Source organism: Rhinopithecus roxellana, chromosome 10, assembly GCF_007565055.1.
Source record: "Rhinopithecus roxellana isolate Shanxi Qingling chromosome 10, ASM756505v1, whole genome shotgun sequence".
NCBI lineage: Eukaryota > Metazoa > Chordata > Mammalia > Primates > Cercopithecidae > Rhinopithecus > Rhinopithecus roxellana.
Window position 1 is genome coordinate 58,755,036 of NC_044558.1, and position 70,176 is coordinate 58,825,211.

Genomic DNA, 70,176 nt, shown 5'->3' on the forward strand with positions numbered 1-70,176 from the left:
AGAGAAAACAGCAAGAGGGAAAGCATCCGAGGCAGGAGTCGTTCTGCCTGTTTGATGGACAGCCAGGATGCCCGAGTGGCTGGAACACAGTGGGCAGCAGGACAGGTGCAGGGGACGAAGTCAGGGAAGAGGGAGGCACACTGCATAGCGTCTTACAGGGCATTGACTCTGAGTGGGTGGGAAACCATGGGAGGAGTTTGGGCATGGAAATGGCATGATCTGACACATTTTTAAAGGATTGCTCTGTGCTGCTAAGAAAAGTCTGAAGGGGCAAGGGAGGAAGCTGGGAGACCAGCTGGGAGCATAGTTCAGAAGATGCTGTGGGAAGAGATGGGCCTGGGCCAGCATGGGAGCGGCAGGATGGTGAGAAGGAGTAGGAGTCTGGATATAGTTTGAAGGGAGAATTTGCCAATAAATTGAATGTGGGAAAAGGGAAATATAAAACAGGACAAAAGGATGACTTCAAGATTGCTGGCGTGAACCATTGCAGAGATAGTGATGTTGGCAAGTGGAACATCCTTAGTAGGAACAATTAGGAGAACAGTTTTGATTACAAAGTCAGCCCTGTAGCTGTGGCTCCCAGCTTTGTGGATTCAACCAACTGCAGATTGAAACTATTCAAACAAAATTGCATCTGTGCTGAACAAATACAGACTTTTTTCTTCTCAATAGAGTACAACAACTATTTACATAGCATTTACATTGTATTAGATATTATAATCCAGTGATGATTTCAAGTATACAGGAGGATGTGTGTGGGTTACATGCAAATACCACACAATTTTATATCAGAGGCTCGACGAGCATCCATGGATTTTGGTATCCACGGGGGATCCTGGAACCAACTCCCTGGAGATATCAAGGGATGACTATATAAAGTTTGAGAGGCTTATCTGATATCCAAATAGAGATGTCAGTTAAAACATATGCATGGCATTTAGGGGTAAGAAGGTCTGAGATGGAGATGTGCCTTGGCAGTCATGAATGGATAGATGGTATTTGAAGTCATGAGTCTGTATAACATCACCAAGGCAATGAGTCTAAAGAAGAGAATAGATACCCAAAGATTGAGCCAGGGGCTCTTCAGTGTCTAGAGGTTGGGGATATGAGGAGGAACTGGCTAAGAAGGCTGAAAAGAGTGGCAAGAAATCGAGAGAGTGTAGTGTCTGAAAATCGAAAGAAGAATATGTTTCAAGAGAAAGGGCATGGTCAGCTATGTGAAGAAAGTGAGGGCTGGGGACAGACCACTGAATTTAACATGGAGGCCACTGGTGGTTTTGACGAGAAGTATGCACTTCTTACTGTTTTTCTGCTTCATTTCCCCCTTAAACATACATTCATTTCCTGATAGCTGGGAAAAAAGAAATACTGCACAAATGAGCTGGATGCTTCTGGTCAAAAGCATGTATACATCCCCTTCCAAGTAGAATTCCAAGCATCCCAAAGAATCTCAAGCATCCAGTCAAACATGAGTTCCCCTGGGCAGAGGACACACTACAATAGAAGAGGTAAACACCAGCCTGGCTCAGGGTCCTAAAAGAGCTGCAATGTTGATAACAAGGATAATATTCAGTTGCTGAGAACTTTTCCTTTTCTATCCAGATGTATATTGCTATGTGTCTCTCTACCCTAACCAAAGATTCATCAATAATTCAAGGAACCTGAATGGACAGGCCTATAAATCACCCCTATGGTGTATTTGGAGGCTAAAAATCATGTAGTTAACTTTCTATACAGAAAATTTCCAATGCTCTGGCCTCAAATCATGCTACAAAGTGTTGACTGCTGGAAGTCCTCAAGATAAACGTTCTACTGGGCATGGCGGTGCATGCCTGTAGTCCCAGCTACCTGGGAGGTAGAGACGGGAGGATCACTTGAGCCCAGGAGTTCAAGACCAGCCTGGACAACATAGATCCTGTCTCTAAAAAAAATGTAATTTTTAGATAAATCTTCCCCTACTACCATGAAGATAGGACTGTCTTTGTAATCTCTGTACCCTCAGCACCAAGCACACTGCTGGATACATAGTAGGCACTCTAAAACTGTTGAATGAATGAATATCTCTGAGTATCTCAAATCACAGATGTGTCTACACTAGCCCAAATGAACTTTACTGTAGATTCAACTCTTGTATAAACAACCATATCAGATAAAACATGGCTGAAGGTTTTTTGATGATTTAATTGATTTACAGAAATGCAACAAACTATATTTTCTCCATATCACTTCTTACTTGGAGATGTGCACACACCCCCACCTCTTTAGGGGGTTATATCTTCATGGGTGCATCCTTTGTGAGCCTCTTGCTGGAGCTGTTGCCATCCTAACTTTCTGGTGGTTAGCCACACTTACAGTGAAAAAACTTATTGCATTTATGACCAAAGCAAATTAATGTCCCCATAATGGCAATTGTGGTGGACTTATAGGGAAAAATAGGACTTTAATGTTTATGTGTTTATGTGTTTTTAATGTTTATTGGTTTGCTGTTACAGTCCTCATCCCGATGAGACTAGGTGTGTCTGAGTTAACTCATTGTCAAGGAGGTTATAGGCATGAAGAGTTTCTGCTAACTACCCAAGCTCATAAATGCCTGCAAATGGATTTTTTCATTTTTATGGGACCAAGCCTCAGATCACCATGCACATAAAAGCGGTGCAAGGGATCCACTGGCCTCAGAGGGACTCCCAGCTCCAGCTTGCCCATTCTACACTCGCTCTTTTGCTCCCAACCAGGAAGACACCATGTCTTGCCGCTCCTACCGACTCAGCTCTGGTCACCGGGTGGGCAACTTCAGCTCTTGCTCAGCAATGACGCCGCAGAACCTGAACCGCTTCCGGGCCAACTCTGTCTCCTGCTGGAGTGGGCCCAGCTTCCGGAGCCTTGGCAGCTTTGGTAGTCGGAGCGTCATCACCTTTGGATCATACTCACCCCGGAGAGCAGCTGTAGGCCCTCGGCCTGTCCGCTGTGGAGTCAGCTTTGGTGCTGGCTGTGGGATGGGTTTTGGTGATGAGAGAGGTGTTGGTCTGGGGCCTGGGGCTGGCAGCTGTGTTGGTCTGGGCTTTGGAGCTGGCAGTGGCATTGGCTATGGCTTTGGTGGCCCTGGCTTTGGCTACAGAGTTGGTGGAGTTGGAGTCCCAGCAGCCCCATCTATCACAGCTGTGACTGTGAACAAGAGCCTGCTGACCCCCCTCAACCTGGAGATTGACCCCAATGCCCAGAGGGTGAAGAAGGATGAGAAGGAGCAAATCAAGACCCTTAACAACAAGTTTGCCTCCTTCATTGACAAGGTACCTATGATAGCTGAATCTCTGGGTCTAGGAATATGACAGCCAAAATGCACTAGAGTGCTCTTTCCCTTAAAAAGAACTGGCCCAGTTCTGGGGACTTGACCTTGACCTCAGATCTTTCAAGTGCCTTCCTCAGGCATTGTGGTGGTGGTATGCTTTCCGGGTTGCTCTGCTGCAGAGCAAGGCCAAGCCAGAGGACGTGCTACATGGTGGGATAGACTCAGACAGTGGTGACATCTTCTGGAGGACAGAGGAGCATCCAGCCAAACTCGAGGGCATCTCGACAAACTAAGATGTTCCACCTGGTCACTTAGAAATGTCTGTGAAACAGACTGGAAACACTGGGACTTTAGCCATGTGTTGGCTGGTATATGTTTAAGAGGTTTTATTCTTTGAGATTCTTTTGTTCCTTATGAAGTTTTCATAGTTTCTGAGGCTGAGTGGCCTCATCTGCTCAGGCTTAGAAAAGTAGAGAATGGAGTTGAGTAATTAAAAAAAAAGAAGAAGAATTCATACCCCCTCATGGGGTATCAAAATTCGGCCAAGTTGCCTAGATTCAGGGAAATTGTAGGGAATGACCACTGGTAGTCACTGGTCTCCAGGGAGATAAGTGGGAACAGTGATGAGGATAACCCAAAAGAACTGACATCCCACACACCATGTCTATGTGGAGATGGAATGGTTATGTCTGAGAATGGAGGAGAACCTCTGTGAGTTTTGAGTTCTTCCTCTCTAAAATGAGAGACTGGGGTAAAGGGTCTATAAGCTATCTTCCAGCTTTACACATCTCAGCCAATGGACTATCTGAGATGTTGGATAGGACTTACAATCTGAGAATTCCCACCTTCTAGTATCATATCCCACCCCAAATGTAGTTTACTCTGCTCCTCATTCTCTGCCAGGAATGCCTGGCATCAGTTTTCAAATATAGGCAAACCCCAGCTTAAATAGAACCAATTCTTCCAACTTCCTAATGCACAGGTGTATCCCTTTCTTTGAGGCTAGATAGGGGAATGGTACTGAAGTGCTACGGTTCAAAAACCCCATATTGGTAACTAGGCCTTACTGAGCACAAGGAGGGAGTTACAACCTGCCCTTCCAGCTTCTGCTGAGTTAGTGGAGGAATGACAGTCAGCAGAGGAGAGAACCCTGTCGACATGTGGTCAAGTCATCGCTGGCCATCTCAAGAGCTTGGTCAAGGCATGAACCCTACCAAGCACTTCAAATGCCATTTGTGTGCCCTGTGGATTTAGGTGCGGTTCCTAGAGCAGCAGAATAAGCTCCTAGAGACCAAGTGGAGCTTCCTCCAAGAGCAGAAATGTGTCAGGAGCAACCTGGAGCCACTCTTCGAGAGCTACATCACCAACCTGCGGAGGCAGCTGGAGGCGCTGGTCAGTGACCAGGCCCGGCTCCAGGCTGAGAGGAACCACCTGCAGGATGTCCTTGAGGGCTTCAAGAAGAAGTGAGTGACATCTGAGCTGCACAGAACAATGACAGGCCTGGGCTGGCCCCAGAATCAGCTGCCAAGCTCAGATGAGAGCAGCTGGAAGGATCAGGGTTGAATGCTGGTTACCACATCAAGCCTGGGGACAGGGGTGAGGGGTAATGATACGTGAACAGAGAGGAGGAGGCCCTGCTGAGGAAAAAGGTGCCCATGTTCAGCATCTTTTTCAGTTGGGCCCTACTTGCTCTGTAGTCGAGTGCAATAATCCTACATCATTTCCATCAGAGGAACAAAGCAATAGACCAAGCTTTCAGATCCCAAACCCACATTAAGAAAGTGGAACGGCTTTGGAGAAACTGAGAGGCACTGGCTTATGAAAGGTCATGAAGATGAGACAGAGGAGATGATGTTATAGCATTCAGATAGCAGTAGGGAATCACGCTCCTGCATGAACTGAGAGGTCTTGAGAGGTTCACTGGGGAGTTGGGAGTAACTGTCTCTCAGTTCAGAGCAAGAACTTACCTTCTTAACTTTTATCATCAGGTATGAAGAGGAAGTGGTATGTCGGGCCAATGCTGAGAATGAGTTTGTGGCTCTGAAGAAGGTAAGGGGGAACCACAGCCCTGGCCAGCTTCTCCTCCGGACTGGCAAATGTTCTCAAGACTCCCCAGGAAACTGCCCAGGCAGCCCTGTGGAGTCTGGGACTACTCACACCACCAAGAACAGTGGAACCTCAGAGATAAAAAGAGATTTCCTACAAAGTTCAGGTTCAGCCTCAGATTCTTTAGGATTGGGTCACACATGAGCAGAGGTATGAAAAGATGACCTAAGTATCTTGGATTGTCTAGATTTTCTTTGCCTCTAACTGAACATCAGAAAATGTCCAGCAGCCCCTGGGGGAATGCTGGCATTATAATAGGGAAAAGAGTAAAAGTCACTGAGCTTCACTTCTATGCAGCGACCTTACCATCTGTGGGAAGTGGCTGCCTCTTTGCCCCCATCTCCAGACCCAGGTGGGAAGGTGAAACAGTGGCCAGGCGATGAGTATTTATCCTTCTCTCTTTTATACAGGATGTGGATGCAGCTTTCATGAATAAGTCTGATCTTGAGGCCAACGTGGATACCCTAACTCAGGAAATTGACTTTCTAAAAACCCTTTACATGGAGGTGAGGGCTCATCTTCTCTAGGGCACCCAAGGAGATCAATGCTTGGCCTGGACTCCCTGAGGGCTTAGTCTGGGCTAGCATATTTTCAAACATTTACTATAATATAGCTTTCCTCTCATTCAAATCTGTATGCTGTATATGCCAATATATCTTCAAATGGGGAAGGGAAGGTGAGCAGGCTTTTCAGCAGTCGGATGCAGGTCAAACTCCTTGGATCTATGATCCAACTCCTTATTTGCCAATTTAAAGACTGGGATCTAGAAATGTCACTTCCTCTGTACTGACCAGAAGACTGAAAAATTGATTTGCCAGAAGAGGTGAGAAAAAATATGTTTGACCTAATTAGCCAAACCAGCTGTCTTTTGCTTCATAAGCAATCTGTCCAGTCTGGTATAGGCCCAGCCAGAGCTGAATTGCTAGCTCTAAGTGAAGAGGCTGAGGAAAGTCTCCTCTGGAATTCTATTTGCAGGACAGTCCCAAGCCCCTTGGTTCTTCTGTTAAGGGCTTGGGATATAGGAATTCCTAGACCACCATGTGCTAAAATATTGTCAGGTCTCAATGGTCTGTGACCAGCCCAGCCACTTTGCAGATAATCTAAGAAAAGTTTAAGCCCTAGAGAAGCTCCCACTTTCTTCCACCATGTTTTTAGGTCCCCATGGTTTTAATACTCACTGAGCAAAGTAGTGTGTTAAAGGGATGTCTCTGAGTAGATCACAAGAGTTCTAAAGTCAGCCTGAGATGGTTCTCAGGCATGTCTTTTTCTTTATCACCAATTTAGATGGTCTTGCTTTTTTATGAACCAATGAGTGATGCTCTCTGCCCATGACACCACTTCCTGGGCACCCTGTGGCAGAGTCCCAGCTACTAAATGAGACTCTAAGCACATCTGTCTCCCCAATCCTCCAACACAGGAAATCCAGTTGCTGCAGTCGCACATCTCAGAGACATCGGTCATTGTGAAGATGGACAACAGCCGTGATCTGGACCTTGACGGGATCATCGCTGAGGTCAAGGCCCAGTATGAGGAAGTGGCCAGGCGCAGCCGGGCTGATGCTGAGGCCTGGTACCAGACCAAGGTGGGCAGTGGAGGCTGGGGAAGGGATGGAGGCAACTCTGGGGATAAGACTCATATATAACAGAGCGGGCCCAGGGAGGTTTGAGGCCCCCAACTCAGTGGGGGCTGTGATCTTGACCTGACCTTTGAACCCTCAAAATACCCTCCTCTCTCCCCAGTATGAAGAGATGCAGGTGACAGCTGGCCAACACTGTGACAACCTGCGCAACACACGGAACGAGATCAACGAACTGACCCGCCTGATCCAGAGGCTGAAGGCAGAGATTGAGCACACCAAGGCTCAGGTGGGCAAAGGAAAGGAGGGAAAACCTCAGATGAGGGAGAACCAGGGCCTCAGGCTTTGGGAACCCCCAAGTCTAATGAGGTAAGGGAGACCATCAAGACCCAGAAACCAAGGAATGGAGGGACCAGTCCAGGAAGGCCTTCTGGAGGATAAAAATATGGAAGGGAAGGAGAGCTTCCCACACAGAAGTAAAGGGCTAGGGCAGACCCAGCAGGAAAGGTGGTACAGAAAGAATAAGATTACCCTCTAGATGCCATGGCTCTGGAGCAGCTGAAATCAGGAGGGACAAACTCAGTGGGGATGGAAACAAGAAGAGCAATGCCCTACCCCATAGTGACATCAAACTACAGGATCTCCAGTGCCCTGGAAAGCAGCCACCACGGGGTCTATCCCTGCCTTGGCCCCAGGCTATGTTCCCACTAAGAGGGGCAGTGTTTCTAACCCAACCTGGGGATGTTCTGGCACTGCCAAAGCCTACCTGCAAACTACCTTCCCTGCAGCGTGCCAAGTTGGAGGCTGCAGTGGCCGAGGCCGAGCAGCAGGGTGAGGCGACCCTCAATGACGCCAAATGCAAGCTGGCAGACCTGGAGTGTGCCCTGCAGCAGGCCAAGCAGGACATGGCGCGGCAGCTGCGCGAGTACCAGGAGCTGATGAATGCCAAGCTGGGCCTGGACATCGAGATCGCCACCTACAGGCGCCTGCTGGAGGGCGAGGAGAGCCGGTGAGTGCTCTCAGTCCAGCAGGAGAGTGAAGTCAGACTTAGGCATCTAGAAAGATTAAGGAAGAGAAGGGGACAGTGAAGAACTGCAGAAATACTTAGTCTTTAAAGATGACAATACCTTCTCTGCAAACATTAGTTGCATTGTCCTTGTCAGGGAGTTAGAAGAAGGCTCTAGATCTGTGACTCTCAAATGCAAGTCTAGACAAGCTTCACTAGAATCATTAGTAATTTTGATAAAATTACTACTAATGATAAATTTCCTTAAATATTTTAATTTAATGGTTTTGGGATAGGGTCTAAGAACGTGTAGTTTTTCAACACTCCCCAGATGTGTGTACAACCAGGGGTGAGAACCACTGCTCCACAGATCTGCTCAGACAAGAAAGCCCTTTTTATGGCAAAGAGGTTTTCAGTAAACAATAGTGCATGTGAAATGATTTGTTTCTTTCCCTTTCCAGGCTCTGTGAAGGTGTTGGACCAGTAAACATATGTAAGAAACTTATTTTTTCCTCTTCACACATTTCTCTCCTCTTCAAACTTCCCTTAAACTCAGGCCCACACTGGGGTCAGGAGGCGTCCTAGATGGCCAGTCTAGGACGGTCTAACCACGACAGTCAGGGGAGCTGGGACCATCCAGCCCTGGACAGGGAGCACCTTCTTAGCTGAGGTCTGAGATCTCCCCAGAGTCTGCCTTCCCCAGAGCAAAACATTCACAAAGGTTTACAAGGCCTCCAAAGTGGAGGACAGCCAGCATTTTTGCTTTGAGTGGCCTTGTCCTTCAAGGGAAATATCTAGGGGATTTAGAAGGAATGAGAAGGCCTCTGCCAAGGGAGACTTTCATCCCCTGATGGCAGGGAATGCAGCAAGGCCGAATGGAAGTCTCCCCACCATCGATGCCCTGCATGCTTTGGACATGGCAGGCTGGGGACACTGGCAAGGCAAGCCCCAGCCCCTGCTCTCTAGAAATAGAATCTTCTTGAGAAGATGAGTCCTAGCTCATCACCTAGGTTGATGGTGGTCAACCTAACCCCGGAAGGATCCCTGGGGAGAAGAGCAGATATTGGCATTCCTGTTTTGCCCACTCAAAGAAAGCACATGATTTGCCAGAACTCACAAGGTGAACCAGATTTCAAACCCAGATTTCTGACTCCAAAAACACATATGAACACTGACGTGTAGTGGAACCAAGTGCTAAACTGGGTGGGTCAGACAGTCAGAGCTACATGTACTTGGAAGAGAGTGTCCCTTCCCACTCCCACGGAGGCGGTGAGTGAGCAGGGGAAGCGGCAGGCAATGGCTTTCTGCAGGAGGTCAAGCCTGAGTGAACTTCGTGGATGGCAGGAAGGATTCTGGGTAAGATGAAAGGACAGGAAAGAGTGTGCCCCTCCCTGGATGGGGCTGGTCTAGCAAGGTTTCACTGGATTCGAGTCCTGAGGTATGGAGGTGTGTCCAGGGGAGAGCAGAGGGCTTCAGAGCACAGGCACCAGTGGGTCAGGAGAGAGGTGACAAGGGACTAGTGTTGGAGGAGTTTCCTATGTGCTGGGCTAGGGGAAATGTGGAGACCACCAAGGGGCATAATACAACTGGAAGATAAAAGGCCCATGGCTTTATGGAAGCTATTGCTCCAGCTGTCTGGATAATCCAGTTCACTATCTACATCTCACAACCCAATTTGACGTTAGCCATATATAAATGAGTCAACCTATGGATGTACGCAAACATCTGGGGAATTGGACAAATTCATCATTTTAATCTGGATGTTTGATTTTAATGTAGTCACAGTCTTTGAGCCATCCAGACAAGAGAGGGAAAAAGTGTATACTGACTGTGTAGACAATAGGGACCACTTCCCCAGATGCCACAACCCTGCCCCAACTCCCTCCCCACCAGACCCGGAGGTGCAGCCCAGGGGTAGCATGGAGGTGGAGGGCCCTGGTGTTGGCAGCTTGCCTGATGCTTTCTTTCTCCACAGCTGTCAGCAGCTCCCGGGGAGGCCTGGTGTGCGGGCCTGAGCCTTTGGTTGCCAGCTCCACCCTCTCCCGCAGTGGGGTCACCTTCTCAGGCAGCAGCAGCGTCTGTGCCACCAGTGGTGTCCTGGCTTCCTGTGGCCCGAACCTGGGTGGAGCCCGGGTCGCCCCGGCCACTGGGGACCTACTGAGCACTGGTACCAGGAGTGGCTCCGTGCTCATCAGCGAGGCCTGTGTCCCCAGCGTCCCCTGCCCCCTGCCCACCCAGGGGGGCTTCAGCAGCTGCAGTGGCGGCCGCAGTTCCAGTGTCCACTTCGTATCCACTACCACCTCCCACCGGACCAAGTACTGAGAGCCCAGCCCCAGACAGCTGCTGCCCAGAGAAGAAGCAGCTCCACGGCTCCCACTTCTGTCCCCAGGGTTCATGGGCTCTGGGCTTGAGGGTCTCCAGCTCCCTTTCCTGCCAGGAAGCCACCTCTTAGCTCTCGCCCAGCTGTTCTGCCTGGCCCCATGTCCTCTTGGAGGATTTTTCTGCCATGTAGATACTCCATTAGCAATTCCAGCCAAGCTGGCTTCTACCTGCTTCCCAGTTTCTTTCCTTTGGATCACTTCTCTCCCTGTCAGCGACAGCCTGGAGAAATGCACTTTCAGTGCCATAACAACAATCCACCCAGTGCCCTCACCACCCGTGGCTTCCGGTTAATTTGGAGTTGACTGTCCACACCGCAGGCATCCTTAAGTCCACATCCTTCACTTCCTTCCTCTTCCTTTCCCTGGTAGGAGAAGGTTCTTTCCTTCTCTCCCTGATCCAGGGGATCCCAGTCTTTGGTGACCCCGGGCTCCCTAAGCCCCAAGATGGCTCTTCTCCCAGTGGCTTCTGTCCTGCTGTTTCTCTTCCTGCGTTGTTGGTGTAATTCCGGCATGCAAGTCCACGAGGTGGGGTGCAGGCAGAAAGGCGGGCTCTGCAATGCTCCCCGTACTCCTGCCCCTGCTCATGGTGTGAGGCCCAGCCCTGTCCACTGCAGGGTTGTGACTGCAAGCTCCAAGGAGGCCTGGGGGCTGGGTGGGGTGGGCTGCCTGTGTGTGCTGCTCTTTGTGTTCCTGGGTTTTCAATAAACTTGCCAAGCTCATCTCATAGGGACTCTGGCCTCTCCTTCTGGATCACACTGGGGTTGGGGGAGTTGCCTCCTAGACCCCACGAGATCACAGCCCACCAAGCTGAGGTGGGGCGAAGACTGGTGTCCTGGGCACAGGGAAGGCACTGAGGAAAGAGGGCCCAGGCCCTTCCCTGGAGGGACTCACAGTTCTGCAGGGCATAGGAGAGGTAGCAAAGGCTCCAAAAACAAGTGCCAGCCGGCCCACTGCCCACTTCCCCCCACCACCAGGAATAGCCTTGTGTCCAGAGGCACCCTCCCCTGACCAAAGTGAACCCTTCCATCTCTAGTTTCCCAGGTCTCACCCACTCTCAGTTCCCCCAGTTCATTATAGGTCCTTCCTGGTCTTTCTGTTCCCACTCGTGTCTCCATCCAACTCATTCATCACAATGCTGCTCGAAAGGCCTTTCTCACATAAAAAACTGGCTGTGGTTCCCTCCAGCTCATATCCCTCAGTAGCTCCCTATTGCCTCCCAGAAATAGCCCAAGCTCCTTAACATGGCATACAAGCCCTGTGTGATCTGCCCATAGACTTCCACCCCCAGCCATCCCCTCCACACAGCCCACTGCCCACTCTCATCTTTTGTCTGTTCATCCAACAAACATTTGAGAAGTGTCTACCACGTACCAGGCATGATGCTGGGAAAATGGTAATGGACAAGATTCAACCCCAACCCTCGAAGAGCTTACAGTCCTGTCTGATAGATGGACAAGTGCACAAGCACTTGACTCAATATGCTAAGTACTATATTACAAGTAGAACTCATGCTGTACTACCCAGACGAGAGGCCCAGCCCAGACTTGGGGCATCATTAAACACTTCCTGAAGGATATAACGTCCCAGCAGAGATGTGAAGGATGATGAATTAGCCATGCTAAGAAGGAAGAAGTGTCCCAAGCAGAGGCAACAACAGCATGTGCAAAAACCCAGACGCTGGAGAGAACAGAAGCTTGACAATTTGCCTGGAGTTGAAATTGACCATGACTATACCATAGAGTGCAAGACATAGCATCAGGTGGTGACAGGAGTCAGCCAAGGCACAGTCATGAACAGCACAGCTCCATTGGGGTACATGTCTCACAGTAGGAATGGTTTTCTGGTCAGCCTCCCTCCAAGACAGTTCTTCTGAGGCAGCAGGAAGCACGTCTCGCATTTTTGTATGTTCTGCATTGCCAAGACCCCAGCCAGCACTCTGAGGATGTAGAGGTTGCCTTGCTCATAGCCTCAGGCCCTGCCTGATGGTGGGGTCACCAGCCACTAGCCCTCCTGCTCCCAGGAGCTCATGACTTCCCACTTCATCTTCTGTGTGCAAAGTCACACACACCCCTTGGGGGCAATTTTAGTATCTGTCATTTTAAAAGTCACTGATGGGCCCATAACAAAAAGAAGTAGACAAAGGAGAGTGAATAACTTGAAGACAGATCAATAGAAATTATCCAACCTGAAGAATAAAGAGAAAATAAGATTTTTAAAAAGTTTTTTTTAAGCTAGAGAAAAATAACACATTACATATAGGAGAATAACAGTTCAAATTATCATAGATTTCTCATTAGAAACCATGAAAGCCAGACGACGGTGGCACATCACATTTAAAGTGCCAAGGGCGGTGGAGCCAGGGAAGGACTGTAAACACAGAATTCTACAGCCAGCAAAAGCCTCCTTCAGAAGCCAAGGCAAAAAGAAAACAAAACCAACAATGAAACAAAAAGAAATTCTCAGATGAAGGAAAATGAAGAGAATTTGCCATCTGCAGACTTGCTCTAAAAGGAAATGATGTCAGAGGAAAACATAATTTCAGGAATGAAGGAAAAACAACAGAAACGGTAAATATCTGGGTAAATATAAAACTTATTTTTGTTTCTTTTATGTTCTTTAAAATATATATGACTATTGAAAATAAAAATGATAACTGTTGGTGGGGTTTTAATTTATGTAGATGCAATATCTATGATGACTATCACATAAATGGGGGAAGGTAAATGTACGTGATAACATATTACCTCTAAGTAGACTGTGAAAAAGTAGATTACATACATTGTATCTCCAGAGTAGCCACTAAAAAATAATACATAGAGATATACTCAAAAATCAATAGAGGTCAGGCGTGGTGGCTCACACCTGCAATCTCAACACCGTAGGAGACTGAGGCAGGAGCATCACTTGAGCACAGAAGTTCGAGACCAGCCTGGGTAACATCAGAAGATCCTATCTCTGCAATAATAATAATAATAATAATAATAATAAATGAGTTTTTAAAGTCATAGATCAAAAGAAAAAATCTTAATATCTAAATAATCCAAAGAAGATAAAAAAAGAAGAAATAGAGAAACATACATCAGAAGGGCTAAAAAGAAAACAAATAATAAGATCACAGAACTCAAATAAAACAATATTAATAATTACATATAGCATAAATGGTCAAAACACACTGTCAGGGAGAAAAAGCTTTCCTTTACCCACTTAGTTTTAGTGCTTGGAGTCTGTGAATTAAAATGACAAAAGACAGATTAACAGAAGGAAAGTTTAATGGCTACTGTCACTGTCTTCGGTAATTTGTGTCACTATCAATCAACCTCATTTAATTGACATTTATAGAGCACACCACCTCAAACAGAAAAATATACATTCTTTTCAAGTGACAACAGGGAACATTCATCAAGATAGACCTTGTAAATTATGTAGCCAGTCCTGCCTGAATAACTCTACGTCTAGTATGTGTGCACTGAATGCACAGTTTTAAACCTTCCCACAAAGAAGAATTCAGACCTAAGCATTTTCACTTGTGAATTCTACCAACATTTAAGGAAGAATTCAACCCAGACTCTTCCAGAAAACGTAAGAGGAGGGAAAACGTCTCAATTCCTCTTGAGACTAGTATTACCCTGATACCAAAACCAAGTAACATTATAAGAAAAGAAAGCTATAAACTAGTATTCTTAATGAACAGAAATGAAAAAATCTTCAGCAAGGCATTAGTAAAGTAAGCACAGTAACAAATGAAAGGATAGTATATCATAACCAATGAGAGTTTAGCCTGGGAATGCAAGGCTGTTTCAACTTTCAGAAGTCTATTAATGTAATTCATGATATCAACAGACTAAATAGAAGAAACAATATAATTATCTTGATAGATGCAGAAAAAGCATTTGACAAAATTTAACATCCATTGTTGGCTTAAAAGAGAGAGAATTCTCAGCAAACTAGAAATTGAAGGGAACTTCCTTAGCTTGGCAAATGGAATCTGAAAAAAAAAAAAAAAAAAAACCTACAGCTGACAGCATACTTAATGGTAAAAGACTAAATGCTTTCTAAGATTAGATACAAGATAAAGAAGTCTGCTTACACCACTCTTAGTATTTTAAAAGCTGTCCCGGCCACTGAACTAAGGCAAAAATATATAGGTTGGACATTGCGGAAGACAGTGTGGCGATTCCTCAAGAATCTAAAACTAGAAATACTGTTTGACCCAGCCATCCCATTACTGGGTATATCCCCAAAGGATTATAAATCATGCTGCTATAAAGACACATGCACATGTATGTTTATTGTGGCACTATTCACAATAGCAAAGACTTGGAACCAACCCAAATGTCCATCAGTGACAGACCGGATTAAGAAAATGTGGTACATATATACCATGGAATACTATGTAGCCATAAAAAAGGATGAGTTCATGTCCTTTGTAGGGACATGGATGCAGCTGGAAACCATCATTCTGAGCAAACTACCATGAGAACAGAAAACCAAATACCACATATTCTCACTTATAGGTGGGAACTAAACAATGAGAACACTTGGACATAGGAAGGGGAACATCACACACTGGGGCCTGTTTTGAGGTAGGGGTAGGGGAGAGGGATACCATTAGGAGATATACCTAATGTAAATGACGAGTTAATGGGTGCAGCACACCAACATGGCACATGTATACATATGTAACAAACCTGCAGGCTGTGCACATGTACCCTAGAACACAAAGTATAATAAAAAAAAATTTGACTCTTCCAATCTGAGGACATAGACTAGTACTTCTTTTGGCTAAATTTTTCAATAAAGTTTTATTATTTTCCTCAGAGGAAAAAAAATATATACAGAGGTTGGAAAGCAAGAAATACAGCTCAGAAGTCATCATTTTCTATATAGAAAATTCTAGGAAATCTTTTTTTAAAAATCTACTAGAGCTAACAAGTGACTTTAGGAAGGTTGCAGGATGCAAGGTCAATATACAGAAATAAATTGTATTTCTATACACCAGCAATGGAAATAAAAAAAATTGTTGAAGTATCATTTCCAATAGTACCACTTAATTCCAAAGGATGAATACTTAGGCATAAACCTTTAAAAAGTATATGAGGATCTGTACGCTGAAAACTACAAAACATTAATGAAAGAATTCAAAGAAAACTTAAATAAATGGAGAGATATACTGTGTTCATGAACTGGAAGACTCAATATTATTAATATGTCAGTTATCTCCCAAAGATGACACAGGGGTCAAACCCATGGACAAGGGCACAGGCAGACCTGAGTTCAATCCCAGGTCTTCCACTTACTGGCTGCATGACAAAAGGTAATGAGAGGTAACAATAATACCTAACATATGTTGAACTGAGTAGTGTTCCAAATAATTCTCACAGGTTAGCTCATTTTATTCTTTCACTATCCTTAGGTGGTAGGTGCTTTTATTATTTGCCATTTGACAGATGACAAAACTGAGGCCCAGAGAGGTTAAATACGTGGTGAAGCACAGGAGCTCTGGCTCCTGAGCCCAGGCTCACCACCACTGTGCTGTTCTGCCTGTCACGTAATCTCAATATGCCTCTTGCCTCATTTGTAAAGTGGAAAAAATATGTCCTACCTCAAAGAGATGTGGGGATGACATGCAATGGTAATCCAAGGTGCTTGGCACTCAACCTGGCACACAGTGGGTACACAATTGCTTCAGCAGTGGTGGTGGTGGTGTTTCTCTTTTATCAATGAACAATAGCTTTGTCAGCAGCTCAGCCACTCCAGTACCAACCACAGGTGGACGCAGAAGCATCAGGGACTGTCTCCAGCTTCCAAAGCTCTGGAAACCAGAGCCAGCCACAGGCAGATCCCTGGCCTTCTCTGCTTCTGCCACAACTGAACTGCTGCCAGGCCAGTTGTGGGAATTTGCTGCCCTCTTATGGCCACCAGCTTCGGACAAGAAGGCATAGGAGAATTTCAAAGCAGGCTACCAGCAGCATTGGCTTGAGCAATATAGCAAGGGGAGGAGGGAGCTTAGAGTCTTGTGAAGCCATTTTGTTGTTTTCCAAATTTGTAATTAGGACACAAACATAAAAACAGTAAGTAACAGCTTTTAAGAAGAAATCTATCTCCTTTCTCACCAGCCCAACACAACCATTTTCACTGTTCTGTGCTCTTTGTCTCCACGGGTGTTCAGAAAACTACAACCTTGAAGCAGGAAAGAGCCAGGGAGCGGTCTTAGTCCCATGGCTTTCAAACTGCATGTGCTCCTCGGGGCTCAAGGGCCAAGGCTTCCCACAAGCTGTCATTTTCTGCCAAATCTCAAATGTCTAAAGTATCCGAGATATCCATTCATTTATACATTCATCGGTCAGCAATATTTCCTGAGCACTTACTGTATTCCCAGCACTGTTCTAGGTGAACAAAATGAACAAAACACACAAAATCTCTGCTTCCATGGAGTTTACTTTGGGATGATGGGAAAAACAGACAAAATCCATAAATAGAATAAATAAGTAAATTCTGGAGTGTGCTAAGTGTGATGGAAAAATAAATAGATCAGAGCAAGATATGCCAGATGGAGAGTGTCCTGGGGTGGAGGGCAGGTTGCCATTTTTTTAAGGGTCAGAGAGATAGTACTGGGGCAAAGCCCCGCAGGAGGTGATGGGCAGGCCACGTACATGAGAGGGGAGCATTTGGGCGGAAGGGACAGCAGGGCACAGGCCCTGAGTCAAGAGTGCACCCTGTCCTGGTGCTCCAGGAGCAGTGGGAGATCACTGTGGTTGCTGAACACAGGGAGATCGGTGACGAAGGCCACAACACAGACAGGCAGTGCAGGGCCTTGTTGGCCATCATTAAGACTCCAAGCAAAATGGGGAGTTAGCTGTTTGAGCAGGGGAGTGACATGATCCAACTTATGTTTTACAGGGCTGACTCTCCTGTGTTGAGAATGGAGTTGGAGGGCCAGGGGCAAACAGGGAGACCAGCATGTCAATCTTATCTATTCTACAACTACATCAGTAGATACATGGCTTTATATAGCTGTTTTCCTCCTAGGATTTGGAATATGGTTCAACTGCCAAAAAGAAAGAAAAGAAATTTTAAAAATTTCAAAACTATTCATGCAGTCCATTCCTGCAATCAGAGGCTCTGTAATGACTGAGCCTCTGCTCTGACCCTGAGTAACCATGGAAAACAGCAAAGCACCAGGGAATGCTGACAATAGGAAGGCACATGCACAGAGTTCAGGAGCAGAAGGGAGTTTCTTGGAGCTCCCGTGGAGTAGGCCAGGGAGTAGCTGTGTCAGCTGGGCACGGAACCCTGTCACGACACACTGGAGAGCATAGAGTTGCTCTGACCCTCCCTTCTCTCACTTAGAGTCCCTGAATGATGCCCAAGTCTTGTGAAAGCCAAAGAGAGGGAAAGAGGGCTAAGAAGACCCTCCAAGAGCTGCATCTCAGCAGCTGCAGTGGCGCAGCCTTGGATGCATAATAAAAGTGTGGCCAGCAGAGGCAAAGGGCAGTACCCAACTTGAATCAGCTGTGCAGGCCTTGTCCATGGGTAGTCCATCAGGATTGACTGAGGAGGACCAGCCCACTAGGAGGGATGGGAAGACAGCCCACAAGAGCCCAGGCAGACACAAACACAAAACTGGGAGGATGGACAGGCAGTCCTAAGGACAGACAGTGCGGGATGGGGAAGGTGTCAGCACCCTCCCGTCTTTGGACAAATCCAGGAATTCTTCTTAGAAGGAGGGGATTTTAGCACAGTAGACAAAGCAGAAGGGAAGGAAGGTAGTGGGCCTCTGGGGTCAGGGAGAGTCAGCTTCCCCAGGGAGCATCCCAGCTCCCTGGGGCTGAGGTGGGAGCAGTGAGACCTCTGAGAAAAACCCCAGAATATGTACTCTGGAGCAGAGCAGATTCACAGGAGGTCTCAGAGGTTTTCTGGACCTCCAGGGTAAAGAACTTCTCTCCCCAAGTAGTTCCTGAAGACTTTCTGGAAGAAGAAGTATCTTGGGAGCTCTTTAAATTATGGGAGGGTTGTGGACTCTTTAGGTTCCCGAAACTAGATGGGGCCTTCAAAAGGTGCAGGGAGCAAGAGGGGACAGGGCCAAAGGAGGTGATGAGTGACAGTCCTTAGGACAAGAGGGTGTAGAAGGGGATACATGGTGTTACCTGGGGAGTCCCAGAGAGGGCATTTATGAGACAGCAGGGAGGAGAAATCACAGCCTCCCCCTGATGATCTCACAAAACTTTCCTGGGAGAGGCAGCTGTTCTGAGACATTCCAGGCCAAGGTGTGACAGGGAGAAGGTTGGTGGAAGGGAGAGGGGTGCAATAGGGCACAGGTGAATGAGGGTACAGTAAATGAGGATGAGACACTGAAAGGAGATGGGGCTTCCAGCCCCCAAAAGATCCTGACTCTCAGGGCAGCAACTTGGGTTCCACTGAGCAGGGTGGTTGGGTGATGGCTAGAGGCAGGCACGAGACTATGTGTTCCCTGTGTCCTCCCTGGGTAGAACCATAAGCAAAGGCCCAGGCCCTTCCAGGACAGCTGTGCCAGATCCACCTGGCCTGACTTGCTCCCTGGCCCTGGACCACCTGGGACCAGCCCCGTAAGGAATCTGCTCCCCTCAAGTCTTTGCCCTCAGCCCAGCTTCTCCGATCTGAAGCCCCACCTGGACAGAGTCCTGGGCAGCCCCCAGCCCCAGTCCTGGGCTCAGCACTGCCATCAGCAGTGATGCAAGCTTCACCCAGCACACACGAGCACCTTCCTGTGGGCAGGGTGGGCCTGTCTCACTCCCGCACACCCTTGAAGGGGCTCACACCCTTGGGCTGGACAAGACCTGCTGGTCCTAAAGAGGTATCTTAGCTCTGGAAACAGTGGACTACCCCCAGACTCCTGAATCCCCTAGCCTCACCTCCCCTTCCCAATTTAGGGTGGAGGGTTGGATGGGGTGTGTGTTGGGTGCAAGGGAAAGCAGCTGAAACAGGAGCCTCCCTCCAGGACAAAACCTCCTGCCCACAAGAAGGAACAGAAATGTCTCTGGTCCCATCATCTTTAAGAACCTGGAGGAAGGCAGAGGCTTACGGGAGTTGTGGAGAGGGGGAGGTGCTTATGGGCTTTCAGGCCCCTCCACCTGCCATGCTCAGTCCCCACCCTCCTCCAGGAATCCCTCTTGGCCCATAGCATACCAGCTCCAGGTCTACACAGTACTCAGTCAGTGAACTCACTGTCCAAACATCCCCGGACCCCAGCAACAGGCCCCACACTGAGCTCCCCATACAGCCTCCTCTCTCTGTCCCCAGACTCCACCCAAAATTGCTATACAAGTGAAATCAGACTAAAGAAACATTAAAAGCAGCCTCGAAAGGGTGAAGGAGTCATAAATGTGCAGAGGAGGTGAAGGCCGTGGCAGGGCAAGGAGCAGGCCCTCTCTGCTGGGCGAGGCAGGTGGGAGTGTTTCTCATGGGAAGCAACAGGACTTTTCCTTTACACAGAGCTTTCCTGTCCCAACAGCACCTTCTCACGTATCATTCTCTTCACCCTCCCAACAGTCCGGGAAGGTAAGGATGAATCCATATTACAGTTAAGGAAACAGAGGCTCAGAGAGGTTAAGAACTTCCCCCAAAGCCGTACAGCTAGGAAGGATCCAAACTGGCCCTTGAACCAGGCCTTCCAGCTTTGATTCCATTGCCCGGGTTGCCAAACCCAGTTGCTTTTCCGTGGATGATTATGATCTGCATATGTTCTAGGGTCAGCTGGTGAGACCACCTGCTCTTCCCCCACCAGCTGCCAAGGTCTCTCTACCCTGCCCTGAAGAACAATGTGGAGTGTGGAGGTGAAGTGGGAATCGATCAGCCTGATCCTGGATGAAGGTCCTGGGTGAGGTCAGCTGGCTGTGGAGATTAGAGCAGATGCAAGACAGAGTACAGGGCATTTCATGAAGGACTTATGGGAACAGCAGCACAATGGCAGTGTCTGGTTATGGAAGGCTTCCTGGAGGAGGAGTCACCCTCTGAGGAAGCTCAACGGCTCTTCTTCCTTAAGTTCCTAACACTTGGGTGTCTGGCTAACCTCCCCGGGGGAAGATCCACATCCCCAAGGTTTGTACTCCATTAACATTAAAAGAATAGCACTCATTATCCTAATAAGTGGCCCAAGGACACGCAGGGAAGCAGAAACTAGAAGGATGGGGCTCCCAGAACCCCCAGGAGCCAGAAATCATAGCAACCTTAGACAAGAGTAAACCACCATCCCACTTCCAGCTTTGTGCAATGCAGTCTCTAAACATTCCTCTAGGGATGACAATTCAAGGGCTGGCCAACAGAAGGAATACCTCCTGTAACTGGTGGTCTGGGAAGCGAGACTCACATGACCCGTTTTTTCTTAAAGAGCAAAGGAAAGGTGCCCACAGCAAACTTATAGCTCCCAGGTTATCCCAAAGTTGAGTTCCCCAATCCTTTCGACCAAATGGAAGAAAGTGGCTAGAGGGAGTCTCCCCATAATCTGCAAGTGGCCATTCTTGTGGCCACTGAGAGTTGTGTGGTTTGCACTTTTGCTGGGTGAGAAATGAAAGCTCTCGACCAGCGCCTTCTGGGCTGGAATCCAGAAGGTTCCAAGAGATCATCTGCCCCAGACCTCTATCCTGGCGCGGGCATAGTCAAACCGACTGCTCTGGTCCTGAACCACATTCCAAGCAATGCTGCCTAGAAGAGGGGGGATTCACCTGACCGATTGGCCCCTGAAATGCAATTATTTACTTGAGAATGTGTCCTCTGTGGAACCAGACAGATGGATGCAATGATCCGCCAAGTCTCACCTAACCCAGGACCCTCCAACCTCTCCCTTGAGACAATGGCCCCGGCCTGTATCCCAAACCCAGCCACCCCCAGGCTGTTGTGGAGTTCAAATCCGTCTCCAAGTGTGGGTTGAGGCCATCTCACAGAGAGACTGTGAGAAAAATAATTACTTAATGTATGTAAACGAGCTTTGAAGATGAAAAGTGCAAACGCAGTCTCCTTAATAACATCTTCAAGACTTCACGGAGCCCCAGAGTCGCTGCTGAGCTCACCTTTAAGATGAGTCCGTGGGGAGTTGCTGGCAAACTTCCCAAGCTCATAAACAACATAAAATGGCTTTTCACTTCTTTTATGCAGCCAACCCCAGCTCTCCCCACCAATAAAAGGACCAGGGAGGATCAGAGAGACCAGAAGGATCCTGAGCCTCGCACTCTGCCGCCTGCATCGCCTTCCGCTGCTTCTCAGACTCTGCTCAGCCTCACACGATGTCGTGCCGCTCCTACAGGATCAGCTCAGGATGCGGGGTCACCAGGAACTTCAGCTCCTGCTCAGCTGTGGCCCCTAAAACTGGCAACCGCTGCTGCATCAGCGCCGCCCCCTACCGAGGGGTGTCCTGCTACCGGGGGCTGACCGGCTTCGGCAGCCGCAGCCTCTGCAACCTGGGCTCTTGCGGGCCCCGGATAGCTGTGGGTGGCTTCCGCGCCGGCTCCTGCGGACGCAGCTTTGGCTACCGCTCCGGGGGCGTGTGCGGGCCCAGCCCCCCATGCATCACCACCGTGTCTGTCAACGAGAGCCTCCTCACGCCCCTCAACCTGGAGATTGACCCCAACGCGCAGTGTGTGAAGCAGGAGGAGAAGGAGCAGATCAAGTCCCTTAACAGCAGGTTCGCAGCCTTCATCGACAAGGTGGGTGAGGCCTGAGACGGTCCAGAGAAGCCTCCAGCCCTGCCCTCCCTTGGCGAGGTCCCAGTCCGCTGAGGAGACAGGATGGCTGCCGGTTTGAGGCAGCAGAGGGAATGACGTGCAGACCCATACAGGTGGAAGGGTCAGTTTCCATCACTTAACTCCCGCAGTATTTAATGAGGTTCAGGTGTGGTCTAGAAATTGAGCCTGTGATCCAAAGTGTGTGTATGTGTGTGTGTGCATGTGTGTGCGTGCGTGTGTGTGTGTAGCGGTGTGTGTGCATGTATGTGTGTGTGTGGTGTGTGTATATGTGTGAGTGTGGGTACATGTGTGAGCATATGTGTGTGTCTGCATGTGAGTGTGTATATGTGTTTGAGTGTGTTTCTTGAGCCAAGATGACATCGGACTATCAGAACTGTGTCTGAAAAACCAGACTGGGCAGCAGATGCTGGAAGAGTGGGAGATAACGGGGAGACCAAAAGGCCTTGTGCTCCTAGCCAGGCAGCCAGTGAAGGGGCTGAGGTAATGCCCAGAGCCACGCTGCCTCCCCCAAGTCCTTGCTGCATCACTCAGCATGTGAGACCCCAGACAGGTTACTCTGCTGGATAACAGGACCTGCCTCATCCACCTGTGAGGATTAATGAGTCCATACATGAAACATAATGGCAAATAGCACTCAATACATGTTAGCTGCTATTATCATTATTTTCCAAGGACAGTGGTAGGTGAGGAGGTGTGACAGCCAACCCAGGCCTGGCAGCCCCTTCACGAGAGAGAGCCGAAATGCAGACAGGGAGGTGGCCAGGCTGGCAGGAGGAGGCCCCCTAATGCACCCAGAGTGTGGGGAACTCTGCATAGCTGTGAGTCCGCCTCTCAAGAAAGTTTTGTAGGGGGAGACTGGGAGCCTCCTTCACAGGCTCCTCCTGTGTCCACAGGCCTCTAGCAGAGCAGAAGGACCAGCTTTGGGGGTCTAGGATCAGGGTTTGGGGGCAGATGCAGTGACCTTCCCGTTTTCACTCTTTCTTTAGTAATCTGAGTCTATCTTCACAGTGATGGTTTGGGGTGGGTATCAGCATCTCCACTTATCAGACAGCAACTTGGAGCTGAGTGGGTGTATATGAGCAGCTCAGACGTGCCGTAGGGGCAGGCAGAACATGCCTATCTCATGGTAAGACTATCGCTTACCATGAACTGGGCATTTCATAACTTGAAGTCTCAATTTCCCCATGTGCAACATGGGTTAAGTAATATCTACATCCCACAGGGCTGTGATAATTGGATAGAATTGTTAGGTGATATAGACATAGACACAGATATTAGACATGGATAGGTATATCTTAGCACAGGCCTTGGCACTAAGTAATAAATATTTAATAAGTGTTTGTTGCATATATGAGCAAGTGAAGGACAACTGGTAATTATAATAATAGTTAAATACACTGAGCATTTACTACATGTCAGGGACTGTTCTAAGCACTTGATATGCATTAACTTGTTCAATCTTCACACCAGTGCTAAGACAGGCACTATTCGCTCCATTTTAGAAAGGAGAAAACTGAGCCCCAGGAGGTTAAACAACTTGCCCTTTAAAGTATCAAAACTGGGACTTGAAACAGACCTTTGGCTTTGAGTCAGGTTGCTTTCCCTCACACCCACAACTGCCTCCCTGGGGGCCTGGGAATGGGCCCCTGGAGCCGCAGACACTCAGCTTTATGGCTCAGCCCATTCAGCCAGCATCCGAGGGCAGAGAGAGCTGTGGGAAACCAGGCGCCTTCCGCTAGACTCCCTCTGACCCTCTTCTCTCCACCTGAATGGCAGGTGCGCTTCCTGGAGCAGCAGAACAAGCTGCTGGAGACCAAGTGGCAGTTCTACCAGAACCAGCGCTGCTGCGAGAGCAACCTGGAGCCACTGTTCAGTGGCTACATTGAGACTCTGCGGCGGGAGGCTGAGTGTGTGGAGGCCGACAGCGGGAGGCTGGCCTCAGAACTCAACCACGTGCAGGAGGTGCTGGAGGGCTTCAAGAAGAAGTGAGTGCAGCAAGCTGGGGGGACTCAGGGGAAACTCAGAGAGAACGCTGGGAGGCTCTGCCCATAGCCCTCTTGCCACAGATTCTTTCAGATTCCTCTAGCAGGCTGCCTGGAACCCAGAGCAGATATCCAGTGGGGCCTAGATGTCTTCAGATTCCTGGGATTCACCTCTAAGACTCCACCCCTGTGAGCTTAGAGCTACTTCTGGGGAATGAAGAGAGGAAATCCAGTGGAATTCTGACACTCTGTATGTCCCTGCCCTTCTCTGCTTACCTTTATGGCATGGGCTTTGTGATCTCCCTGCCAATGGAACCAGCTCTCTTGGCACCTAGGATGCACAGATGATTTTAGACTTGGGGGAAGGAATGTGCATTCCTAACCCCATCTCAGAGGCAGAAGCACTGCAGTGGAATGAAGCCAGGCTGGGACAAGGGCTAGCCCATGAATAATACAGAGAATAGATCCTGGAGGGGCCAAGACAACATCTGGAGGGGATTAACCCCTTTTCAATCCCCTGAAGAACTTGCCCAGGAGTGGGATGGTATTCAAGGTCCAATTTCTCAGCTCCAGGCCTCTCTCTCTCCCACACCAGGTATGAAGAGGAGGTGGCCCTGAGAGCCACGGCAGAGAATGAGTTTGTGGTTCTAAAGAAGGTGAGGGGCTGGTCATGGGGCAAAGAGGAGGGGGGCCCATCAGTGCAAACTCCAGCGAGGGGCAGTGTCACCATACTGACCAAAGGCACCTTCCTTTGGTTTCCTCTCACATGCATGTCCCCTCCTCTTTGTCCCACTGCCAGGACGTTGACTGCGCCTACCTGCGGAAATCAGACCTGGAGGCCAATGTGGAGGCCCTGGTGGAGGAGTCTAGCTTCCTGAGGCGCCTCTATGAAGAGGTAAGGGGGCACCTGCCACCCAGCCAGGGAAGGTGGAGAGGTGTTTTGGAGACAGGGGAGCAGTGAGGCAAGGGTGCATGTGTGTGCCTATGTTTGCCAATGTGCAACGTAAGTGTGAAAAGAGCTTGCACATACGTGCCGCGGCCCACAATACAGAGGCCATGTCCAAGTTCATGTGTGTGAGGAGCATGGGGTGTACATGTTCTTGGGCTGCTCTGTGTCTGTGACCTCTGGGTGTTGGTGTGCTGCCTGTGTGGGTGCCAGTCTAGAGATGGGCACCAAGTGTGCATGTGTGGTGGGGGTCAGGATGGCTTTGCACATAGGGCATGGTCCTCATTAATGGACTAATAACTCATCCTGGCATCCAAACCCCAACTTCCCTGCTGGGTGACTTTGGATCAGACCTTTTTCACCCTCTGGGCCTCAGTTTTCCCACTTTTAAGGCAGACACTGTTCCCAGATGGCCTCTACAGCCCCTTTCAGCTTTGTTGTTTGTAAGGAGCCTGTGCATGAGTGAAGGTGGTAGGAGCAGAAGTCATGTAACCTTCATGACCAGTGCCTGGTCTAGGGAGTGGACATTGCCCCCTGGGGAGGATCACATGACCCAGACAGATCAGGTACCAGAAGCAAATGCACTGGCTGTTGGCCCCACAGGAGATCCGTGTTCTCCAAGCCCACATCTCAGACACCTCGGTCATAGTCAAGATGGACAACAGCCGAGACCTGAACATGGACTGCATCGTCGCTGAGATCAAGGCTCAGTATGACGATGTTGCCAGCCGCAGCCGGGCCGAGGCTGAGTCCTGGTACCGTAGCAAGGTGAGTGGCACAGGACACCTGCCTGCTAAGCATGGCAGTGGGAGGGATGTGAGGCATCTATTAGAAGGGATGTGATTAGAGGGATGTGAGGCACCTATTCTCTTGCCTGGGGATTCTGATCCATGAGGACAGTACGCGAAAGTCCAATAGTTCTCAGGTTAGGGTGGCCAGGCAGGACTGCCATGTGTGGTTGCACAGGCTGAGCACTGTACAACCTGCACAATCATCCGTGGTGCCCTGAATGAATGGGAGGTCCCACCCTGAGCCTCATGAGCATCTCTACTTCCCCCAGTGTGAGGAGATGAAGGCCACGGTGATCAGGCATGGGGAGACCCTGCGCCGCACCAAGGAGGAGATCAACGAGCTGAACCGCATGATCCAGAGGTTGACGGCCGAGATTGAGAATGCCAAGTGCCAGGTGGGGTCTGTGGAGGATTCAAATATCCAGCACGGGCAGGCTGCAGCACCTGGCCCTTAATCAGGCCTCACATCGTGCCCATGAGGAAGCAGGGACCCAGAAGGAGGGCAAGGGCTCTATCATATCTCACAGCACTCAGGCCATGTCACTAACTTCCAAAAGGAGGATCCAGCCACTTCCTTGGCCACCCTGTGACTGCCATCAAGGAGAGATGGTGAAAAGCCCACCCATCTCCTCCCTTGTGTTCACAGGCCCATTAACTACCTGGCCATAGGCCAACCTTCTCTCCAGGACCCTCCTCTCCCTGCCCTAGCTCCATCAGCTTGGGCGAGCCAAGCTGTGCCTTCTCTCTCTCATCCTGGCCCTCATATCTCCACCCTGATAGCGTGCCAAGCTGGAGGCTGCTGTGGCCGAGGCAGAGCAGCAGGGTGAGGCGGCCCTCAGTGATGCCCGCTGCAAGCTGGCTGAGCTGGAGGGTGCCCTGCAGAAGGCCAAGCAGGACATGGCCTGCCTGCTCAAGGAGTACCAGGAAGTGATGAACTCCAAGCTGGGCCTGGACATCGAGATCGCCACCTACAGGCGCCTGCTGGAGGGCGAGGAACACAGGTGGGGCTAAGAGGACTTTGTGGGATTTCAGATGTGGAGGCTGTGGTCCTCCAGGAGTGAGTTTCCTTGAGCTGAGTGTGAGCTACAACTCTGGCCATGGCTAGTACAATAGCTCCAATAATAATAATGATAACTGAATGCTTCTGTGCTCAACCTGTGCTAAGTGTTTATTTTATAATCTTCACAATCCAATAAGATAGGTATGGTTTTTCCCATGTAAAGATAAAGAAGTAGGCTCAGAATTCAATGCCTTTATCACGGCTGCACAGTTAATAAGCAGAAGAGCTGGTACCTGCACCCAAGTCTCATGCCTCCCAAATCCGTCCTTGTTGAATAGCTTCCTACTGAAGCTGCTGCGTGGCCTGCCACATAGTCCTGTGTGTTATGATGATGATGCACTTCTATATGCATTTAGCTCTTCATTAACCACAAAGTCCTTTCATACCCTGCTGTATCTGATTCAACTCTCCTTCCTGTGAGCTTGATTGGCACCATCCAGGCTGGTCACCATCACTCAAACTAGGGGCACTGTTCATAATCTCACCCGCTGCTGCTGAAAATCAGACAGCCTTGTCTTCATGGTTAAAACCAGCAAAGAAAGAAAGCATGTAATGCAGATTTGGGGGAGCCCTTCTTCCCTCTCAGAGGTAGACTCTGTACACAGCATAACCCTCTCTGTCCCCAAGCAACCATCAGTCTCAAGGAATCCAACTCAGTGTCTGCAACTAACAGAGTTTTCCTTCTCCCTAGGCTGTGTGAAGGTGTGGGCTCCGTGAATGTCTGTGAGTATCTGCCTGAAATTCTCCTAGAAAAATGGCTTTTTCGATGGAAAAGCTGAACTCATTGGCCTAACCCATGGAGCCTCGAGTGTTCCCCCAACTGTTTCACCCTCCCCTGGCTCCTCAGTGGGGGCCATGACAGGTGTTAGAGAAAGCAGATCTGAGTGCTCTTCACTAGTGTTGACAGTGAGCTATAGGCCATAGACCTGTGGCCTGGAAGCTTTGCTCCCCAGGGTCCAAGGGTCCTCACTTCCTTCCTGCCACAGTCCCCTAGATGGACTGTGCATCTCAGGAATAGAGCCTGCGTTGTTGACCACCAATTCCTTGGAGAGGGAGGCAGCTCCTGCAGTGCCCTGGGGCTTGTTGTAGGGGGGGTGAGATCGCAGGGAGCTGCTCACCCCTCCATGTCTCCTCTCTCCACAGGTGTCAGCAGCTCCCGTGGCGGAGTCTCCTCTGGGGGCCTCTCCTATAGCACCACCACAGGGCGCCAGATCACTTCTGGCCCCTCAGCCATAGGGGGCAGCTTCACAGTGATGGCCCCTGACTCCTGTGCCCCCTGCCAGCCTCGCTCCTCCAGCTTCAGCTGCGGGAGTAGCCGGTCGGTCCGCTTTGCCTAGTAGAGTCATGGAGCCAGGGCTTCCTGCCAACCGCCTACATGCCTGCATCACTGCACTGAATGGCATGTGAATGTAAAATGTGTGCTTGCTTCCAGAATCTTCCGGATGTTCCTACAGAGGGAAAGACCCTCGGGCTGCTCCCCTGCATCGTCTCGTGCTAGGGAGATGCGTCCTAGTTGTCCTCCTGGCAGCGTTTACAGAGGCGTTCCCAGCCCTTCACTTAACTCCTACTTAGCTCCAAAATACCAGTAGCCAATTTGCATTATTCCCCAAGTTCTCAGGGACAAGACCAGTCCCCCAGCGTGGTGGTCAGCAGGGAAGCTCCACCTCCTGGGTGGAGGCGCCATCCTAACCATCCAGCCACAACAGGGAGAAAGTCCCTCTCCAGCAGCCCCCTCCTCCTGGCTGGGTAGAATGGTCCCCCAGCAAGCACTTGCCTGTTCATTCCCGTTCATGTTTTGCTTCTCTCTCGGACTGCCTTCCTGCTTCTGGGCTAACCTGTTCCAGCCAGGCTCCTCATGTGACCTCGCAGTCAAGAGGCCCATTATTGTGCGGCATCCTTTTGCCTACAGCCCCTGGTTAGGGAACTTTGGACAGGTCTTACTATTCAGTGCACCTTTGTACATTTCAAAGAAGACTCCACGGCTGCTCCAGATGCCCCCTTGCTGGGTGCTGGTGGGGACTGTCCAATGCAGAGCTGGTGGGACAGAGAGTCCAGCCACTTCCTAGGTCTCCCTCTTATGACTGTCTATGGGTGCATTGCCTTCTGGGTTGTCTCAATCTGTGTTTCAATAAACGCCGCTGCGATGCAAGGATGTGTGGTCTTGTGAACAACAACTTCTCCACTCCCTTCTTGCTTCTTCTGCAGCTGACCAATCCCAGCCCCCTCCCCATGTAGTATTTCCCCAGTCACCCCCCAGAAACTCTGCTGCTTCCTGTCCACTTCCGCAGTCTGATTCCACTTGGTCGCCCTCAATCCCCTCAGGCCTGGACCACAGCCCAGCTCCCCCCGAATGGCCTCTTTCTCCCCGACCCACCCTGCGTACTCCCAGCAGCCAGAACTCCATCCCAAACTCACCGCTCTCACCTGCTCCTGCCTGGCTCAAGTCACTTCCCCACACATGTGTGTGCTTCTTATGCCAAATGCAGGCTCCCTCCATCACCTCCTTCCCCAGCTACTCCTCAGCTCTGTCTAACCCCTCCACGCAGCGCTCATCCTCCCAATCATGGACTCTACCCCAAGAAGACAAGTCTACCCTCTGAGGCAGCCCAGAGCCACTCTCTCCTACATACCCCTTGTGGACACATAGCTCATTCCACATCCCTCCTCCCATTTGCCTTTGCTCAGGGCCCTCCTCTGCTCCCCATAGCTACCACCCTTATGCCCACACCCTCCACCCCACACCCCTCCCCCATCACATAGTGTCTGGAACCCTGAGAATCTCTGGTTCTGTCTCTGTGGATCTGGGCCAGGGATGTCAATGGGTGTGTCTGGACCTGGATGAAGCTGGAAGTTCCATGAGGACGGGAAGTATCTCCTCCTGGCTCTGACCTTCCACTGAGTCCCAGGATGGAGCTCCAAGATATGCCAGGCCTGGGATGTGCTGGATGAATGCAGGCAGCTGGTGCAGCCGGAGGTAGAGACATCCAGTCCCATTAGCTGTCACTGTCATCAGGCCGGCGTCTGCCAGCCCCTCCATGCTGATCCATCCCACATCCTCTTTCCCTGCAAGGAGAAGCTAAGGCCCTGTGCATGCTCACTTCAGGCCCAAAGGGCTGTAGCCCCACAGGAGGCTGCTGGCTGCTTCTGAGTGCTCAGGCTGCTGCTCTGTTTGAGGTTTGCTAGCAGACACCTGGCAGGCCTCCTCCAGGTCTCTTGCCTGCTGCCTCCTTTCTCCCAGCTCTTTGGGCCCTGAGAGCATGGTGACAATCACAATAGGCCAACTTTCAACTTAGGGAATATTATTCACCCACAGGAAATGTTAAATCCCAGGGGCTAAAACATCAGGAAATGGAAATTTGAGCCCCAATTCTGCCAAGACTGCCAGGTCTCGGCGAGTCCTTGGGCAGAAAGTGGCTTCCATGCCTTGCATGTCAGTCTGGGGTCTGTGAGATGAGTAGGTAGAGTCCTTACCAGGTCTGCTGTCTCCTGTGGTTCTGAGATGCTACAGTGAGTCTATGCTTGGGGAAAACAGCTTAATGCTCCCATGGATCTGGGCTGAGCAAAACTAAAATGCCAAATCTGATACCCAAAAAATAATGGCACCATGGATTGAAAAGTCAAACAGCCAGAACCTGGGAGATAGGAATAACTTTTTTCACACATTTCTGTGCTTTGTGTGCAAATACCATTCAACAGATTCAGCTGGCCAGAGGTGCCTTTTGCTTATAGGGAGGTAAGCCTCTGCCCCAGCCCTCCTTGCAGCCAACAGCAAAAACCCACAGCAAGCTCTTCTGGCTCAAAAGATGCTAGGGCTCCTGCAGCTCTCTCCTGATCAAAGAACTATTCCCCATGGAATGCAAAGGGTACAGTCCAAAGGTAACTAGGGATTAACATTTTATTAGAAAGAAAAAAATTCTGAAGACATCAAGTGACCTGAAATCGAGAGATCGAGGAAAAGCCAGAAGTTCAAGAGGCCCAAACAATAAAGTGGGCCATGGGAGTGATCCCAGATCTCTGTCCTGGGCTCCCTCCTCCTTAGAAACATCACAAACCAAGCTAACACCAGCATCAGAGAAAATTAGACCTGCTGTCTGTATGCAATTCTTATGTAAATATTAGTGATATCCTTGCCCACAAACACGTAAAACTTCCAGAGGATTCAAAGCATGGAAAATAATCCTTTCAAAGAAACAGATACGCTTGGGATCTGTCATCTTTTCCTTTCTCCTGAAACCACTAACACTCCTCCACCAATTCTCAACCCACTCTGCTTCAACCCATCCTCACAAACACCTATGCCCAAGAGAGTTCCTTCCCCCAGCCCGTGTCTCTAACTGTTCCCTACTTCAATCTTTGGGATCTCAGAAAAATAGAATTTTGTGTTACTACTCACCTTAGCCAAGCATAGTTAGGAACACAAATTAACCACATTATCAAGAAAATTACCAAGTGTGTTCTGTGTAGACACGGACATGACCATGTGGGAATTCATGTCCCCTTGTCTGGGTTATTCACACCCCTGCCTCTCTCTGGGAACATAAGCATTAGGAGGTGACTGTACTAAGTGCTTTGCTCATTGAAGATTAGAGCAAAAATGACATGGGCACTAAGCACCACTCTCCTTGGGTGTAGGGATGTGCCAGGCAGAACAAGCAATGGGAGAGGCTTAGTTCACACAGCCTCAGGCCTCCTTCCTGCCTCCCCCAATCCCCAACCTGTGTATGCCTGGAAATCCCTGCTCATTTCCGATTTGTTCAAAAACCGGGGGCTCCCTCATGTTGGCAAGAGAGCAGCCAGGGAGTGAAGTGAGGCGGGGAAGGACAGCACTCAGGATAAGCTTACGCATTAAAAATGAAGAAAATACCCAAGGCACTCAGATAATAGTCCGTCCACCACCATCAAAAAGGAAACACAGACCCTTCCCCATTTGACAGTCCCATGCCCCAGGGCAGTGAATGTCCCCCTGAGACCCCCAGAGTGTCGTCAGAGTCACTCTGGAGACCCTTTTAACCTGGCTTTACCGCTGCTCCGTGGGATCCGGACTGTGATGGGCAGGCCCCTGTAAGACCCTTTGGTCCGGGAGACAGAGACAAGGGGAGCACCACCCTACTAAGATAGACCTCGGTCAGCCCAGGTCAAGTCCCTGCCTGGCCATTGTGGTCCCTGAAACAGAGACTGAAGGCATCAGAAGAACTGCGTGGCAGAGGAGAACCGTTCTAAGGCTCTTCTCTGTTAAGGCGCCCGTGCAGTGCTGGCCCTCTGGGTGCTAGAGACTCGGGATGGGAAGGCGAGTCACAGTCCAGGCCAGCAGGACTTCCCTAGCCTCGGTGGTTCGCAGGTCACCCGGGTGGGGACAGTTTACTGCGTAATAAGGGACCTGCAGGTCCTCCCTGCCGGTCCCCACTTTGGCCCTGTCTCCCGTTGAGGCCACCATTGTCCCCCACCCCCCCAACCCACGAGAGTCAGGGGCCTCCCTATCCCCACCCTCCTACCCCCACCCTTGCTTTCCTCGCGGGTCGCCCCGTGCCCTGCCCTGCCTGCCTGCCCACCGTCACGTCCGGCCACCAGGTACCCTGGGCGCATCTCTAGATGCACGGCGCGGCGACCCTCTGCTGGAACCCCTGGGATCAGATCCGCAAGGGCCTTGCGTCCTTGGCTCACGCGGGGTTCCCGCCTTGGCGCCTCTGGCCCGGGACCGGTTCCCGAGTCATCTGCCGTTCGCCAGGATCCCGCCGCCCGCACCTCTCTCAAATGCGCCCGCTCTCCACGCCTGGGCCCCCGGCCGCCCCGCTTCGCCCCTGCCCTACAGCTCCCCGCGTCCCGCTCGTAACCTCCAATCTCAGTGGTGAGGGGCCTGGAGGGACAGGAGGGCGAGCTGGACGCGACCCGCCCGCCGTTTTGGGGTAGTGGGCGGGGTGTTTGGGGGTTGTTGGCTGCTCAGGGCTGCCCCGTGACATGCCCGTAGCACCTTGGCCAGGGTCGGCGCCCTCCTCTCCGAAGTCTAGGTGCCTAGTGCATCCTGGCGCAGAGGTTTCTTAAAGACCCTAGGGGGTTGCCCATCGGCAGTGAGTGGGATGTGGGGAGCGAACCCGTGGGTAGTCAAAAGGCCAGACCCTGCTCCCCCAGACTCCGCCGCTAGGCCGGGGTGCCACCCCATTGCCATAGTGGGTCCGGAGCTGGTACCAGAAGGTCTGGCAGTGTGCGTGCGCACCTTGGAGAAGAAAAGAAATAAAATAAAATAAAAATTTAAAGACTTTTCCATGTCATGAGATCAGATATGCATTCTTGTGGCCAAAATGTTTCCTACCCAGTCAGGCTTTAAACAAAAAAAAAAAAAAACCTTAAAAAAAAGTTCCAAATAAAATAAGGTGGGAGAAATAGTTCTTCCTGCACAAGTGAAAGAAAATTGACCCTCAGAAACCCCTGTCTCCATTCATCACATACAGGTGAGACAGCCCTAGGTAGGACTTCTAGGGAACTGTCAGTTCAAGAGTAGGCCAGACACAGAGTTCACCAATCAATTGCTTCTGACCAGGTTGGAAGGGCAAATGCCTTCCAAACACGGGTCTGAGCTTTGCTCCTGGGTTTCTATGTAAGAAGCTTGTATTAACTGCCCCACAACACGATCTGTCCGAGATCCTTGGAGAGCAGAGGGTATGGGGAGATGTTTCTACAAATGCTTCTAGGAGGTCCTATGTGTCACCTTCCATCTTGTCTGCAAAGTGTCAGACAGCTGGTGAAGGAGCATCAGGCAGAACTCCTCCAGGAGCATCTGATGAGCCAGAATTTTTAGCCTGAGGAGCAATTAGGGAAATGCTGTGGAAACATTTACGAGCAGCGGCATTCCCCAGACCTGAGTTGGAATTCTAGACTAGCTGGGTAACTTAGTAAAGCTACTTCTTTGAGCCTTAATTTATTTATATGTAAAATGAGGATAATATTCTCCTTGCTATGAGAAATTAATGAAATACATATACAATGTGTCAGACACTTAGCAAGTGTTTAACAAATATAGGCTCCCTTCCTCACCCCTTTTGTATCTTTGCCCCCACCCTGCCCTGGTGTGTGTGGCCCAGACTGTGGCTCTGACCTTTTAGCATAGACAAAGGAGAAATGCAAAGGGGCTAGACCGATCCGGTGAGAATCAGAGGGACAGTTACTTCCATGGCCGGAATTATTTGACCCTCCTCTTCCCTCTACCAACATACCAACATAAACCTGTGGTTCTCAAGCTTTAGTTCTTCTAGGAATCACCTGGAAGTTTGTTAAAATGCAGATTCCTGGGCTCATCTCTAGAACTTTTGATTGAGAGTTCCAGATGGAGTCCAGGATCTGCACATTTAGCAACTACCCCACAGGGATTCTGATGCAGGTGGTGGTCCGTGGACCACATTGTGAGATGCACCAAGACAGTCAGGGCTTTGGGTGGGTTGGGAAGACAATGAAGGAGGCAGGCATTAATTTGGTACCTAAGAAAAAGTCTTTTGCCATTGATATTTAATCAAGCACACCAAAAGAAAGAAGGAGCCATACAGGAATCATGCAAATACAATGAACTTCCAGGCAACCAACAGTATAAACCCAGCTGATTAGCCTCCGTCAGTCTTTCAATCTGGACACATGAATAGTTGGGGGACTCTGGGAATATACAATCTCTCAGAGCAAGTGAGGAGCCCAGCTCCACACTCCCACTGTCCTTCCATGCTGAGGCAGCATCTGGAGACCCTCTCATCCAAGGGCAAAGCACAGAAATGTTTCCACACACTCTAACTGGCTTCTTTCCAAGAGGATCTGGCACACTGAGGACTTAACAAACATCTGTTAGCCGAAGTTAATTGGGGAAGACAATGACTGAACAATTTATATCAAAAAAAACCTTTCTATTTCTTTCCTGGACCACAGGGAGGGGGAGAAGAAATGGAAGTGAAAATAACGTCAAACCCAGGGTTTACACCCAAAAAGTAAATCGCTAACTCCAATAAGAAGGAAACAGGAGAGTTAGTTCTGGGTTCTCTGTAAGGAGAAATTACTGAACTGACATTTGGGCATGCAGGAGAAAAGATTTCCACTCCCCAACCGACACTGCCCCCATCAGAACATGTCAGTCCACAGTCCCACGCCCTCTACGCAAACCGCACAGATTGGGCACTGGAGCAGGCCCCCACCACAGAGGGGAAACACAGTGCACCACTGCTGATGGCCACACCCTCTGAGCCAAGGGAGGCAGCGGAGTCCAGGTCCCCACAGACCACACCACCCTGGGAACGGCTCACACCTGCGGACAAGAGACACAGGTCAGAATTCTCTTCCATCTCAGACATGTTATGACCCAGAATCCTTTAGAATCAATGATTAATTCTCTTCCTTCTCTGAGGGACCAGCAACATGAGTCTTTTTAAACTACAGGCAAACCTGAACCCATTGCCATCTGCTTCTTCAGGAGTGTGGTTAGCAAATTGCACACCGAACTCTACTTGGACCAGGCTGATGTTGAGAGGTGTTCATACAATCTTTGAGCAAAAACTGATAGATCACAGTAGAGGAGTCATCTAGAAATATGATTGGTAGAGAGGCGAGGGGAATGGAAGGATGGGAATCAGACACCTGGCCCAGAGGCTGTGTGTACACTGGATTACTAGATAGAGATTTACAAGTTGCCTGCAGAGACCCACATGATCAGAATATAAACCTAACATTTTTTTCTTACTAGAACATGATACCACTTGAGTAGTATTCTGTGTGTAACAAAAAGGCTTAAGCTACTTTTGCAGAACCAAATAGGGGTTCAGAATTTGCCCCATTCATTAACTTAGACTTCATGGATGTTCCAGGTGGATCCATGTATGGTCAAATATTTGAGGTCCTCAGTTTGTCTGGATCCCAGAGACATCAGCTCAGGAGTCCCTTTCCTATCACTCCATAGACAGAGGCTTGGTCATCAGTTAGATGCAATCTAATACTAAGATTACTGACACCCCAGAGAGCCATGCCCACACACACCCAACTTACAGATATTGACTGAGCCCACGCCTTCACACAGCCTGCGGGGAGAGGAAAGAGTGTACAGTTAGTGCTGAGTTCCTCTGCTTTTGCACCAAACCTGTTCTCCTCCATGCTGAAGGAGGGAAGGGGCCCTAAGAGGCAGGGGCAGGCTACCCACCTGCTGCAGACAGCATCAGTGTTGGTCCTGCTTGCTGGGATCCCAAAAGGACAGGAGTGTGTTAGGTTTCATGATCCAAAAGGCCAGTTTATGCCATGTTTGGCTTTCGGCCATGGAATTTGGTGAACTGAGAAGTAGAGATGAGGGGCGCATCCTCCTGGTCCCTTGGCTGGAAATGCCAACAAAGCCCAAGTGGTGATGGAAGCTGCTGCTACCTAGTTAGATGTCTCTGAGCAGGAAAAAGCTTGCCTATTACACAAACAGATTCATTTTTGTCCCAGGATATTAAATGATACCCCAGACATCTACCTGATTTCATTCAATGCAGAGGGAGGCTGAAGAAGAGTATGGTGTGGTTAAGAGCCTGGACTCTCAAGCCAGGCTACCTGGACTTAAATCTGGCTGTGCCGCTTACTAACAGGGTGACCTTGGGCAGGTCGCTTAACCTTTCTGTGCCTCAATTTCCCCAGCATAAAATGGGGATGATAATACCCGTCTGAAAGGATTATTGTAAAGTTTGATTGAGTTCCACATGGAAAGTGCCTAAAATGCAGACTGGCACATAGTAAGGAAATCCAATATGTGTGCTACCAACATTATAAACATCTCATTTTTGTAATCCCAGCACCTTGGGAGACGGAGGCAGGTGGATCACTTGAGCCCAGGAATTCGAGACTAGCCTGGCCAACATGGCGAAACACTGCTTCTACTAAAAATACAAAAATTAGCCGGGCATGGTGGCAGGTACTTGTAGTCTCAGCTACTTGGGAGGCTGAGGCAGAAGAATCACTCGAATCCGGGAGGAGGAGGTTGCAGTGAGCCAAGACTGCACCACTGCACTCCAGCCTGGGCAACAGAGTGAGACTCTGTCTCAAAAAATATGTCTATATCATTTATGATGAGACATTTATGCCACTGCAGTGAGCTTTTTATAAACACTCCCTCCTCCCTCACACCTCTGCACTTCCTGTTCTGTCTCCCTTTGTGTAGCTTCCCACTTCAAACCTTTTTCCCCAGGAAAGCTCTACCCTGCCTCATTCTGTCCAGCTCAAAATACTTCTTCACTCATCTTTCGAGTGAGGATGTATGCATCTGGCTCGGTTTCCTGCCACTCAGTCTGGCATTGCCACAGCCTTAGGACTGTGCCCTTTCAAGGAACCCACAGTACCCGTGGTGGTGCCTGTCGAACCATAATGCTGGCGACAGCTATATCTGAGTTGAGTGGCTCTGGATGCTTTTGTTTTCTTATTTTCTGTGTTAGCAGCAATGAGCATTACTTAATGTAATTAAATTAAGTGTTTTAAATGCCAAGAGGAGGCAGTCTCTTAAAAGGTCAATGGCCACAGTACACATAGCACAATATGCTAAATCAACTTTAAAATCACATGTATTGGGGATGTGTACTAATAATTCTGATATATTAATCAATTCATTATTAGTATCATAATGAAAATCAGTGCAAGTGCCAGCTGCTCACTGAATGCTAGTGAGTGGGTTGGGGCCTTAAGTGTCCGAATGCAGAGAGAACTCCTGTGACTTCACCCGGAGCCCCGAGGAAGCTGACAGAAAAGTGTGTGTGCTTGAGTCAAGCATGGACCAAGTCCAGCAGCGTGGCCAGGCTGCCCTCAGTGCCACTTCATGGAAGGTTTCTAAAGCCGACCAGGCCTATGAGTTCCCTCTCCACGGGGACAGCCTGGCCTGACCATCATCTCATGACAATCACCTCCTCCCACTGGGGCTTGCTATCTTCCATGAAAACTCACTTAATCCTGCAACAGCCTTACGGGTGGATTTTGTGATTATCTCTGTTTTACAGCTGAAGACACTGAGGTATAAAGAGGTCATATACTATTAAGTGGTGGAAGTGGGATTTGAACCCAGAGTGAGCTCATGGCCTGTGCTCTTCACCTCTATACTCTACTACCCAATCTATCCTCCCCACCCTGAAGGGACCCAGCTAGAAGCTCTAATGATGTGGCCGTCCCAAGTCCAGAGGCCCACGCAACCATCCCAGGTGTAAATACACATCACTCTGCCCTACACTGGCTTCACCTGCCCTCAATTCTTGGCTCAAATTGTCAGCACAGCTTCTCCTCAGCTGTTGAGAAGGTGGCCTCCTTCTCTGACAACTTCTCTGGGCCACTAACCCCAGGCCCTGGAGGACTGATGTATGTCTGTCTTGTCTTCCTCTGCAAGGACAGAACTTGTGCTGCTCATTTCTATTCCCTGGTCCTGAACACCAGGCTATCTAGGCTGATAGGATTCTTTTCACATCCCAAACCAAATGGCCTTTAACTAATTTTCTGAATGATTCCAGCTTTAAGAACCCACTGAAGCTGATTACAGAAACATCCTTTTAGCCAAGAGGGTAAAGTAGTGGCCTTGGAATGAGCTTCAGGTTCCAGCCCGAGGGGCTGTGCAGGAGGGAGAAGAGCATCGTTGACCAGCCCGGAGACCAGTACATTTTAGCTGAGCCATTAACTGGCTGTGCTCTTAGGCAAGCCCCTTCCCCTCTCTGGTGTCAGTTTCCCTATCTGCAAAGTGGGGACATGGTTGGAGTCCATGATTTCTAGAGTCTTTCCCAGTTTGAACATTCTCTTCCTGGAGGATTTCAGTCCAGCTCTGAGTAGGGACGTGAAGGGACCCTGGAGCCCCCATCCTCACCAGATCCCCTCGCCCTCCAGGAGTTTGCGATAAGTGGCTATCTCCACGTCCAGGCCCAGCTTGGAGTTCATCACCTCCTGGTACTCCTTGAGCAGGCAGGCCATGTCCTACTTGGCCTTCTGCAGGGCGCCCTCCAGCTCAGCCAGCTTGCAGAGGGCATTGCTGAGGGCTGCCTCACCCTGCTGCTCAGACTGGGCCACCGCGGCCTCCAGCTTGCAGCGCTGTGGGGATGGACAGAAGGGAAGGAGTTTGAAAAGGGTGCAGGTTGTGGGGACTCTGGTGGGTCTCAAGTGGCCTTGGTCATCCTATTTTATCTCCATTCAAAATGGTTAACTTTTGAACGTAATACTATTTAAAAGAAATACATCAATGGAAAATTAACTAGGCAGGGACATGGCCCATTTGGATTTTTTTTTTCCTTTATTTTTGTACACTGTATCATAAAACTGACTTGAGTTTGGCAGGTGAGCCATTAGAGGGAGGAAATGTTAGCACTGAAATAGGAATGATCATTATTAGTGATATTACCTTATACTTGTATATACCGTTGTTCATTTACAAGGTACTTTCATAGATGTTATCTTATTTGACCTTCAAAGTTAATCTGCAAGCTTGCCACAACAGGCATTATTATTCCCATTATGCAAATGAAGAAATTAAGACTCCAAAAGGCTGTGACTTGCCCTAAGCTATGCAATTAATTAGCGCCAAGCTCAGGTATTCAGAGGCCACTGTGCAGGGTCTCACTCTTTGGTCTGCTGAGATCATCTTGCTGAAAGAAGCTCCCATGTGCAACAACTACCAACACGCTAATTACTGCCCCTCCCTTCACCCCACTTAAGAAAGCATATCAGAATCAAATGAACAAAAGCATTATTATTACGGGGACAACTTCGAATCTTCTCTAATTTCACATCTAAAAAGTAAACCATTCGCATATTTCACTACTCAGCTCTTAACCACAACAAATTACTAGTGATACATCCTGCACAGTGATGAAGAACAGCAACTTAGAAGGGAGAAGACAGAGACTGAGCCAGCCATGTGTGGGAGCTCAGTGTCATGCTGGAGGTAGTATTACAAATCACTGGTGAAAGGATAAATTACATAATCTATTTTCTTACAATATGTAGAAAAGTTAATTTAGAACCCTACTCACTGTGTATACAAAAAAAATAAAATAAAGTTCAGATGGATCACAGACCTAAATGCAAGAGGTAAAACTATAAAACTAATACGGGGGAGAAATTTAAGAGACTACCTCTATTACCTCAAAACCTTCTAAGTCTAAACCATTAAAGGAAGAACTTAAAATGGATTTGGGCACATCCAGCTTAAAGGTTTGGGTTCAACACAGGACAAACAGACAAGTGATAGACTGAGGGAAAGTTAATTGCAACATGTGTACTGACGAAGGCTTACAATCCAGATAGAATGGACAAAGGAATACTGCAAATCACCAAGAAAAAAGAAGGGAGCCACAATAGAAAAATGGGCAGATATATGAGTAGACAGTTCTTAGAAGGGGAATACAAATAACTAGGAAGTGTATGGGGAAAGATTTCCTATCACTGGTTAACCAAAGAAATGAAAATTAGAATAACAATTAGGTGCCAGTTTACACCTATCAGATCCACAAGAATTTGGAAGTGTTTTAAATGCCAAGAGGAGGCAGTCCCTTAAAAGGTCAATGGCCACAGTACACATAGCACAATATGCTAAATCAACTTTAAAATCACATAGCTATAACCAAATAGCAGGTGTTGGAACAGGAGCCCTTGCATGCTGATTATAGTAGTGTACTCTGGCACAGTTCACATACACGCCTCTCCAAAGATGATAGCAGTCCCTGAAGATAGAAGGGAGGCAGGAACCAGACAAGAAGCGGCAGGTGTATGGAGTGGGGTCTCAGCGCCCCCCAACCTGCTGCTTGGCGTTCTCCACCTCTGCCGTCAGCCTCTGGATCATGCAGTTCAGCTCATTGAGCTCATCCTTTGATCTGCGGGAGGTTCTCACCCTGCTGGGTGACTGTGGCCTTCACCTCCTCGCACTGTGGGTTGAGAGGCAAACACGCAGAAACAATGGCTAGAGGCTGCTGTTCCCGACCCAATCAGCCAGACTGCTGTTCCGCAGCTCTCCTGCCTTCTGGCCCTGCTCTACCCGGGACCACAGTGGCAGCCCCTCTAGAGTGCAGAAGTGTGTTTCCCAGAGAAACTCGAGGCTCACAGCTATCCTCCTGTCTCAGTGGGACAGTCCTGCCCTCCAGACTACCTTGGTTTGGTACCAGGTCTCGGCCTCCGCCCAGCTGCGACTGGCAATATCATCATACTGAGCCTTGATCTTGGCCACAACCAAGTCCATGTTGAGCTCCTGGCTGTTGTCCATCTTCACCACTACAGAAGTGTCAGAGATTTGTGATTGAGGGAGGTGGATTTCCTGTAGGAGACAGCAACCAGTGCCCTCAACTCCAAATCCCCTTCTGATCCTATCTCCTCAGGAAATTTAAAAAAAAAAAAAAAAAAGAAGTCCCAACTCTGAAATTAGAAAACTACCAGCAAGTCAGGAAAATTTTAAAACTATAGTTCTAAGAGGAAAAGACTGGAATTGGGACCATGGCCTCGAAGCAATGTAACGTGGAATTCTACTAATACAGGGATCAACAGGGCTGGATTTATGTGCATGCCGCCACCCTGGGCCACCCCGCCTCGGGGCCTGAATAATCCCGATCAGCTATAGCTCTGTGCACAAATCTAATCAGCCAGATCTTGGCCAGAGGTAGAGGCCTGGATTATCTGCTTGGGTTTTTACACTACCTGAATTAACAAATTAATTGTCAGATCTCCACTTCACGACGTGGAAATTAACCACATTATTTCAAATCATCTTAAAGGAAGGGCATCACCCACTTCCACCCGAACAAGATAAAAATCCCCTCTGGTCACAGAAGAGAAAATATCCGAGCCTAGGAAAGTCAAGAATGTACAGTTTTCCCTAGAACCGAGGAACCAGGACAGGCCACACTCAAAGGAAACCCTCCCCTCCCCCCTCTCTCACTTGCTCTTCCAAAGAGGGGGAGAGATTTACCTCCTCGTAGAGGGACTGCAGGAAGACTGGCTCCTCCCTCAGCGGCTCCACGTTGGCCTCCAGGTCCGCCTTGTGCAGATAGGCGCAGTCTACATCCTGGTGGAGACAGACACGAGAGGATGGGAAGTGACCTTTGTCCCCCTTGCTGTGCCCCTGAGCCTCAGCACTCCTCAGTGGGCCCTGAGACCACCTCCTGGCCCACCTCTCTGCCTCTGGCCTGCCCCTGCCCAGCCACCCTGCACTTACAAGTCTAACCTAGACTTCTCATCTTCACCTTCAGGGACCCCCTAGAAGGGACAGATCCTTTGTTATCTGCCAATGACATTACCTCCCATTGCATAAAAGAGACCACGTGTGGAAATGAAGTGGAAAGAGGTCTGACCCCCTCCAGAGCTGACGACCTTGCCAAAGAAGGAAGCCTGATGCCACGGCCCAGAACGTCAGGCTGCTGCCTCCCAGCCAGACTGACCCACAGAGCACAAGCATGTGACAATCACAGAGCCTCTCTGTAGATTGTCCTCAGAGCCCAGGTCAGGCAACACCCAGCACTCAAATAGCTGACTCTCCTGCCTGGGACCAAGGCCAAGGCTTTATTGGCAGATCTGTCACCAGCCCCCTCTCCACTCTGTGATGCTCACAAAAAAGGAGGCTGGCAAGCAAGCAATTGCTTGTTAAAGAACATTCACATGTGCTTTCACTCAGCAACATGAACCAAAAGGGAAACCATTCACAGTTTTATTTCTCTGGGCTTTTCCATCATCACCAATTGTGCTGAATGATGGCCACACTTTTAAATCATTAACAAGCTGAGAACCAGCCCCTAGTCTGGGATAACAGGGTGAGGCAATGCCCGCAAGAGAGAAACACAGAATTAAAATTGAACATTTCAGCCAATCCGGTAGTTTAAAAAAAGCCAAGCAGGTGCATGGTGAAGTTTTCTTTTTATGAAGCCGCCATTGGCACCGTCTGGGTTCCTACATGGGCTCCAAGGTGGCTTCTGCGGCCAAACTCACCTTCTTGTTCCAGGGGCTCCAGTGCCTTAACACCAACAATTGGGCTGATGGGAACCTGACAGGGCCCACAGCATCAGAGCATCCAGTGTCCAGGATTTAATCCTTCCCATGTGAGAACAGTCACTCACCTTCTTCAGCATCATGAACTCGTTCCCAGCTGTGGCCCTCAGGACCAGCTCTTCTTCATACCTGAGGAGAGACAAGCCAGGTGGAAAGGCCTCTGGGACTGAGGACCTGGCCAGGCCAGAGCCCAGGTGTGCCAAACTCCCTGGTTTTCTCCTTTCTCTGTGCCTTTGGAGAGAGGCTTGGCCTCTCTGGACTTCTATTTCCTAGCCACAAAGAACCCATTGGAAGGACACTGGACTTGAAGTCCAGGTCCCTGGTATCTGGTCCCAGCTTAACTGAAGTTGCTGCAAAACCCGAGGCAAGTCATTTAATCTCTTTGTATCTTGGTCTAAATCACCTGAGGTGCAGTGAGGCACTCGGTAAACATTTGTGGAATTATTTAAAAACAGACCGATGTTCCACAGAGCCTTTAAATTCTGCACTGTACAAAACACAGAGCTCTATGAAGCCCCCCGCATGAGGTTTTCTTCCCTCTGCCCCAATATCCAAGGACTTGAATTCCTAGAAGCAACTTCTTGTTCGAGCCATTCCCCCACCCTCCTCCACCAGCCCAGCCCTCTTCCTCTTGCCTGTGAGACTACAGCCCCGGAGCAGCCCTGCCCCCACAAGGAAGACCAGAGTTCCCAGAGCATGGTTTTCATAACTTTTTTTTTTTTTTTTTGAAACGAAGTTTCACTCTTGTTGCCCAGGTTGGAGTGCAATGGCGCAATCTCAGCTCACTGCAACCACCAACTCCCGGGTTCAAGCGATTCTCCCGCCTCAGCCTCCCGAGTAGCTGGGATTACAGGTGTCCACCACCACACCCAGCTAAAATTTTTTTTGTATTATCAGTAGAGACAGGGTTTCATCACGTTGGCCAGGCTGGTCTTGAACTCCTGACCTCAGGTGATCCACCTACCTCGGCCTCCCAAAGTGCTGGGATTACAGGCGTGAGCCACTGCACCTGGCCTGTTTTCATAACTTTTGAATTACACGGTCATTTGGGGCTACAGTAAGCACTCAGCTCTATAATTACCAGCCCGCACACCCCCAGAGTGGGAGACAGACCTTGATGCCTGCACACTGAGGACTGTGTCTACATTTGCTTCACCCCAAAGGAGGTGAGGACCCACTGCTGGGTCCAGCCAGATGGTAAAACCTGAACTTCCAAGAATCCCAAGGAGGGTTAGAATTACCAGGATTGATTGAGGTCAAAATCACCCTTCACTCTGTCTGTATCTACAAGGTAAGTACAGTGATCCAGTGAGTTTAGACTAGGTAATGGACAAGCCAAACAACTCAGGAAAACCCAGATTTATATTGGTATTTGAATTGTGGAGCCTTGCAGAACAAGAACCTGATGGTTTATCTGCAGAATAAATAAAGAGTCCAAGTTCGTCAGATACTTGGAATGGCTTCAGCCAGTTCATTTTCGGATATCTCTCCAGAGCCTTTCACTTTTCCCCCGTCCTAGCTCTGACTGCCGCGGGCTCCTCCTCTCCAGCCCTGCTGGCCTTGCTCCTCCTGTTTCATTTGTTCCTGTCTCTTCATCTCCGCGTCAGTCTGTGCCCTGATGTGTGTCCCATCCCTCCCAGACTGGGAACTCTTCTTCTCTATAAATATTTTCCCAGCCCCCAGCAAAGGGCTGCAAGAGCTAGGAGCTGACATGAGACAAAGCAGATGGGTAAAGCAGAAGTGTCTGATAGCTCGTCAGGACAACCCTGGCCTTCAGCAATCTCAGCTTCTGGAGGAGTTGTGTGGTCTCAGCTAAGACCGACTCCACTGCCTAGAACCATCCCAGCCCTGTCATGCTCACTTCTTCTTGCAGCCCTGCAGAACCTCCTGCGTGCAGTTGAGCTCTGAGGCCAGCCTGCCGCTGTCAGCCTCCATGCACTCGGCCTCCCGCCGCAGAGTCGCAATGTAGCCCTGGAACAGGGGCTCCAGGTTGCTCTCGCAGCACTCGCGGTTCTGGTAGAACTGCAGCTTGGTCTCCAGCAGTTTGTTCTGCTGCTCCAGGAAGTGCACCTGCCATTCAGGAAGGAGGAAAGAGACTGAGAGGGAAGCCTGAGGGTAGGGTTTGCCTGGTCCCCCAGAGCTCTTTCTGCCCTTGAAGATGGCCCCTGCCCTGCAGCAGCCTGTGACCTTCCCCAGGAGGCCAAATTATTGGCAAAGTCTGAAAGTGCAGGTCACAGGTAGTCCCCAGGTAACTTCCCTCCACCCATCCCCACTCCCAGAAAGAGCACACTATTTATAAACATTCATTTATTCTACACAGAATGAAATTAACATCTGATCCTGCAGAAATATTTCATACTATGCATAGTAGGCAAATAATGATCCCCCCCAAAGATGCCTGCACTAGGAGGATTTGAAACATGAGAAGGACTCAACTCGCTATTGCTGGCTTTGAAGATGAAGAGGGTGCCACAAGCCAAAGAATGTGGACAGCCTCTGGAAGCTGAGAACAACCTCCAGCAGCCAGCCAGCAAGAGAACAGGGACCTCAGTCCTGCAACCACAAGGACCTCAATTCTGCCAAAAGCCTGAATGTCCCTGGAAACAGATGCTTCCCTGGGGCCTCCAAAAAGAAATGCAGCCCTGCCGACACCTTAACATCAGTCTTTGAGGTAGTAAATTTGTGTTGTTTTAAGCTGCTGAGTTTGTGGGCATTTGTACAACAGCAATTTTAAAATGTACACACCATGACTCTTCCTCACTCTGATGCTGGGGCACTGAAGCCCAGGATGGGGGATCCCAGGCCAGGAATTAGGAGACCTCTCACTCTAACTCTGTCACCAACCACACCACTTCGCCTCATTCTCACTGAATTTCATTGTAAAACAAGACAGGAGAAATACATTAGCAGTGATACACAGGCAGCTGCAGGCCCTATCAGGCCCACAGATATGTCTTACTTGGCTTGCACATTGTTTTATAGAGATCTGATTAGTTGCCAACATTTAATAACTGAGTGGTTTCAAGTAAGAATCTGGATCTCTCTGACCCTCTTGACATACCAGAAGTTCTGGCAAGGCTAGGTAGGCCTGTGACTAGAGTGAGCAGTGGTTACTGCCCTTCTAGGTGGGCATGCCTCTCAAGTTTGGCTTCATTCATGTGACCACCCCCGTTGAAGTCTGCAGTTACCATACCTAAAGCAGGTGATTTCTTCTTCGACCCTAACCTTTTGGGAGTACAAGCCTGGTACAAACCCTCAACTGTCTGACTGTCCATGCTTGTGGGACAAGGAACCAAAACTCTGATTATCCAAAAGGCATCTGCCTTGGTTTTTAACATGCAGACCCAGGTCATGGGACAGTCCTCTGGCAGGATTAAACCCACCATATCAATGCACTTTGTAGTCTGGAGCACAGTGCAGTTTGGAGCCTGCAGGAAGAAGGCTGAAGGGAAGAGGGTGGCCATCAGCAACACCAAGGGAGGGGAAAGCCAGCCTGATGCAGTGGTGTAAGTTCCTCTCTCCAGACCCAGAACAGACACCTCTCAACAGAGAGAGCAGCATTCATGGGTTATACCCAAAGGCCACATGCAGAGACCCCTTTGAGCCTGCACTCTCAGGGCTCTCCCTGTGCTTTTGACCAAATTAGGAAAAGATGCCTCCAGCCCCTTGCCAGGGTCCACGGTTCTGCCAGCAAAGCCTGGGCTGGATTCCAGCCTCCCCTGCTCTTGCTAGGTGTCCTTGTGCAATGAATAACCTGCCTAACTCTATGGTCAGCTTCTTTGTGCCGATGGAAGGGAAGAGTAATCTGGACAGCCAGCGGTATGTTAACAATGGACGCCCAGCACCTCTGTGTACAGATATGCCCTTTTCTGATGTAGCGTTGATCTGAGAGCAGAACTTCCACCCACCATCGCCCTGGCTTGTGCCTTCTTACATCCAGTCCCAGGATGTAGATGTGCACACCATTCAGCCCTGGAAGATGAGCTTCTCCTCCTTTAAACTTTGGTGGCTGCCCTCCCCCAAAGACTGTGAGCTCCTAGGGAGGGCATCATTAGGTTAAAGGAAACCAGAGCTATACGCTCAACCCGGAGGACTCTGAAACTGCAGCATCAGAAAAGTACAATTCAACAGCCTCTCTCCGGACCATGCTTTAAGTTTCTCACTCACCGCCTTTAATCTATCCATGTGCTTCAGGGTATAAAGTGCCTCGGACAGAAGTTTTAAGGGTTCACAGCCTTCCTATCATGTCCCCTCCAAGGAGGAGCAGGAAAGGATCCTCTTACCCCTCTGCATCCTGGCTCCTGCTCCATGCTAGGGATGGCAGCATCTTCTCTAAGGGGGAGGTGAGACATGCCTAAGCAGAGCTGCCTGCTCTGCCCACACCTTCCTACTGTGTGCCGGTGATATCAGGAAGATGGACGGCGCACACACATCATGTTTGCTGCTTGCGTGTGAGCAGCAGCAGCAAACCCTCCTGTTCTATCTGGTGGTTTCAGATTCATTATTGCATTTGACTCACATGGCAACATTTGAAAGACCCTGATTCAGCCATGTTCTCAAGGCCACATGCTAGTCAGTGGCAGGAGAATTTGAACCACCCCATCATCAGGTTCCAAGTCCCTTTCCCCTTCCTAAACCACAGTCCCAGGAAAAAACACACAGACCCACCTTGTCAATGAAGGCAGCAAACTTGTTGTTGAGACACTTGATCTGCTCCTTCTCCTCATTCTTCACACACTGGGCATTGGGGTCGATCTCTAGGTTGAGGAGTATGAGGAGGCTTTCGTTGATGGTGACAGATGTGATGCAAGGCGGTCTGAGCTTACAAAGGCCCCCTGCCCGTAGCCAAACCTGCCTCTGCTGTGTAGGAGCCATCCACAACTCACCGTGATCCGGGGAGACCACACCGTACACAGGATCTGACTGCCAAAGCCTCCCAGGCGCCTGTAGCCTAGCCCCCCAGGACTGCCCCCATGATGGGCCGTGGCACTGACACAGCTGCGATCCCCAGGCTTGGACACAATGGCAGAACAGGAGCTAAAGTTCTTGACCCTGCAGCCAGAGCTGATGCGGTAGGATTGGCTCGCCTTGCCTCTGCTCTGCGGGACAGTCCCCTGGTCTGAGGACTGAAGGATGACACAGTCTCACACTGGAGGCCTGTTATCACCTTTTATTGGGCAGGGGACAGGCCTCCTGACAACATAAAAGGCAGAGAACGTTATTAATGCCATTTATGAGCATGGGAATCTCCCGCTAGGCAGACCTTGAGGGAAACTGAAATCTGCCTCTTTTAATAGGCATATCAAAGAGACCCTGCATCCCAATAAACCTGCCCCTGCCATTCCAACCTCACAGGCCTAGACACATCTATCAAGCCCCTAATTCCCCTCCAACCTGTGAGAGGACCAGGAATCTTCATCCCACCAGGCAAGTCAAGGCTTGGGCCAGCACATTCTTGAAACTCCAAGGGCCCTATGTCCCACGAAGGTCTCACCCAGCCCATCCTTTCAGGTTGGGCACTTGTGGGGCAAACCCTTCAAGCCTTCCCCTATGATTGCTGTTAGCTACAATTCGTCTTATAGGGTAGCCATTGGACTTTGTGTTGCCTCCCCTTGAAGGCAGAAGTCATGTCTATTCACCTTCATATCCCCTCTAGCAACTAGTACATACCAGGTGTGTTCAGGAGGGAGTGGCCAATATCCGCAGACCATTTTTATCTAGTCCACAAACACTGACTGACCCTCCACTATGTACCAGGCCCAGTCACTGGCCTCAGGAGCCGGCCTGGAGCAGATGCCTTCATTTGGCAGGCAAGGTCCCACCAGAACAGGCCCTCAACTACAGGCTGGGGGAAATAAAGCTAGGTGGACAGTTTGCCTGTGAAGAACCTGACCTCACTGGTGAGACAGAGGCAGGGAAGTGTCAAAGCCAGAGAAGGAAAGATGACCAGGTAAGGGGAACAGATAGCACGTTCTTAGCCTTCCCAGGAAGGTCACTTATAGCTGGCCAAAGGGTCACAGAGGAAGCAAGACCAAAGTCAGTTTCCAGAGGATGGCAACGTCTTTAGGGAGAACAGAGGCGGGGGTGCAGAGTCTCCAGGCACAGCATAACCCTAATTCCTAGAGAAATTAAGCAGTGCATGAGATCCTTCACAAAGCAGGGCCCTCGGCCAGGGACTGCCCACCCCTGCTTCCCACCCCATCCTGTAGGGCACTTTCTGTGTCACACCAAGAACAGGATGGAAATGGGACTTAATGGGGAAAGTGCCTACCTTTTTATACAGCACAGCAGCAGTCTGGAGGCAATTATGCCAAACCGCCTCAGCCCCAGGCTCTTGAGTAGAGCTCTCTGTGCATGAAGACAAGAATAAAATATAATCTTCTGGAACTCTCTCTCAGAGAAAGGCTTCGGGAAGGGGCACAAGAAAAGAGCCAAACACCTCAGGAGAGAGTAGGAGTCTTCCTGGTCCCTTTCTCTCACACACATGCACACGCATACACATCTACATACACACACATGCATGCATGCACACATTCCTCACAAGAGAAAGACACAGGGGACAGAGTCACATGCTAGGAGCAGAGTGTAAGGACAGACGCAGAGGGAGCAGGTGCCGGCCCAGCCCCAGGAAGCATCAGTCTGAGATGGGGGCCTTGTTTCTGCATCTGCAGCACAGAGCTCCAAGGGGAACCAAGACAGCAGAGGAGGCCTGGGGAGGCGCCCTATAAATTGAACTCTGTAAAGAAACAACATCCTCCAGCCATTTGTTCTTTTGGCCATGTGGCTACCTCACCGCTTGCTGGCCGTGGAAGGACAATTCCCACACTAACCCTAACCCATGGGGAAGAGTTGAGTGTGTCTGAAGGTGAGAGGGCTTCTCCATGGTGGACACACTAAACAAGGGAAGCAAAATAGAAACCGGAATTCAAAGCTGATGCTCTGGAGGGGCCTGTCTCGTGCTGGTCTCTATTTGTTTCTTTCAGTCAACCAGCACTTTCTGAGCACCCACTATATGCCAGCCACCTTTAGATGAGCTGGGAATATACCAGTAAATAAAATAGACAAAAAACACATATTTCTGTGGGTTCACATTACAGTGGGAGAGGTGAATGGTAAACTCAGATAAATAAATTGTATGTTAGATGGTGATAATTGTTACAGAAAGAAGAAAGAAACAGATTAAGGGGAGTCAGGAGAGCTGGGAGAAAGAGTGGGTACAATTCCAACTGTGGTTAGAGTAAGCTCCACTGAGAAGGGGACGTTTAGACAAAGGTTTTAAGGGGGTAAGGGCAAGCCACATGTGCCGAGGAAGGAGCCTGTGCAAAGACCCACAGTGGGAACAAACAGGCCTGGTGTTCCCACCAAGAGCAAGGAGGCTGGTGTGGTTTTTGCAGTGAGAGTGAGGGAGTGAGTATGGGCATGGTCAGAGAGACACAGCGATGAGGGGTCTCCACACAGGTCATGGAAGGCCAGTGAGCTGTTGTAAGGACATCTGCTCCCACACAGAGTGTCATGTAGAGACTTGGAAGGTTTTGTGCACAGGACTGGCATGACCCTACTTGTTTAAATGATCACCCTGACAGCTGCCTGGGAAACAGACTGTAGGCGACATGACAGTGAAAGGAGGGAGAAGGGTCAGTCCTAGGAGATGGCAGAGGCTCCTGCCAGGGAGGAGGGCATGAGAATCCCTGGAGGGCGTGAGAGGTGGCCAGCTATGGATAGAATTTGAGGAAAGAGTCAACTAGATTTCTTGACTTACTGGATTTGAGATGTGAGACAAGGGGAAGAGTCAAGAATGCCTCCACATTTTCTGGTAGGTTAAAGTTGTCTCTGCAACAAAGATAAGCAGTAGCACAGTGAGACAAGTGCCAAGGCAGGTGCCCCAAATGCTCATCGTGGCTTTGCCAACTCGTGCAGCCTGGCACAAGTCACCTACCCTCTCTGTTCCCCAGTGTTCTCAACTGTACAAGCAAGGGTTGGACCGGCTGACTTTCAACATTTCCTAAGGAAACCATGTGGTCTCCTTTCTGTTGGAAATCCTTGAGAGTCACCTTGGCATTTGTCCTCTTTCCAGGCTTAAGAATCAAGAGATCACTATTTATCCAAACTCAGAGTCCCGCTCTTGTTACCTAAGTACCAAGATTTCCTTTTTGTTTTGTTTGTTTGTTTTGTGTGTGTGCTTACATTTTTAACCCAGTCTAATTGAGGAATAATTGTCATACAAAAAGCTATACACATTTAATCTATACAACTTAATGAATTTGGAGATATGTACACACCAGTGAAACAGTCACCATAATCTATGTGATAAACCTATCCATCATCTCCAAAAGTTTCCTTCTACCCTCTTGATTTACTATTTATTTATTTATTATGTGATAAGAACACTTAACATATGATCTACTCGCTGAGCAAATTTTTAAGTATACAATACAATATTTTTAACTATGGGCACTATGCTGTACAGTAGATCTCTTGGACTTATTCACCTTGTATAACCAACACTTTTTGGAGTTATACTGTTCTATTTTGAGCTGATAACTTCAATCACATGCAAAAACTCTTTGCTTGTACTCCCTCTCCCCAAAACTTTATGTCAGGATTTACTTCTTTTTATATTGTGTATCCATTAACCAATTTTATGGTCATAGGTTATTCCTCATACTTTTGTCTCTTAACTTTTATACTAGAGTTAAAAGTGATTTACATATTACCAATACAATATATTATTCTGTGTTTGTCTATATATTTATCTTTACCAGTAAGATTTATATTTTTCTATGCTTTCATGTTGCTGTTTAGCATCCTCTTGTTTCACTTTGAAGAACTCCTTTTAGCACTTATAAGGCAGGGCTAGTGGTAACAAACTCCCTCAGCTTTTGTTTGTCTGAGAAAGTATTTATCTTTCCTTTATTTTTAAAAGACAATTTTGTCAAATACAGACCTTTTTCGTTGGTGGCAAAGTAAAAACTTTTGCTTGGAGCAAAGTAAAAACTTTGCACACTTTGAGTATATCATCCCACTCTTTCTAGCTTGCAAAGTTTCTGCTGAGAAATCTGTTAATAGTCTTGGTCAGTGAAGAGGAAAGTTCCCTTGACAGTAATGAGTCATTTTTCTCTTGCTACTTTCAAAATTATCTTTTCATCTTTGACTTTTGACAATGTAATTACATTGTATCTCAGCGTAGACCTCTCTAGGTTCAACTATTTAGGGTCTTTGGGTTTTATGAATCTGGATGTCCATTTTCCTCCTCACATTTGGAAAATTTTCAGCCATTATTTATTTCAATAAATCTTTCATACATATTCTCTTTTCCTTCTAAAACTCCTATGATGTGTATATTGGTTTGCTTATGGTGTCCTGTAAAACTCCCACAGTTTTTGTCACTCTTTTTTTTTCTTTTTCTTTCGTTCCTCTGACTCGCTAACTTCAAATGACCTGTCTTTGAGTTTGTTGATTCATTCTTCTGCCTGATTGGGTAGGTTGGTGAAGCTCTCTACTGAATTTTTCAGTTCAGTGACTGTGTTCTTCAGCTCCAGAAATACTGTTCGGTTCTTTTTTGTGGTTTCTATCTCTTTGTCGAACTTCTCATTTTATTCATGTGTTGCTTTCCTAATTTTGCTTAGTTGTCTATCTGTGTTCTCTTGTCATTCACGGAAATTCTTTAAAACTATTATTTTGGGCCAGGCATGGTGGCTCACACCTGTAATCCCAGCACTTTGGGAGGCTGAGGCAGGTGGGTCCCTGAGATCAGGAGTTTGAGACCAGCCTGACCAACATGATGAAACCCTATCTCTGCTAAAAATACAAAAATAAGCTGGGTGTGGTGGTGGGCACCTGTAATCCCAGCTACTCAGGAGGCTGAGGCAGGAGAATCACTTGAACCCAGGAGGTGGAGTTTGCAGTGAGCTGAGATTGCGCCATTGCACTCCAGCCTGGGTGATAGAGCAAGACTCCATCTCAAATAAATAAAATAAATAAATAAACAAACAAACAAACAAACAAATGCTATTATTTTGAATTACTTGTCAAGCAGATCGTAGATCTTCATTTCATTAGGATCAGTTCCTGGGGCTTTATTTTGTTCCTTTGATGGCATCATGTTTCTCTGATTTTTCATTATCTTTGTAGCTTTACATTGATGTCTGTGCATTGAAGAAGCAGTCACCTCTTCCAGTCTTTTTAGGCTGTATTTGGCAGGGAAAGCCCTTCAGTAGTCACCCCAGTCAGCCATCTGGGTGGGGCTGGTGCCAGAGTCTACAGGAGGGTGTGCTCAGTGCCAAGGTCCTCAGACAAGTGGGCCTGGTGCTACGGTCTGGAATCCATAAACAGACATAGTGATGGGGTCCTCAGGTGGGGCTAGTGCTGAGATCCACAAACTGGCAGATTTGGTGTCAAGGCCCATAGGCCAGGGTTTGTGGGCAGATAGGCCTAGTGCCAGGGTCTGCAGCTGAGTGGGCCCGGTGTCAGGATCTAGGATCCTCAGTTGGACCTGGTGCCAGGGTCTACAGATGGGCCTAATGCCAGGGGCCAGAATCTATGGGTATATGGGCCTAATGCCAGGGTTTGTAGAAAAGTTAGAAGTTCACTTCATTCTCCCTTTCACAGCAGAACTCCCAGGCTGAGAGGATGTTTCTCTTTTCTCTCTCTCTCCCCGCTCTCCCCGCTCTTTCTTTCTGCATTGTGCTATGTAAGCTTGGGGGAGGGGTGACATCGGTGAAGCTGGCCTTCTTACCCTTTTTCAATACACCTTACATCTTTTCTTATTTCTTTGCTCTACACAGGTGCTATCATCTCTCACCTGGATTCTAGAGCTCTCATAAAGATATTTTTGTCCATAGAAGGTTGTTAAATTGGTATTTCTCTGGGGAGGTCAAGGGCTGGAACTATCCCACTATCCTGCTGACATCACTCTCCCAAGATTTCTGGTAGTTGTTCTCCATCATTTCTGCATGTTTTTTCGGTCCCCTGAATGTGATATTATCTGAGCCCTAGGCCTCTAAGGCGTCAAGATGAAGCCTCAATGTCATGCCTTTGACCTCTAGCTCACCACATGACATTCTCCTGCTTTTCAAGAGTGACCATTTTCACTCTTATGAGGAAGAAAGAAGCAAGTCAGGCCCTGAGTGCTTTCCTTTGCTTCTTCTATTTGCTAATGTCACCCTCTCTTCCTCAACCAATAGACCTCCTCCTCACCTTGTGCCCCATTCCTCACCTGTGCATCCCTGAGCTGCTTCTGGTTTCAAGAATCACTTGCAGAAAATAAAAGTCAACTTACTTTGTTGTCTTTGGAATTGATATTATGTAGCCTGCCTTCAGGCTGTTAATAAAGGTAGCCTTTTAAAATCTGGATTTAGGCCAGGCGCAGTGGCTCACACCTGTAATCCCAGCACTTTGGGGGACCCAGGTGGGTGGATCACCTGAGGTCAAGAGTTTGAGACCAGCCTGACCAACATGGAGAAACCCTATCTCTACCAAAAATACAAAAAATTAGCTGGGCGTGGTGGTGCATGCCTATAATCCCAGCTACTGGAGGCTGAGGCAGAAGAATCGCTTGAACCCGGGAGATGGAAGTTGTGGTGAGCCGAGATTGCATCACTGCACTCCAGCCTGGGCACCAAAAGAAAAACTCCGCCTTAAAAAAAAAAATCTGGGTTCAAATATCTCTCTCTTTAGCAACATTGATTTCTTTACATGCCTAGCTTTTTCGTTTTCCATTAAAATTATTTATGAAAGTACCTGCAGAATTTTATTTTCTATTTCTTCCTAGGGTCTCTGTGTCTTACCAGTAATTTCTTGAAATTCAATTGTAAAACATACTTTTCTAGAGTTACGGTAAATATTCATATGTCCAAGAACACTATTCCATTGCTGTGATGGAAAAGCAAGGAACAAGGTCTCTTTCTCTTAGGTTTGTCTATTGTCATGTCAGCAATTAGACCTTTTTGGACCAGGAAAGGACTTAGTCCCGTGGATTCCTCTGCCCTCTAGGAGATAAAACGGTTGGGGAGGGACCTCAATAATTGCAGGTGCTCTGTTCCTAACATATGTGTTCAGGTATCTGGCACGTATTCTGATACAGGAAATTCTTCATTCAACAATATTAAAGCCTTACAGTCTGTAGTTTTCAAAGAATCATCTCCATTCTCTGGTGAGGTAGTTTTCTGTGCAGTTTTGCTTCTTTTTCTCTTTCCTTTATCACCACTTAAATACTTCCTTCCTTGATTTCATAACATTTTCAAATGCCTTCTTCATAGTCTGTCCTTAAGTCATGAGTTCCACCCCAACAGCCTATGAATTTACAATTATCTCTTTTTGTTGACATTCCATGTTAACCTGCTAATTCCCTATATTTGTCATGCTTTTTCAGGATTCAAGGAAGACCCATGTCTCAGCAATTTAGATGATGGGGGAATATGATGAGGCTAACTGAGGACATTAGAGAGAAAAGACATCTATCTCAGCAGTAGCATCAAGTTTCTTCTCCACGGTGTGCAAAGACTAATGGAAGAAGGCTTATCACTGTTCAGTATCAATGGCATCTCCAGTAGCCCACGTGGGGTGTCATCTTCTCAGGAGCAGCTCCCCCTGCTTTCTTTGAGGGGGCTGTGCTTGTATATTCTCAAAGATAGAAAACTGGGTTGGGCTAGTATATCTGCATCTCATATGTAACACCCCTGTTAAGCAGAGTCTCCCATCAAGACTGGCTTTCTCCCTGATATTCATGCTGGTCATGGTTACCTCTGGCCCAATTTCTGGGCTAATCTTGCTAATCTTGTATCCAGGGTCACACAGCACAAAGCATGGCAGCTTTATATAGAGATAAGCATCTGAGAGCACTTTCCCCAGAAGGACCTAAGTGCAGGGCAGGAAGAATGTCCTGGATTACCAAATGCATTATTGTATTCATGTAGTGTAAACAAAGCTAGCTGCTGTTTAAAAAAAAAAAAGTGTAATAGCCCAGGTGACAAATCATCAAAGGAGAATGGAGGATGGAAGCAGTCTGCTCTGATGGAGAAGAATTTATTATCATTGACATTGTTTAGAATTGCTGATGATTGGTGATAATGAAGACTAATTTTTAGTCTATTTATTATTGTTGTTAAGTTCTGTACAAAAAACTTACTCCTTATGGTCTATACCTAGGGTGGAACAATCCCACTGCCCCTGCACGCAGTCCTATACACAACTGAATGGCTCAAACACAATAAAAGTTTATTCTTTGCTCACTTAACACTACTGAGAGTGTACACTTGTCCGTAGGGCAACTCTCTTCCAAATAGTCGTTGAGGAACAAAGTTCTGATGTTGCGATTCTTTACCTCACCTTGCAAGATAGAGCAAGTCTTTGAGCTGCAAGATGCTGGATAAACTGCCAAAGAAAAGCTAAGAATCTTCTATTCTAGGGACTGAGAGATGAATGCACCACATGGCCTTTCTCTTTTGCCTCCAGCTTAGGGATAGTTGGATTTTTTACTAACATCGGCAACATCATAAGGGTGTCCAAAAAAACAAAAACAAAAAACACAGATGGGTAGATCTCAGTTTGGATCTTCTGATATGCTCAGCTCCTGAAGGAAAGCTGACAATTTTTGGCCATAATCCTCAGATGGGAAACCACCAGGACTGGAGGTCCCTGTCAACAGAGAACAAAACTACAAAGGCACCCCCATTCATGGCCCACCCAAGCTGCCCCGCCTGGCATTCATCTTTGGCAGCCAGCCTTTACTTAGTACCTACCTGAATGTGCCTGTTGATGGTATCATGGCCTTGCAAGCTGGTGCTCTGTGGCCTATAGGGGTAACATAGTGGTCACTGAGTGCCTATCTTCCTCCTCATCCATGAGTCCTTGGCCCAACCTCATCCACTCATCTCCATTCAATCCATATTACTTATCCAGTACCTATTTGTCACCACACTAGACACTGGTGAGACCAAGATGGACCACAGGGAGTCCCTGCCCTCATGTGGCTCACAGTTACCGGACAAGATGGAAAATCAAACATCTGCAGTACATTGTGATGAGTACGGTAACATCTTAATAGAGATGTGCAAAGATGCCTGGCTCTGTTGAAAGGAAATGGCCTCCAAACCAAGTCTTGAGTTTCCAGACCCAGGGGATAACGCGTACAAAGGTAGAGAGGCATGATCAAGAATGACCCTCGGAAAAGGGCAGTTGAGCATAGTTGGAACAAGGTGTTGTTCCCCGCAGCATGATGAGAAGTGAGGTCGGAAACAGGCCAGGCCAGGACACAGAGACCTGTGTACCACCCCTAGGAGTCTGGACTTTCTCCTGTCAACAGTGAAGAATTTTCAACTGGTAGTGACACACAGAACTGGGTGGATCAGGATGAATGAATTGATGGATGGGTGAGAAGAAGGAGAGACTGGATGCATGGCCAGATGAACTAAGTAGTGGGGTGAAGAACAGATTGTGGAGCATAATAAATTAAGCAGGAAATCCAGCTAACAAGCCAACACATGAAATGAAATGAAAAATTACATAGGCCTGAGCTAAGACAGTGTTGGAGGAAATAGAAAGAACCACAAGGTATCTAGAAGGCACATCAATTTATTGGATGTCAGGGGAGAGAAAAGAAGTGGTCCAGATGATGGTTCTCAGGTTGGCAGCTTGTGAGAGAGACTGGGAGGTGGTGCAATCTCACTGCATGGAGAGCAGGAGGAGGTGCAGGCATGGTATTTGTGGATGAGTGTCCGAGCTCAGCTTTGGGTATGTCGAGGTTGAAATGCCTAGGGGACATTAAACGGAGAAATATAGAAAACACTAATTTGTATCAAGTATGTGTGAAGGGCAGAATGTGCTCAATGCTTTCCAGGCATTAGCTCGTTTAATCTTCCCTTAACCCAATGTGGGAGGGTGTCAGCTAGGATCAGCTAGGCTATTTAGTGGCAAGAAACAGCCCAAAAATCTCAGTGGCTTAAAACAACAGTGCTTTGCTTCTAACTCATCCTCCACATCCACCATTGTTGCCTAAGGGCTTTGCTTCTTAATAAACTTACTCCAGGTTCCTGGAACAGCCATGACGGAGCAACTACTCCCTGGAATTTTTCCAGTTGCTGTGGCAGAGGGACAGAGAGGTCTGGGGATCACACTGACAATGCAGCATCAGGACTGGAATAGCCTAGGACGAGCTAGGCTATTTATCACTTTTGCTCACACTTCACTGACTAGAGCCAGTCACACCAAAGGGCAGGGAAAGGCAATCCTGCTACTTGTCTGGAAATGGGGAGACCTAGAACTATCTGGTGGCCAGGCTAACAACAGTCTCTGGAAGATGTAGTATTCTCACTCCAGAGGTCACTAAGACTCAGGTAAATGGGTTGGTCACCAGCAGGTGAGTACAAGAGCCAGCTTGCCCAAGGCCAGTCTCCTAAACCCCACATCACTCTGGCTGACTGTCCAGAGGAAGCTGGATGTGACAGCACAGCACCTGGGCAGAGGGGAGTCCTCAGTTGCCACTATTCCCCATTTATGACAAGCACTCAACACGTCCCCCCGCAAGAAGGATGACGGTTGTTGGCATTTGGAACCCCTCTGCAAAATGCTTTTCAACTGAGAGCTTGGTATTAAGTGAACTCTGCTTCCCTGGAGGTTGAACGTAAAGCCATCTTGCCATCTGTGTTAGTCCATTCTCATGCCGCTATGAAGAAATACCTGACACAGGGTAATTTACAAAGAAAATCAGTTTAGTTGACTCACAGTTCCACATGGCTAGGGATGCCGCAGGAAATTTACAATCATGGCAGAAGGCACCTCTTCACAGGGCGGCAGGAAAGAGAATGAGTGCAAGCAGGGGAAATGCCAGACTCTTATAAAACCATCACATCTCATGAGAACTCATTATCACAAAAATAGCATGGGAGAAACTGCCCCACGATTCAATTTCCTCCCACCAGATTCCTCCCACAACACGTGGGGATTATGGGAACTGCAATTCAAGATGAGATTTGGGTGGGGACACAGACAAACCATATCACCATCCAAGGCACAGTTTTGTGTCAGGAATAAGCAGATAAGACAACAGAATGGCAAACACAAGCCAAATGCCCTTCTCTGGGCAGTACCCTCCCTGTATACAGTATAAGTCAAATAAAAGCATCAAGATTGACCACAGCTCCTCCTGAGCTGGTTGAGAGGCTTAAATGAGATAATTGTGCAATGTATTTAGCACAGTGAGTAACATATACTGTACTACATGCTCAATAAATGGTAACTTCTACTGTTATCTCCACCTTACAGTCTCACAGGCATCTCAAGCCAATGTGAACCTGAAAATATCACACACCATGGGGTCCTAATTTAGCATGGCTACAAATTATTCCACCCATCTCACTATCTCTGGTTTGCAGGACAAACTCAGGGTCATTGTGCAGGTCAGATGCAAAACGTCATAATCAGTGAAGCGCTGCACCACAGGCCCCATCCTGCTGGCTGATGCAAAGATGAGGCAGCAACATAGCAAGGATAGAATGCCATTCCCAGTCCATAAAAGGAGAAGCTTGCACAAGATGGTCCCTGAGAGCCCATGGGGGCTGCACCGTGGTGCCTGCGACCCTGAGCCTCCAAGTAAACTTCACGTTATATCCAATGTACTTAATGCAGCCTGAAAGCCAGTAATTCACTTTAGAAATATTTTTGTCCCCACAGAAGAGTTCTAAGTGAAACTTCATGTATTTAGTACCTTACAAAGTAACACCTGTTTCTCTCGTAATTCTAGATCAGCAGAAGGTCCCTGTCTGTGAATTAGAACCCTGCTTCTAAGATGCTTCCGAACTAAGTGAGACTGATAGCTGAGGGAGAGGACAGAGAGCCCAGGGCAGAATAAGAGCTTTGACCCAGGACAAGAAGAGGGAAGGTGCAGCTACACCTGAGGCAGCATGGAGGTGGAAGCAGTGTTTCTGGGGTGCAGAGTTCTGAGAAGAGGGTGTACATTACTAGGCTGAAGAAACCAGGTATCTGAGGGAGCGGCTCAGAGTCTCCTACATCTGATGGGGAAGGGAGACACAGGCTCTTCTGATTTCTAGGGTGAATAAGTAGCCCTAAAATCCTATGGAGGGCTATGTACAATAAACTAGGATATTCGCTGTGGTACTCTGTGAGGAAGGGCAGAGAAGATGCATTTTTCCTGTGTTCCCCGATTTGCGGCCAAGGCCTAAAGCTGAGCACAAGAGGTTATCAGCATCCCTCCTCTTCTAAGAGAGCTGCACACACCTGGTCACCACCCCTCTTAGCCACAGGCCCAAAAGATGGTCTCTGAGGACAACTGAGATGGAAGGGCCGTCCAGCAGCATGGAGGGCAAGATGTGGCCATATGTTGCAAGGCAGCACCAGGGTAGGGGACCTTGTGAAATCAACCCTCCAACAGGCTTGTGGGCCACCACCTAAATTTAGAGGCAGCCACGGAGACTGCTGCCTTAACAAGCTATCACCTAGGCAGGGAGCCCTGCCTGACCGTCTCCCCCCTGACTCAATACATGCTGCAAATCTCAAAAGAGAAGGAAGGTGGAAATGTGTGATGAAAAGACCCCCATCCCACCAGGCCATGAGAGCCCTAAATATGCTAGTTTGGGCATGTGGGGAGGTGGCCTAGTTGGGGAGGCGGGCAGACAGAAGAGGTTTAAATAGAGCTTAAAACTGAAACCTTACAATGAATTTCAATTTTCTTAATTTCTGGAATAAGATGATGCCAATACTCAACAGTGATTGCAAATTATGGAATCCAGGTAAGTCTGTTCCACTTTACTACAGCAGTTACTAAGTCCTCAAATTTAGTGACTTTAACAACCAAATTTGACTTACTTGGGGGCTGCAGTCTGAGCAGGGAGAGCTCATTGTGTCTGTTCTAAGGAGCTCCTGCACCCTCAGGCAGCACCCACAGACTCACAGCGTCCGGAGCAGTGGCCACCCTTCCCCTGCTGCTCAGACCCCATGAGGGGAAGAGTGGCTAGCCCCAGCCCCTCACTGCTTCCAGAGGACACTGCTGGCCCTGATAGCACCCAGAGGGGTGTCCCACGCACCCAGGTCCCTGAAAGCCTGCACTGTGAGGGCTCCTGAGGAGAGCAGGATGGGTGTGTATCTCAGGGGAGTGGGTGGGCTGCAGGGTAGAGAGGACTTGGGAAGCGCTGAGCAAGGCTTTTGGGGGACCAGGTTAATGTGTGGGGCATAACCAGAGAGGCAGAGGGTGATCAACAAGCTCAAGCACGGGGCTTGGCTTAGGGTTCAATATAAGGCCCATTTCAGGTTGCCCAGCCTAGCTAGAGCCTCCCTGTTCTGGAGGGATCCAGCAGGAGTGGTACAGCATGGAGGGTGGGGTGGCACAAGACGCCCTCCAGGACTACCCCCTCCAATCATTCAGAAGGCTTGCAGGAGGAGTGTCAGAGATGAACAGGAAGAAAACCGTGGCCCAGAAATGCTTGTCATTACCCTGGAACTGGGGCTCACCCAGCTGCATCACACCTGCATGATGTGCATCCATTTCATAGAGCAAAGCCCTGAGTTCTGTGGCTCAGAGAAGCCGTGTGAGTCACAGCTCTGCTGCAGAGCGTGCCTTAGAAAAGATGTCCTGGACTGCCAGGATTGCCACAATGTTCCCACCGGAGGGCACCCTAGCCTGGCATCAGGAGATACCCAGTGCTGCCACCTAGGAAAGCCCTTTTCCTACAAGAAGCCCTCCTACATTGATCAGCGTGGAGTGTGACTTTCCTGGCTCTTCCCTGCCTGGATTTTTTACACTTTCCCAGGGGCTTCCCTACACGTGCTCAGCACTTGGCCGTGTACCCCTCCCTGGGCAGCCCACTGCCACCACCCCAGACATTAACTTTCTAAACAGATATTTTGAGCCAGTCTTCCCTCCTCCAGCCCATTATATGCCTTCGCAGCTTTAGTTCCCAAAAGCTCCACTTTCAAGATGCATCTCCCCAGGCACCAAAGGCTCAGCAGAAGACATCTGAAGGCTCCTGGGCCTGATTTTCAGGCTGCCCCCAGCAAAGCTCTCTTGCTCTCTAACTAATCTGCTAGGGTGCCTCCAACTTCCTTCTGCTACACATAATGCCACAGTAAATAGCCTGTTCTTTGCATAAGGGCTGCTGTCATATGTGGGGTTGGGTTTCTCTCGGGAGTGCGAGTGCTGGGTCATTTACACATTTACACATGCCTGAATTCATTGAACAACTCTACGTTGCTTTCCAGAATATCTACAACAGTGCACGATCCCAACCACAGTGCCAGAGGGCTCTCATCCTCCCACCCCTCCACATCCACCTTTCTGATCCTTGCCATTCTGATGGTACAAACACATCTCGTGGCCTGATCTGCATCTTTCTAAGGACTGGGGACAGTCGTCATTTCTTCATATTCCTACTAGCCATTTGGGCTTTCCCTTTGATGAACTGTCTATTCAGATCCCTGACTAGTTTTCTACTGGATTTCCTTTCTTTTACTTGTGGATTTGCAGGCATTCCTTACATATATAGACGTTTCTTATACACAGACACACACACACACACACATGTGTATAAGGAACTTCTCTACATATAAAACTTCTCCCAGGCTATCAACTACCAACTAATTTTTTCTATGTAGTCTTTCACTAAACTGGAATTTTTCATTTCAATGTGGTCATGTCGATCCATTTTTTACCTGCTGGTCTTGATTTTTAAGGTTTGCTTAAGAAATCTTTCCCCACCCATAAGTAAGGACATTCTCCTACATGGCCTTCTGCTTGCCTTTTAGCTTTATCTGTCCTGGCCTTTAATTCATCCGAGGCTTCCCATGGGACATGGTATGAACTAGACTCCAGCTCTATGCTTTCCATATGGTGTGTCTATTTTTTTACAAATCTCACTGACTGAAAAAATGGCCCTTTGCTTGTTGCAACCCTCATTAAATACCAAGCTTTACTGATGGGAAGAGGCCTGTTGTGAGTGTCTGTGCTGCTCCATTTGTCTATTGGCATATTGCTGCACACTTTATTATTACTATTTTATCTCGAGTCCTCAGACTCCTCTTTGCTTTCCTTTTTCATAACTGGCTTTGCTATAAATAAACTTTACTCTTTCAGAAAAAAATTAATTTTATCAAGTTCCTCAAAGCAAATCCAGCTGGAATTTTTGTTGGGTTTGCATTGAATTTACCAACTAACTTAGGGGCAATTTATAACTTTAGAATGCTAGGTCAAAGTATTCCTGAATATAGTATAATTCCATTTAATCAGATTTTCTTGGTTTTTTTATTATTATTATAGAGTTTTATATTGTTCTCCTACAGATCTTGTGCATATTTTATAAAGTTATGTAATACTTTATTGTTTTTAATCTCTCTTAGGAATGGTATCTTTTTTGAGATGCAGTTTCAATCTTGTCACCCAGGCTGGAGTGCAATGGCACGATCTCGGCTCACTGCAACCTCCGCCTCCCGGGTTCAAGCGATTCTCCTGCCTCAGCCTCTTGAGTTGCTGGAACTACAAATGTGCCCAGCTAATTTTTTTTGTATTTTCAGTAGGGACAGGGTTTCACCATGTTGGCCAGGCTTGTCCTGAACTCCTGACCTCAAGTGATCTGCACGCCTCAGCCTCCCAACATGCTGGGATTACAGGCATGAGCCATGTGCCCAGCCATATTTTCTATATATTTTCTGATTAGCTGTCACTGATAAAGAAAAGCACTTTTGATTTTTGTAAGTTGACTTTGTAACTAGCAGCACTGCTCAACTTTTCCTGTTACTTCTACCCTGTATTGGTTGACTGTGTTGGGTTTTCTACACAACTGATCCCATTGTCTGAAAATAATGCCAGTTCTATCTCTTCTCTTCCAATTCTTACACACATTTCTTTTCTTGGCCAGGAATTCTAGTCCTTTACAGCATGGCCTCGAGAATGGACACCTTTGTCTTGCTCTCAGTCTTCACTGGTATGTGCCTCAAGTTCATCCTTTAGGTGTGACATCCTCTAAGCTTCAACCGCGGTATCCACCGCCCTGTGAACACGTCTGTGCTCTTCTTCAATTCACTGCCTGGCATTGCCTCCACCCTTCTGACCTTTCCAAACCCCTCTATCCTTCAAATCCCAGCTCAAGTCTGACTTTTCCTACAAAGCCTCTGACTCCTCCAGCCCAAAGCAAGCTCCCACTCCGAGGAAGAGGAGCCTTGAAGAACTGCTTCATCCAAAATACAACTTGTGCATACTTACAAATCTGCCCAACTACACTGTTGGCTCCTTGGACAGGGGCCGTGTATTAAATCCCTCTCCTTCCTCTTCAGTACAGAGAACTTGCTTAGTAAATAGTAGTGAGTATGTGAAGGTGCCATATCTTATCAGCTCTGGAGGTGTGTTGTGAGTTCAAGGACAGAAGGCAAAACTGGAGGTATCAAAGAATTCTTCCTGCCTAGAGCAGGAAGCCGCATGCAGCTTCTGCCCTCCTGGATTGCATGCCTTCCGTAGGCTTCACATGCACTCCCCTCCCCAGGTCATCTTCACAAAGGCCCAAAAGGCCAGTATTAGAATCCTCATTTTTCAGATGAAGACACAAGGTTTACAGAGATTAGCTAATGTGTCACACACACACATAGTGACTGAAATGAGAGCTGCAGCCCCATTTCCAGGACTCCCAGATCTAACGACTTCACTGTAGCAGGCTTCCCATGGAAACGTCACTTCCACAACCAGGTCAGCAACCTGTGGCCAGGCACACCTGGAGAAGACCGGAACAGTCCCCTTTGACTCAACGATTTCACCTCCAGGAATTTGTTTTAAGGAAATTACTAGACATGTGCCCAAAGATGTGTTTATTAATGTTCATCTCAGAGTTGTTTATCAAAAACCCATTAAGAAGGGACAAAAAATGTGAAGGAACATGGATATTAAGGCAAGAAAGAAGTGACAAAAGTCAGAGCACCAGGGTATCAGAAACCTAGCAGACAGGCAGGCAGCCACCAGAAAAACACACAGGAATAAGGCCAGAGGGTTGCACCCCAAGAGATGCAGGTGGGAATCTGAGGACGAGATCAACAGGGCAAGCGGTCGTTCCTCCAGGCCAACCCAGGCCAGGTGTGAAGGGCAGGCACAGAGTCCAGGTCCTGGTGATTGAAACAGCCTGTGGCTCTGCCGGACCCTTTATGGGCCCATGGTTAGGGCAGGAACCAATCACAGCCTGGAGCCCAGGAGGGAGGAGGCAGCCTGGGGATTTGGGTGTTGATGTCTCTTTGTCAGCTTCCTGTCTAAGTTTGTTTTCAAGGGACTCCTGGTCTGCATTTCCCTTTGTTCTGAGCTGTTTACAAATAGATGCTCTAATTAAGGCTTTCTGAGGTGGCAATGATTGCCTTGTAAAACTGTTTTCTGCTTACCCAGGAATGGTACTCTGCATCTCACTAGCCGTGTACACTGTCCCTTTGCAAGGCTCTGCCAGGTGCCTGCAACCAAGACCCAGTCACCCTGCTAGCACAAAGTGAGGTGGGGGTGGCGCTTCCCACCACCAGGCACTCGCTCAGTCCTCCCAACCCCCAGCAAGCTGTGGATTGCCATTTATATTTCACAAGTAAGGACCCGGGGGAAAATGCCTGTGCCATGGCACAAAGCTAGTAAGAGACATAGTTGGGCTTCGAAACGTGTCTTTTTATCTCCAGGGTCCATGCTATCTTCAGCTCCAATCAGGGCAGGGGTGGGCATGGTCATGGCTCCCCCACCCCAAGGAGGTCATGTGTCTACACAGAGCCCCTCGGTGGAGGGGTGCAACACGATCCAAGCTTGCTGGATTGAGACAGATGAGCCAGGTCAGAAGACTGCAGCGCAGTTGCCAGCATGGTGATGGGGAAATGCTTCACAGAGGGTTCACTTCCCTGCAGTCCTCAGCATTTCACCAAGAAACAGATCCCCCATAATCATTGGATATGTGTAGAGAGCACTCCAGGTGCTGAAGTATAGCCCTGGCTCTGACCAGAACTCTCTGAATCAGTTTCTTCCATGTCTCAGATAGTGTCCCTGCACTAGGAATACCCAAAGTGCAAAGACCATGCCCTTCTCCCACCCCTAAATCTCTACCCCCACTCCCATCCCTGCCCAGGCTCTGGGCAGGAATAGGATAGGAGAGGCCAATCTTGACAACGAGGAAAGGAACCTGCCTTTGAGATAAAGACAGGAAAGCCTACAGCAAGAGGTTGTCTGGGAGGCAGCCTCCTCCTTGGGACAGGCCAGCAACTCCACCCCAGGGCTGGGCCGTGGGTCCAGGGCCCACAGCCCAGCTCTGCCCTTTCAGAACAGGGTTCAGGGAGCAGGCTTCACCCCCGTCACTGCACCCATTCCCCTAGCTTGGAGGTGGAATGCGGCTGATGCTTTCAGGAGCCCCTCTCCGGCTCCACAGCAGTTCCAATGGGAGGGGCAGGAGCAAGGAGTAAGCTTGTAAAGGGCTTTGAAGATGAAACAGGGCCGGTGGCCAGGGATTGTTGATGCAGCCACACTGAAGAGGCAAGCAGGGTTCTAGCTTAAGAGGCCAGGGTGATGCCAAGCCAATAAAATTCAGCTATTGTCTCTTTGCTCCCTCTTTTAACGCCAGCTGCTCCTGGCACATAAAAGGGCTTGCCATCTGCCAGGGAGCACGGGACCTTGGCTCTATCCTTCGCCATCTTCTCCACTGTTCAGACACTTCCTAACCTCCATCATGACCTGTGGCTTCATCTCCATGGGCTGTGGTTTCCGCCCTGGAAACTTCAGCTGCGTTTCCGCCTGCGGACCCCGGCCCGGCCGCTGCTGCATCACCGCCGCCCCCTACCGTGGCATCTCCTGCTACCGCGGCCTCTCCCGGGGCTTCGGCAGCCACAGCGTGTGCGGCGGCTTCCGCGCCGGCTCCTGTGGACACAGCTTCGGCTATCGCTCCGGGGGCGTGTGCGGACCCAGCCCCCCATGCATCACCACCGTGTCGGTCAACGAGAGCCTCCTCACGCCCCTCAACCTGGAGATCGACCCCAACGCGCAGTGCGTGAAGCAGGAGGAGAAGGAGCAGATCAAGTGCCTCAACAGCAGGTTCGCGGCCTTCATCGACAAGGTGGGTGCCCTGGATCACACCCTTCCTGAACCCCTACTCATGTTCAGGACTCAGGCTGGGCACTGACAGGGAAGTCAAAAGCAAGAACTTGCCCACAGAAGTTCCCAGGCCAAAGGGAAAGGTAGTCATATTTCTAGGACACAGACAGAAAACAAAAATAGGGCCAGGAGCTGCCAGACTGATGGGGGAGATTAACTGAAAACACAAAAGCAGAAGGAGAGGCAGAGCCTTCCATACTGAGTGATAATATCACCTAGTGAGCAAAGGATCACTCTGTGGGCGCTCAGGGCATTTGAAGCCAAATAACTGCTTAAATGCCAAGGAGGTGCTCTCTCCATCAAGGCAGGGCTAGTAAGTGTGGTGCTGGAAGACTGTCTGGAAGTGGGTCTCATGCATGGCACAGAGCTCTTTCTATACCACACAGTGATTTGGCCACTGAGCAGGGGCTAGAGTAGTTTGTCCAAGCCACTGCTCCTGGGGTTCAGGATCCCGGGGTGAGCAAGAGACATGGTCCCCGTCCTCATGGGCTTTATGGGGAGGCAGGCAGTGCAGAGTCTGGATTTGGTTGAACTCATCTGTGGAGTCAGTGTCCAACTCGAGTCTGCAGCCACCTTCCCCACCGAATCCAGGCAATCACCTTGTGGCAGTGATGTGAGAGACTGGGAGAAAAGGCTCTGACTAGGAAGATGTTCTGGGGTTGGAAAAAGCCCTCCAGAGCCAAAACCTCAAGAGAGAAGTCACACTAGAGAGATGCCCACCAGAAAGGATTGGGAAAAAAAAAAAATCTGGAATTTCTAATAGCATGAGAGACCAAGAATAGCATAAGATAGGACTTACTAAGGGTGTGGCCAAGTTATTAGACAAAAAAAGCTGAGGGGAGTACTGGGCCAACCTCGTGGCTGGGAGAGGAATGTGAAATTTTCCTGTAATTATCAAAGTGAGAGAAGGCGCCCCCTGCAGAGCAGAAGATGAGAGTTTGAGCTCTTCTCTGCCATTGTGAGCTCTCAGGCAGTCAGGGAACCTCCTTGGCCTCCAGTTCCTCATCAGTAAAATGAGGGAGTTGGAGCATAGGACATTCCTATTCTCATATTCCAGGTGACTATTATTCTAATTGCATTGTTGTTATAGGGTTTGAATAATTGGCACATGCTTTATTTTTCAACTTCTACAGTCTGCCTTTCTAAAAAGGTCCACCTGGCTTGGTGTGATTGAGCAGCAGCAAGTGTTCAGTGTGGGGTTCCTTTCTGTTAAAGGGTTCTTTTAATCCTCATAGTAAGGTGAGCTTTAACCTCCCCACTCTACAGAGGGAGTGAGTGCTTTATCCAGGGGCACATTGTTAACAAGTGGCAGCAGAATCTGGACTCCAAGCATTTTCCATGACACCAGGTAAACTGACTTAGAAGAGATTAACTCCCAGGAAGAGCTTCCAGGTGGTGAACTGGTGAAGCCCTGGTGGTGTTTTTGAGAGAGATGACATAACCCCTTCCAGGGAAGACTCTGGGTCAGAGAGTTGGGGGCTTTCAGGCCCTGGTGCTGGGAACCCCTCTTGCCCTATGATGCTGCAAGAAGAGGTTCTTAGGTTCTGCCTCTGGGTGGCAGGTGCGCTTCCTGGAGCAGCAGAACAAGCTGCTGGAGACAAAGCTGCAGTTCTTCCAGAACCGCGAGTGCTGCCAGAGCAACCTGGAGCCCCTGTTTGAGGGCTACATCGAGACTCTGCGGCGGGAGGCCGAGTGCGTGGAGGCCGACAGTGGGAGGCTGGCCTCAGAGCTCAACCATGTGCAGGAGGTGCTGGAGGGGTACAAGAAGAAGTGAGTGAGGGCAGGAGGGATGCTGGGCACAAGAAAGAGCATGGTGGCAGCTCCCTGAGTCCAGAGGAGTGTCCAGTCTGCAGCTGGCATCTCTGCCTGAGAGTGGAGAGGAACCTGTACCCCCTGCTCGAGACACAGGGATCCCTTGGGTGTGGAGGATGGAGGCTCAGCTTGTCTTTCCACCAGCAGATCAGGGAAACAATGCTCTCTCCCTTTCTCCATTCATTTTTCACAAAAACTTGTATTCCTTGGTTCCTTTGAGACCAGATCTCAAAGTCCTGGATATGTGTCTTCCTAAGTTTGCTCTCTCACTCAGCTAACACAATCTGATCACCTACCACACGCCAGCACATTGTGCTGGTGCTAGTGACGCAGGGCCACGCAATCCACACAGTGCGGGTCCTTGTGGAGCCTGCAGTCTGCTGGAAGGCAGGCACGACAGAGTTATAAATCTAGCCCTTCAGCTACAAAGTGTGATATATGATATGAAGAATAAGCACTGGATCCTCAGAAGGAATCTGTTTTGAGGGGTGGGCAGCTTCCTTCAGTAACATTCTCTCCATGGACTCCCCAGGCCCAGCATACCCCTCCCTCCCTATCTTTTGAGCTGCCTCCCACAGCTCAGGCCAGGAGGGGAGAGACAGAGTGAGGATCCCACCACCTGCTGCTGAGTGAGGGTAGGGGAGGGCTCGAAGGAAGAGAAGATGGAGACCTGGGTGAGAAAAATAGCACCTCGCACTCCCCAGCCACACTCATTCACACACTCAGCTTCCAGATTCCTGTCCTCCCAACCTCCGACAAAACAGGGCATTGAGTGCTTCAGTTCTCCAGTGCATCCCAGTAGGCCCGGGCCAGCAGCCTGGTTCCTCCAGAGCCCCACCCATTTCACTTGGGGGCAAGAGATGATCAGGGGGAGGTCTAGGAAGGAGGCTCCTTTGCACACATGCTTATGGCCAAGATCAAGAGCTGTTCAGACAAGGTCCTGTTCTCCCTCCTCACCTCAGGTATGAAGAAGAAGTCGCACTTCGAGCCACAGCAGAGAACCAGTTTGTGGCTCTAAAGAAGGTGAGTGAAGCCCAGCTGGCACTGAGCTCGCCCTGAGTCCCACCACCCATCCTCTTTGTCCTGCCACACGGCAGCCAGATCCTCAGAGCCCTCTGACGAGAGCCGGCCTCACAGCCCCTTCTACCCCACACAGGATGTGGACTGCGCCTACCTCCGCAAGTCAGACTTGGAGGCCAACGTGGAGGCCCTGATCCAGGAGATTGACTTCCTGAGGCGGCTGTACGAGGAGGTGAGGGGCTCTCAGTCATGGTGGGCACAGATCCCCCCATGGGATCTCCGACCCCCTGCCCAGACACCCACAGGCATGAACCAGGCCTGCTGACATATGAACCCAGGCTCACGGCTGGAGGGTTGGCAGGGAGCAAGGAGAGGGAAGGAGCAGGGAGGCAAAGGGATGGAGAACCAAAAAGGAACAAAT

General features: G+C 48.9%; 4 protein-coding genes across 4 annotated transcripts in view; 3 read left to right on the plus strand and 1 right to left on the minus strand.

The window, feature by feature from the left end:
- The first annotated feature begins 2,680 nt into the window (after positions 1-2,680).
- KRT84 (keratin 84) lies at positions 2,681-11,079 on the plus strand. The gene is made up of 9 exons (XM_010373979.2): positions 2,681-3,287; positions 4,541-4,749; positions 5,275-5,335; positions 5,803-5,898; positions 6,810-6,974; positions 7,132-7,257; positions 7,757-7,977; positions 8,436-8,467; positions 9,950-11,079. Exons 1-9 carry the CDS (start codon positions 2,742-2,744, stop codon positions 10,294-10,296), a joined length of 1,803 nt encoding a protein of 600 aa, XP_010372281.1. The 5' UTR covers positions 2,681-2,741; the 3' UTR covers positions 10,297-11,079.
- Positions 11,080-21,537: 10,458 nt separating this feature from the next.
- On the plus strand, positions 21,538-29,000 carry LOC104670639 (keratin, type II cuticular Hb5). Its single transcript, XM_010373980.2, has 9 exons — positions 21,538-22,033; positions 23,849-24,057; positions 24,650-24,710; positions 24,854-24,949; positions 25,604-25,768; positions 26,061-26,186; positions 26,572-26,792; positions 27,543-27,574; positions 27,995-29,000. Exons 1-9 carry the CDS (start codon positions 21,614-21,616, stop codon positions 28,186-28,188), a joined length of 1,524 nt encoding a protein of 507 aa, XP_010372282.1. The 5' UTR covers positions 21,538-21,613; the 3' UTR covers positions 28,189-29,000.
- A 5,356-nt stretch (positions 29,001-34,356) lies between these two features.
- On the minus strand, positions 34,357-47,888 carry LOC104670674 (keratin, type II cuticular Hb5-like). The gene is given in 11 exon segments (XM_030939410.1): positions 34,357-35,126; positions 35,861-35,892; positions 37,907-37,919; positions 38,689-38,896; positions 40,599-40,679; positions 40,681-40,725; positions 40,947-41,111; positions 41,760-41,855; positions 42,901-42,961; positions 44,694-44,902; positions 47,501-47,888. Coding segments are annotated over 11 exon segments (1,269 nt in total). The 5' UTR covers positions 47,708-47,888; the 3' UTR covers positions 34,357-34,974.
- Positions 47,889-66,444: 18,556 nt separating this feature from the next.
- LOC104670640 (keratin, type II cuticular Hb3) overlaps positions 66,445-70,176 on the plus strand; it is a 6,922-nt gene continuing 3,190 nt past the window's right edge. Inside the window, exons 1-4 of the mRNA XM_010373981.1 lie at positions 66,445-66,885; positions 68,485-68,693; positions 69,698-69,758; positions 69,892-69,987. Of these exons, the coding sequence (XP_010372283.1) occupies positions 66,502-66,885; positions 68,485-68,693; positions 69,698-69,758; positions 69,892-69,987 (750 nt within the window). The 5' untranslated portion in view covers positions 66,445-66,501. The remainder of the gene's footprint in view (positions 66,886-68,484; positions 68,694-69,697; positions 69,759-69,891; positions 69,988-70,176) is intronic.

Coding starts and splice junctions, on each gene's coding strand:
- KRT84 (XM_010373979.2), top strand. CDS start 2,742: ATGTCTTGCCGCTCCTACCGACTCAGCTCTGGTCACCGGGTGGGCAAC. Junction 4,750..5,274: donor CTTGAGGGCTTCAAGAAGAA/GTGAGTGACATC, acceptor TTTTATCATCAG/GTATGAAGAGGAAGTGGTAT. Junction 7,258..7,756: donor TTGAGCACACCAAGGCTCAG/GTGGGCAAAGGA, acceptor CCTTCCCTGCAG/CGTGCCAAGTTGGAGGCTGC.
- LOC104670639 (XM_010373980.2), top strand. CDS start 21,614: ATGTCGTGCCGCTCCTACAGGATCAGCTCAGGATGCGGGGTCACCAGG. Junction 25,769..26,060: donor AGTCCTGGTACCGTAGCAAG/GTGAGTGGCACA, acceptor TACTTCCCCCAG/TGTGAGGAGATGAAGGCCAC. Junction 26,793..27,542: donor CTGGAGGGCGAGGAACACAG/GTGGGGCTAAGA, acceptor CCTTCTCCCTAG/GCTGTGTGAAGGTGTGGGCT.